The 72089-nt window shown below is 40.5% G+C and overlaps 1 protein-coding gene across 1 annotated transcript; it reads right to left on the bottom strand.

Annotated features, from left to right (window-relative positions):
* Nucleotides 1-25887: 25887 nt before the first annotated feature.
* LOC117657573 (uncharacterized) lies at nucleotides 25888-52860 on the bottom strand. The gene is made up of 3 exons (XM_087885319.1): nucleotides 52256-52860; nucleotides 44830-51121; nucleotides 25888-26070 (listed from the first exon to the last, which is right to left on the bottom strand). Exons 2-3 carry the CDS (start codon nucleotides 45679-45681, stop codon nucleotides 25888-25890), a joined length of 1035 nt encoding a protein of 344 aa, XP_087741445.1. The 5' UTR covers nucleotides 45682-51121; nucleotides 52256-52860.
* Nucleotides 52861-72089: the final 19229 nt, after the last annotated feature.

Genomic DNA, 72089 nt, shown 5'->3' with positions numbered 1-72089 from the left:
CATCTGCAGAGGAGAAGCTGGAGAAAAGGATGCTAGTGAAAAATCCCAGATACACCCTTGGAGGCCCTGTTCTCTGGTGGTTATCCTTCCTGTCAGGACTCATCCAGAAAATAGATGAAGATATATCAACAACCAGGTAACTTTTGCTGTCCTTCAAGATGGTCTCTCCTCCAAAGTCTCCTGGGAAAAGTCATCCAGAGCTATGGAGGCAATCAGTCCCTTGAACCCTGTCTAAAATTAAGACTAGGGCCTGTTTGTGATTTTCTTTTCTTTTAAATCTTGGTTTATGTACCTTAAATTGGAGCTGATTTTAACATTCTTGAAGTATCTGAAGTGAAATTTCATTTCCCATCTCTTCTAGAAATATCACAGTTTGAATGAGAGGTGACTAGAAGACAGGAAAGTGATAGCTTGTATCATTGAGTAAATAGGGAGAAAGTTAAAGGAGGGATTGAAAGTTTTTTTTTCCTTTGACACTCTCTGTGTTGTCTTTCCCTATTCATGTAAGACACTGAAATCCTCTATATTTTGAAGTTCCTTGGTTTGTTAAATGGGCCGTGAGGTCCGCAGGGGAGATGTTGGCAGTGCCTACAGTATGGCGGATGGTGAGACTTGATTTCTTCCCACATCCACTCAGAAACGAATTTGAGGGGACCTGGGATTTGAATTGGTCTTTTTTACTAAAAGTTCTGGAAGAAATGAACTTTGCTGAGAATTTTATTCAAGGAATTTAGTGTCAGAAGACTCCAATTATGATTAATGATGATCTAAGTAAACCATGTGATATCTAGAAGGGGAAAAGACAAGGTTTTCCTTTGTCCTTTTTGCTGTTTATTTTGGCTCTTGAAGTGTTGACTTGTCATGGCCCAGGATGAGGGAGAGCAGAAGGGAGGTTCCGTTAGGTTAGTTGCCTGGCAACAGAACAAAGATTCCGATTAGTGACAGTTGGCTCAGCAACTGTCAACTTTGAATCTATCCTGGCAGCAGCCATTTTCTTTCTATTCCACATGGAAGATTCAGAAAAATTCAGCCCTGCCCACCATGGAGGAATTGGTTGGTGAAATGGATAGAATTTGCTGAGAGGGGCAAATGGATTTCTTTTAAAGGTAGTCCTCAATTTACGGCCTCAATTGAGCACAAAATCTATGTCGCTGAGTGAGAAATTGGTTAAGTGAGATTTGCCCAATTTTATGACTTTCCTAGCCACATTGGTTAATGGAATCACTACCATCATTAAACTAATAACATAGTTGTTAAGTGAATCTGGTTTCCCCTTGACTTTGCTTGTCAGAAGGTCACAAAAGGTGGTCATATGACCCCGGGTCCCTGCAACCGTCATAAATGTAAGTCAGTTGTCAAACATCCGAATGTAAATCAAAATGTATGTTCAAATGCTGCAAAGGTCATCAGTGTGAAAAATGGCCATAAGTCACTTTTTTCAGTGCTGTTGTAACTTTGAATTGTCATTAAGTGTTGTAAGCCAAGGACTACGTGAATTATAGGGCAATGTACCTATGAAACACCCTTAGTGTCTTTTTGCATAAAAAGTGCACAAAAATCCTCTTAAGACTTATCGTTTTAATGATTGGAAGCTCCTCTTTGAAAACTTTTTTTAAGCTCCTTTTCCAAAACTCTTTTACAAGCTCCTCTTTGAAAAACAGATTTGGCAGGGAAGCCCAGGCTTTGTTTGACACTTTTAGGTATGTATCATTAGAAGGAAATTCTGGTTCAGATCCAGGCTGGGTCTTCCAAAGAGCAGCACAGTGCAAATGGCTTGAGGCAGAGGCGGATCCAGTAGAGAGGAAGACATGACTTCAGTCCTGGGAAAGGTTTAATATTTACCTTTTGTCAGTCAGTAGTGGTGACCATGAGGATGGGGAGTTTATGTGAGGAAAGTTTGTGTCATTTGAATAAGGAACTTGTAATATCTAAAGAGGATAAATACCATATTTTCCGGCGTATAAGACGACTTTTTAACACATGAAAATCTTCTCAAAAGTCGGGGGTCGTTCTCCTGTAATCAGGCAGACCAGCCCAAAAGGCTCTGACGAGCCTTAAATGGCTCTGGCGATCCAAGCAGTGACGATCCCAGCTTTGCCTGCTAATCAGCCAACTCAGCTGGGATCGCCAGAGCCATGTAAAAGGAAAAACTTTTTCCCTTTTACAGGGCTCTGGCGATTCAAGCTCTGACGATCCCAGCTGCGTTGCCTGCTAATCAGCCAACGCAGCTGGGATCACCAGCGCCCTGTAAAAGAAAAAAAAGTTTTCCCCCTCCAGCTTGCTTACCTTAGCTGCTAGTCGCAACGCTTGCCTTGCTTCGCTTGCCTGAATCCATTCCATCAGCAAGCCACTCCCTGCCTGCAATCAAGCAGGCAGAGAGTTGTGGACTTCAACTCCCAGAATTCCTCAGCCAGCAAAACAAAGCTGGCTGAGGAATTCTGGGAGTTGAAGTCCAGAAGTCTTAAAGTTGCCAAGGTTGGAGACCCCTGTTCTATTGGGTAAGATTTTTTCCCCTTTGGGATCTTTAAAAAAAATAGTTAATTGGGTTTTTTTTAGTAGTTCTTTCTTAGACCTAGCCATTTAAAGTTTAGGAAGTTTTAAATTTAGTTTTCATATAAAAATAAAAATAAAATAAAATAAAATAATATTTGTGCAGCTTTCTGAGATTTAGTGTGTTTCTGTAGTGTTTCACTCTAACTACACAAACACAAAAAATCTCAAAAAGCTGAATGTAGAATTTTGTGAGTGTAAAGTGTGAAAGTTGGTTTTTTGGGCTTTTTGTGGCTGTGTGAGGTTCCTGCTTGTTGCAGGGGCCATTTTGGGTCTAGCACAGCTGCTTTTACATTGTGGGTGAGCCAGTTGATGTGTTTTAATTTTTATTTGGTGTGCGTTGGAAGAGGGGTAGTCTTATACGGCGAGTATAGCCCAAACCCTATATTTCAACAGGAAAAGTTGGGGGTCATCTTATACGCCCAGTCGTCTTATACGCCGGAAAATAAGGTATCCATTTCCTTCCAGTACTACACAGACCTCAGGGGCAGAGGTGGGTTCCAGCAGGTTCTGACCAGTTCTGGAGAATTGTAGCAGAAATTTTGAGTAGTTTGGAGAACCAGTAAATACCACCTCTGACTGGCCCCGCACCATCTATTCTCTGCCTCCTGAGTCCCAACTGATCGGGACGAAATGGGGATTTTGCAATAACCTTCCCTGGAGTGGGGAGGAGATGGGGATTTTGCAGTAATCTTCCCCTGGAGTGGGAAGGAAATGGAGATTTTACAGTATCCTTCCCCTGGAGTGTGGGAGAGGGGGCAAATGGAGATTTTACAATATGCTTCCCCTGCCATGCCCACCAAGCCACACCCACAAAACTGGTAGTAAAAAACTTTGAAACCCGCCACTGCTCATGGGAATGGGAATACTGATTCCCATAGAGCTATTAAGGAGACAAGTTTGAGACCATCCTAAATAATTTTGAAGAAATCTGGCTTCCTTTCCAGAGTCTAGGACATCGCTCATATCTGTCCTCTCTTAAAGGGTTGCTTAAGTCAAATATTGGCTAACCTGAATAATGAACAAAACAATTACCAACAGTTTAGAAACATATACTTGATGTAACTGGTCTCTCAACAGAAGAAACCAGAAGGAGATGCTTCTCACTGAGGAAGGGGACTAATGAGAATGAACTGGGCAAAGAACTTAGTTCAAGCACAAATCCTGGCCTAGAGTTTAAAAAATTGACAATGTCAGGATACAGACCCCCTTTTTTTTTCAATTGAATCCATGGCCTTGGGACCTAGTCAAGCCTGCCTGAGTAATTTATCTCAAATCTGAAGACATTTTGAATGGAGGCAATAAAGGAAACCCTAGAAAGAAAATCAACACAGAGAGATGTCTCGCATGATCCATTTGAAACGCAAACTTTATTCGCAATACGACTCCAGCTATGAATTAAGTGAAGGAGGGAGGGATCTTTCTCCCTTTCCCCTTCTCCTTAGTATTGTTTCTTCAAGGAAGGGAGGGAAGTTCAGGAAATGGATCACTAGGTCTCCTTGCTCCCCTATTTGGGCTTCAGCTCCAACCCTTTCCCCACCATTGGATGTGGCAAAGCTAGTTCTCCTCTAGGCAGCTCCTGGAGAAGGTGGGCTCTTCCTGCAGCTCCCTAGTTAAGTCAGCATAGTGACGTTTCAGGAATATCCTCCTGACATTATCTAGCATATATTCTTTTCCCATTCACATAGCACAATGCCGAAAGCTTTCCATTTTGGGGACTAAAGTATCATGTGGCTTCTTTGGATAAAAGACCAATCTGGTATGAGGATGTTTTCTTTGTCTTCCCTGGATCAAATATCCACAGAAGCTATTGAGCTTTCCAGATGCTGTTTTGCTGTTGGATTATTGCTTTTCAGTTATGTTCAGAAAGGCTGTTGGAGCAGTGATGTCTCAAGACCAAATCCTGAAATTCTGAGGTCCAAATTCTATAATGTAATCTAACACCCGCAACATAACTAGTGTAGGTCATTTAGAGTGTTGCAACCGGGGAGGGGTGGGGTGTCATCTGGTGTTCTTAACGTCTAGATTTACTGCCCTCATCTACTTTCAAGAACAGGAGAGGGAAGGAGGGAGGGAGGGAGGAAGGGAAGGAGAGAAAGTGTTCAGAGATTTAGGTTTCCATATTCATCCCATCTTAGGCAACATACACTTTCTCACTTTCTTTTGGGAAATGTGTCGCATGTTAAAATAACTTATTTTATTTTTATTATTTTATTATTTCTTACCCGGTCCATCTCTGGCTAAATGAAAATTTGAATTATTCAGTTATTTTACTGTTTGAAGATTATATTGTATTTTAATTTGATAACTCTTAAATGTTTCATATTTCTATTCATTTGTTTTTTAATAACCTTAATTGTCCAATTTATGCAAAAGAAGTATACAAGCACACAAAAAACAGCAATGAAAAATAAAACATTATGAGCCTAAAAACAGTTTCACTATCATTTCCCTACTTTTGTCATTAGGTGTTCCTTTGTATTTAGATCTGGCCTCAGGAGGAGGATGTAGCATTTGGGAAAGAAGATGCAGCCCAGCAGCCCAGCACTGGAGGCCAAGATGGAGAAGATCTGCACGACTACCATAGACTTTCCTTTGGTGCTCAGGTAGGCGGGCAGGAAGGAGATCCAGACACTGCAGAAAACCAGCATGCTGAAAGTGATCAGCTTAGCTTCATTGAAGGCCCCAGGCAGGTTCCTTGCCAAAAAAGCTACAGTAAAGCAAATGGTGGCTAGGAAACACATATAGCCAAGGACAACATAAAACATGGTGATGGAGCCTTCATTGCATTGAAGGATGATCTCCTCAGGCTGGGAGTGGAGGTCAGAGTCAGGGAATGGGGGAGAAATTCCCAGCCACAAGGCACAGATGACAACCTGGACACCAGAACCAGAAAGGATGATGGAGTTGGCCAAGCTCTTCCCCAACCACCTTCTCATCCTGTTTCCTGGTTTTGAAGCCAGGAAGGCCAATACCACTGTGATCGTTTTGGCCAACACAGAAGACACAGCTATTGAGAAGACAATGCTGAAGACTGCTTGTTGGAGAAGGCAGGAGACTTTCCTTGGTTGGCCAATAAAGAACAAGGAGGATAAGAAGCAAAGCAGGAGGGATACCAGGAGAGTGTAGGAGAGGTCCCGGTTGTTGGCTTTGACAATGGGAGTTTCTCGGTATTGAAGGAATATGAGTGAAACAAAACCTGTGGTTAGAAACAAGATTAGGGCAAATGAGATCAGGATGATGCTGAGAGTTTCTTTATAGGACAGGAAGATTATTCTCTTGGGGATACATTGGATTCGGTTCTCAGCTGGATATTGATCATCTGGGCACTGGGTGCATTTTTCAGTATCTGACAAAACAGAAAATAATATTCCTTTTATAGTCTCTCCTTTCACATCTCAAGAAAGACCTTCTTTGGATGACAACTGATACTGAGAGACAGGAACTCCATAGCAAATCGTAAATAGGAGACTGCATACATACATATTTAAAACATTCATCTCGCTAACCATTTTAAAGCAAACTTGCTTTACATGCTTTAGATTCGTTTTGTAAAATGTTTCATTGTTGGTTTAACCACATTCTGCCAAAAATCACTTCATATCAAAATGATTTGATGTAAAAAAAAAGATTGATTCCTGAACTAATTCAAGAACAGAAACTGAGATTGTTACCTTTTTCTGCAATGACTTCTAAAACTGAACAGATGAATTAATCTATTTCCATACTTTCTAGATTTAAAAGTACTTTTAAAGACTTAAAGACTTTCACATTGGTATAAGTGCATAGTATGTAGATAGTTCTTAATTAATTCTCTTTTCCTCTTCCTTTCTATTATATTATATTGTATTTCACTGTTTAATATCCAATTAAATTGAAAAAAATGGGATAAGATAGACAGGGTCAGTAAGGATCCTACTATTGAATCCATTATGGTGGTTTTGTTGAACCTGGGAGGGTTGAACTGGGCTATAAACAATATTTGTCTTTTACTTCTTAAACCACAAGTGAAAGTATTTGTGAGGAAAGAGGCAGATTTTATGCTTAATAATGGTAAATTTAGTTTACATTTCTCCTCTCACATGGATATCCTCTTGATGGATTTTATGGTGAGTCCTCCATTTGGTTTTCTCTTGTTTCTTGAACCCAAAAGTTCTCCCTCTGTGATCCTCCCAATTAGTTCTTTCTGGTTATGTGGCCCTATGAACTTAATAAAGATCGACTGATGGATTAATTGATTGAAATATTGGTGGCATGATTGATTGATGTATCATTGGCCTATGAAGTAAAATTAGCTTGGATGAGAAAAAGCCATTCATCTGAAACAAGTTAAATGTTTTTTATTAGGATTTTAAATGTATTGTGAGCCACCCTGAGTCTTCGGAGAGGGTTGGTGTATAAATTGAATTAAATTGAAATTGAAAATTGAAATAGATGCTCTGGACGAATCCAACATTCTTCCTCCAGAGTTACCCACCTTCCTGAGTGGAGATGGTCCCCGTTGGACAAGGAATGCAGTCATAGCAGCAAACCGGCTCTCCTTCTCGAGCCTGCTTGACAAATCCAGGACGACAATTTTCCACACATTTGGATTGAGGGAAACTCTAAAGCAGACAAATAAAGAATGCCAAAGGAAACATGTCAGGACTGACCATCCATGGAGAATAGAGGTCAATGTAAATATTAATCCAGTACACTATGGGCCTCACTTAGATGAATATAAAATTTCTAACTAATTCCAAATGAGTGTAAAAACTTGTGGTTTCTTCATTTAGTTCCTCACCTTTGCCTCTGGTAGATCCCTTTGCAATAAGGTACTTTTCTACTTAATAAAGTCTGGAAGGATTGAACTGAAAAAATATTTAAGCATTAAATGACAACCAGTGGCTTCCTCCTTATAGCCATCTGAACCTTGCATTCCTCCATTCTTCATGTATCCATGATGACATTCAAGTACGATTATCTATTCATATTAAATTTTGAAATAAAATTGAATTGTCAATTGTTATTCTTAAAATTAGCATTTTTGCTCACTTGGTGCCATTAGCTTCCATCTACCTTCCTGTACGGCAAGTATAAAAGGATACCATTGATGGAAAGACTCTGTTCCTGCAGCTCAGGAGAGGTGGAAACTGTGAGTCACATGCTCCTTAGATGTTCCTTTTATACAGAGATTAGGAAAAAGCATATTCTGCCCATAACTGCTACTGGTAGGTATCCTGGCTGTTCCGATTCTTCCTATCTTCAGTGGCTGCTTAAGGATGAACATAACTTCAGTGCATGTGGCCAGATTCTGCTCAGCAGCACTGGGGATTCATTGCAAACACGTGTCTTCTCCACCATAGTTATGTTGTATAACGAATGTGGCAAAGCCTTGGCACTGCTTAGTCTTTTCCCTTTTAGCGCTGAACCTACAACGGGCCACACAGTTGATGGATTGCAATTGTAGCATAGTTAGACCATGTATAATTGACAGACTGGATTTTAATATCGATTTTAGTTGTTATTTATTATTTTATAGTAGAATTTTTCATTGTGTATTTACTGAGTGTTTTTATTTGTTTTGGTCTCAGGTCTGAGACTGTAATAAATTGATTAATTCTAAATTTAAATTAAATGTATAAATGTATTAGAATTTTTACTCCATTAGATTGATTTTCAAAAAGTAAAAAGAACTTTTCTTTGGATCAAAGTCTTATTTCAATTCTTCTGGGTAAGGGCATTATCTCATGTAACAACCGTCATTATGATTTCATGTGAACTGAAAGCCTTGGACCCTTTTTAGGAACAGAAGTCAGGTTGTTCTATCCCAGTGTGGTGAAAGAGAGGAATGTATCACTCTGGATAACTCTAGGCTCCTTAAAACATTACTGTTGTGGCCTGTTGGCAGCTGGCCAATCAGAGTAGGCAGAGGTGTGGGAGTCAGGGTCAGCATCAAGGCAGCCTGAGAGCTCCAAGAGGTAAGAGGGAATGGAGCTGGCAGAGAGAGAGGGGGGGGGCAGAGCCTGGGCTGTCCATTGGTTCTCAGATGGGGAGTAAGTAGCCCCCAGGTCTTGAGATAGCTGTTGATGATGATGAGGAGTAGATGGGTACAGTGCCTGATGCAGGGATGCAAAGAGGTGAGCAGCGACCGGCCGGGCATGAGTGGGGCCAAGGAGGCGTAGTTACTACCGGTTTGGCCAATAATCTCTAGCGGTTCCCCAGAACCTATCTGAACCAGTCTGATTTCACCCTGGTTTTGACTGAATTTCATTGGATTCAGTCTGACACCAAATTCAGAAACTACTAAATGAAATTGCCTTCTTCTTTGCCAAGGAAGAAGCAAGGCTATCAGAATCATAATCCAAGCACCTGATGGCTCGTCTCATCAGTTTCACATGGCTTCATTTCACCATTAAGCCATGGTGACTATGCTTAGCTTGCTTAAAAAAGGTGTTACATCTTTGGACAATAGAGAAAAGACACCGATATTTTTCTCACCTGGTTGAGCGACGTTAGCTGTTGAAGAGCATCTTGGTTGACAAAAAGTTCCTTTTTTTCAAAACTCCCCAGTTTGCCTTTGAGGAAGTAATCTTTGGGGTCAACCACCCCGCTCACAATGTCCAGATCTGCAGCTACATCTCCATTTTGATCCACGTACAGTTTCCAAAGGGAAATGTTACAAAATCCACTCTTCTTCATAAAGGGATGAAGCTAGAATGAAAAAGTCCATGAATTTTAAAAGCAGAAACCTTGGTTTCTTATCCTACATCGCAGATGTCAAACTTGATCGTGTCGCGTAATGTATCGCGACGTATCATGTCATTTTATGCCTTTGCTGAGCTGGTGTGTGTGTGTGGCCTGTATGTGATGCATCTGTCCCACAGGCTGCCAGTTTGAAACCGCTGTACTACATGGTCTATTCACATTTGAATCTTTACAGGTTTACCAGTTGCAAATATGCTTAATTAGAACAGGTGTTATTTCCACAAGTGAACAAAAAAAAAAAAAAAAAATTCAGCAAAATTTTTCAATCACAGACTGACAAAATATTATTGAGAAAATACACTTAACTCAATTGGCCAATTATAGGGAAGATTCTAGAGTAAATGACAAATAAATTGAACAACAGGGGGAGAAAAAGACATTTGTTGTGGCCTGTCAGCCACCGGCCCCTCCAGCAGCCGAATCAGAGGAGGAGGAAGTTGAGAGTCAAGGTCAGCATCAAGGCAACCTGAGAGCCCCGAAGGGGAAGAAAATTTTCAGTCTGTAATATCAAACTATATTTGCCACAATTTTTGCTGTTGGGAACTTTATGCTCCAAACAATTAGAGCAGCCAAACCTTCCAATCTTTTGTGGCACCAGGAGGTTGAGATGATTCCCTCCCCTCTTCCTTTGAGTTACTTCTCCAAAGGAACCAAGATCCTTGTTGGGATCCAATACCTGCCATGGCTGCAGCCTTGAAGTCCTCAACTTCTCTTTGTCCTTCTTTCTCCTCCTCCTGGATCTGGAGGCATATGCAGCATTCAAGGCGTGGGCCAGGGTCTTCATGATACTGAAATCTTTTACTTTAGTTAGAGTCAGCCAACCACTTATTTTATTCTCCATTGATGCTTTCTGGGTGCATCTTCTCCGACCTTTGACAGAAAAGGCATGCTTTGAAAAAGAACAGTGGAAAGACCGATCTCGATATTGGGGTTCTACATAGTGGTAGGGGTATACAGCATTATCTTTTTTTTCCTGTAAAGAAAAAATCCATACACTATGAATGTACTTGAAAACTTTGTTCCTTCGCATGTTATGTTTCTTCAAGATTGTGAGGATCCAGACTTTCCCTTCTATAGGTCCAGACAACTGCCTAAATGTTAAATGGAAAGGAATAATTCTCTCCAAAAGAGGAACATGTTCAATGGAGTGAAGAAAGACATTGACTTGTCTCCACTTAGAAACGGCATCCCTGAGGGGTGCTGTAAGTCGAGTCGTTGAGAATCGTTGTGATATAACAACACAAATCCCATTCCTGACAAGCAGCCGAGTAAAAGTCGTCATGAAATTCTCTCCATTTTCTGTGTCTGAAGCAAAGAGACCAATCAAGGTCCATCTGAAATGGAGGAGCAGTTGGACAATGCCGGGATATTGGATTCCTTCTTTGGGGAACATCGGGTGGAAAAAGGGGAATTGACTTTTATCATTCAGAACCTCCGAAACAATTTCATAACTGGTCTGAAAAAAAGTTATGAAGAATTCTGTGTTATATTTGCAGTCAGATCACTTCCAAATGTTAGCTTTTAATCCGTCCAACTTGGTTCTTAGGAACATATAAGAATAGTATGTGATTGATCAGTTATTAGACCCCATATGAAGATACATAATATAATAAGCAGAACCTTATATAAAATGGAATAAAAACAAATTAATAAGAATAAAAGAAAAGAATCAAGACTACAAATAATATTTCTGTATCATCACTACAAGCTACCACCATGAGATCCAAATATGGGGATACCAGCTGAACTCTTTTGTTCAACTAGTTTCATATTATAAGTATGTTTTAAAATTCTGATTGCAAAGGAAATATATTGGTTTAATGTATAGATTCCAAAAGGTCCTTCATCTAATGTGCAGTTTAAGATACTGATCTCTCTCTTTCATATACATATTAATATAAATATAGTATATTTTATATACTAGAACTATGCCGCTTATGGTCCGACCCAAACGTAGTACACAAAATTATCTGCTACAACGTCCTACCTGTCAATGACTACTTCAGCTTCTACCACAACAATACATGAGCACAGAATAGATACAAACTTAAGGTAAACTGCTCTAAACTCGATTGCAGAAAATACGACTTCAGCAACAGAGTGGTCAATGCCTGGAATGCACTACCTGACTCTATTGTTACATCCTCAACCCCCCTAACTTTAACCTTAAACTGTCTATTGTTGACCTCACCCCATTCCTAAGAGGTCTGTAAGGGGCTTGCATAAGCGCACCAGCATGCCTTCCGTCCCTCTCCTACTCTCCCCATTAATTTGTTCCCATTTCCTTTATTAATATCAGTGTTTATACTTATTCCTGTTATGTCGTACATGTTTGACAAACTAAATAAATAAAATAAATAAATAAACTATTAACATTTAGATAATAGATATGTTACATCTTTTATCTCTGGAGCTTCACAAATAGAAGTCTGTGGGTTATAAGGTACTTATTTAACAATTATTCCACGTGCTGAAATTTTCTCAAGTAAACACCACCAATCGAGATATTTCTTGAGTAGTCCAGACAGTAGGAGGTTCTGGTGGAGGACTTGCCCTTTGGGACTTCTGTGATAGATTATATCATCAATAGGATGGGGGGGGGGAAGCAACAGCAATAGGACTGCTTCACATTGCTTTACAGCTCTCTCTAAGTGGTTTACAGAGTCAGCCTATGGCCCCCAACAATCTGGGTCTTCATTTTACGCATCTCAGAAGGATGGCAGGCTGAGTCAACCTTGAGCCTGGTGAGCATCAAACTGCCAAATTGCAGTCAGCCATCAGTCAGCAGAAATAGCTGCGGTACTGCATTCTATCCACTGCCCCACCATGGCTCTTACCATTTTGGCTAATATGTTTGCAGTGTTTTAATAAAGTGGTTAGTTCTTTGAATCTGTTTCTTTTTCTGACTCGTCACCATCTGGGATCCTGAGCCCCCAGTAAATTGGTCTTCTTCTCATTCTCTTAAATCCTTCTGCTCCTTTATCGCTTCTGTTTCAAGCATCTCTTCTTGACTTTCACTTTCTACCTCTTCCCTGCTCTCTTGCTTATCAGCTTTAAAGTGCACGTCAAAAAATTCCTGCACATCTCTTAGATCTTCTATACGTATCTGCTTATCTTGCCAGTTTATAATCAGCCCATCCGGTAATAGCCATTTATAACGAATCCCAGTCTTCTGAAGCCTCCTCATAAGAAATTCATAATTTTTCTTTATTTCTCTTACCCGTTATGGTAGTTGACATAATATAATTTTTTCTCGTCCTTTATATGTTATTTTTTGATCTCTCGCTTTTTGTAGTATTTCATCACATAAAGTCTTCTTAGTACATTGTACATGGACTTCTTTTGGTAAATTATGGCGTCTAGCATAACTGGTATATACTCGGAAAGTTTCATCTATATATCGATATACTTTTTCTCTGTCTCTCCCTGTAATCTCTGCCACCATATCCGTCATAATTTGGTCCAAGTTCTCATCTTTGTCCTCCGAGATATTCTGAAACCATCTATAGAAGGCTGCTCTATCCATTTCCATAAATATTAATTCGTCTTCCAACTTCCTATTTACTCTAGATTGTCTTGTTTCCAGTCGCATCACCTTCAAATCCACTTTCCCCACTTTTGTCTCCATTTCCACAATCCGTTCCCCATGTGACACCATTGTCAAGTTCATCTCTTCCATTTTGACATTCATTTGCCTTAACTTGTCCCTCACCACTGTTACATCTGATTTCAATTCATCTACTCCTTTAGTCGTTGATTCTTGGTTTTTTACCATTGTCGTTATTGTATCTTGTAGTGTTTTGAGAATGTCATGGAGATTTGAGGGTATTCCAGTTGTACTTGAAGCTTTCCCTACTGATGCCATTGATGTCATATCTTCCAATGATTTATGTGCCTTTGGGGAGGTCGTAACTGGAGATTATATTGATGGTACTGTGAGTGTCTTCTTCTTGGTAGTGATTGTGGTTGTAGCCATCTTTGTTGGACAGAAAAGGTTGCTCCACTCTAACATACAGCGTATATCTTTACCCTAGTCTTATTCTAATTAGAGGGGTTCAACAAGATAAACAAATAATTGATCCAATCCTGGTTATGTATAAATATATCAATCAACCATCAACTGATTAATTTAGAACACTTGATGAATCTAGAGGCTTTGATTCAATATCAATTAGGCTATTTAGCAAAAAAACAATTTAAGTAATTTATAGCTAATAATCTTGAAACTTATTCAACTTCAATCTTTAAAGCTTGAGAAAGGAAACAAGTTGGGAGGGAGAGGAGGAGTTTCAAAAAAAGGAGAAAAAAAAAAAAGAAGCCAAAGTGCAGTTCCAGTATCAGCCACAAGATGGTGTTCAAGTCTTTTATATATTACGACTCCACTAGGAATACTTAGTCTATCAACTTCCTCTTTCCTTTTCCCTCCCTATTACTCTAATGAAGACTTAGATCATATAGCTGAATCACGGTAGTCCTCTTCCACCACTCAACTCAGCTCGGTCTGAGACAATTCGAATAAGCAAGTAGCAAATAAAAAATCCAATAAATCCAACAGCAGCTCCACGATCACCTTCAGACTGTCTCGCTCCAGCAGCAATCTCATCCGAACAGCAGCCCTCGGCAATCATCGGTTAGTTTTTCTGCTTTTGTCTTCAGCCTCCTCCTTCTTGCCGCTTCCCGATCACTGGCTTGATAGGTCAAATGTCCGTTCCAATATAGATAGAAGTAATACAATAAAGTTCGATCTTCAAAATCAATTTTTCTGGTTACAGCCACTTTTTGGTTATAGTATGATGATAATAGACAGATAGCGGCAGACTCACAGTTTAGGGGCACCATAATGGATGCCTTCTTTCAGCGTCAGCACCTCGGGGGGGGGGGAAATGTCAGGGTTTCCTGAGGGGTCTGCACCACCCTGTGATTGCCCTGCGATCCCCTCTTCTTTTGCTGATCTAAACATGAACGGCAATGGCCAAATTAAGTCACCAAATGCTAAAAATGGAATGGGTATCTAGGAGAGCTCCTTACCCTGCTCCTTATTGCTATGACATCATACCGGAAGCCAGATTGAAAGAACCAAATAAACAAACTGGCAGGAGACGGACTTTGGTTAATATCAATCAATATTAATTGATTAAACCTGCCGAATAAAATGAAGAAAATACAAATGAAGTTACAGCAGGGGAGATATCAAATAATAAGCTTGCAGGAAGTACATATCAAAAAAGGTTACCAGAATTTACTCTTATGTCCCAAATTAGGTGAATTATTTGTATCCTTGGCTGACCAAAAAAAAAAAGGAGGAGTTGTGATATATATATATACAGAAACTTTGGAACCCAAAAAATCTTTGCTGATGAAGAGGGAAGATTTTTGTTGGTGGAAATCAAAATATGCCAAAGGAAGGTTTTACTAGGAAATATATATGCCCCTAACTGTAACCAGAAAAAAATTTATAACATGATTTATAACAAACTAAATGAATTGGAGTATGAACATGATTGCTTAACGGGCGACTTCAATGCGGTTATGGATGCCACTAAAGATTATGCCAGTGGGGTGGATATGGGAAATAGGAAAGGGTTAAGGAAGACACTGCCATTGATATGTGACCAAATTCGGGATAAATTAGGATGTTTGGAGAGTTGCACATCCAGGAGAGGCCCAATTCACGTATTTCTCCCCTAGACATAAGACATGGTCCACGATAGATATGATTTGGGCTACTCCAGAAATATTAAGATTGGCTGTAGAAATAGAAATTGGACCAAACCAATGGGCGGACCACAATCCAGTGACAGTAGGTTGGAAAGAAAGAAAGTATAGGGGAAGATGGACAATGAGGACAGATTTGGCAAGGGAGGAGGACTTTGTCACGGGATTGAAAAAAGAATTAAAGCTTTTTTACAAGGAAAATAGACAAGAGGATACCTCGCTACAAAATACCTGGGATACTATGAAAGCGGTTATAAGAGGATATTCGATAAAAATTTCGGTGCATGAATGGAAATTAGAGAGAGAGAAGAGGGGCAAAATTTTAGAAGAATTGGAAAAGGAAGAGAGGGCATTACAAGTAGACTCGAGAAATGAGAAGAGAAAAGAGAGAAAAGAGCTTCTTAAACATAAATTATCATTATTGGATCAAGAGGAATTGGTGAACAAACTTAAGCGGGGGAAGCAACATTTTTTTGAACATGGTAATAAAGCAGATAAATGGCTCTCATATAGGTTAAGAAAAGAAACAGAAGCAAAGAGAATTGATGCCTTACAAGATGATGAGGGAAATCTCGTGGGGAATGTGGAAGGGAAAAAGAGGGTGATTACAAAATTTTTTGAGAAATTATATCAAAAAGAGGGAATACAAGAGACACAAGTAAGGGCATACCTTGAAAATTTGAAATTAGCTAAAGCCCCACAAAATATGAAGGATATTCTTAATTCAAAGATTAGGGAAGGAGAAATTGAAACTGTTATTAAGAAGCAGAAATGTGGCAAATCACTGGGACCAGATGGATTGCCAGTTGAATTATATAAAGAGATATATGATATACTATTGCCAAACATGAAAGACCTATTTAATGAAGTGCTAACTAAAGGTATAATTCCCAGGTCATGGATGGAAGCTTACATCATGTTGCTACCCAAATCTGAGTCTGATCTAACACAGATTAAAAATTATAGACCCCTCTCCCTGCTAAATTCGGATTATAAAATATTTACAGCTATATTAGCGGAAAGATTAAAGGTTTTTTTAAATGAATACATCCACCAAGATCACAATGGCTTTTTGCCATCTACGAGATAACTTTGGAACCATCATGGATATATTGGAATAGTATGAAACACATACAGACAAAGAAATGGTTCTAATGTTTCTCGATGCACAAAAGGCATTTGATAGGGTTAATTGGGACTTTATTTTATCACAAATTGAAGAAATGGATTTTGGATTTAATTTTACGCAAGCTATTCGGGCACTTTATACAGCGCAATATGCAAGAGTGTTAATTGAAGGTGAAACAACAGAGGAGATACAAATAAGTAGGGAAACTAGGCAAGGTTGCCCGCTATTCCCGTTGTTATTTATTTTGACTCTGGAACCTTTACTAAATCAAATTAGACAAAACAAAGAGATAAAAGGAACTAATGTTAGGAATGAAGAGTTTAAAATACAAGCGTTTGCAGATGATCTCGTCTTTATATTGGAGGAGCCAATGACTTCGGGGCCAAATTTGTTAACAAGTATTGAGGAATTTGGTCAGTAGCGGGTCTACAAATTAACAGAGACAAAATCAAATTACTTGTTAAAAATCTCAAGGGGACACGGAAATTGGAGATAGAGAATGTGATGGGAATACAAATAGTTAAAAAGGTAAAGTACTTGGGCATATGGTTGACCCCAAAATGCTCCTTGATAAAAAAGAATAACTATGAAAAACTTATCTTGCAAATGGAACAGGATCTAGATCGGTGGAGGAAAGTACAGCTATCCCTGCTAGGAAGAGTGGCAGTGATAAAGGCACACGTGTTGCCAAAATGGATATATCTTTTCCAAACGGCTCCAGCAAGATTAGAGAAAAGATTTTTTAGTAAAATGGATCAGATAACTGGAAAATTCATATGGCAAGGGAAAAAGCCACGTATCAAAAGAAAAATGATGCAGGAGCATAAAACAAGGGGAGGTTTGGGGCTCCCCAATTGGGAGCGTTACTATTAAGCTTCTTGTCTGGTTTGGGTAAAAGATTGGATAACACTGAAGAGGAAGTGTATATTAAAAATTGAAGGGTATAATTTACAGCAGGAGTGGCATTATTTCCTCTGGCCAATCAAAACAGGACAGTATAAATATTTCACGAACCATTATGTAAGGGGATGTTTGATTAAGGTATGGGATAAGTTCAAGGGAATGATGTATAGTAAGGTTCCATATTGGTTCGTGACCCTCGAGGTGACTACACACCCACCTCTATATAATTTGAATAAACCTCTGATTTACAAGGAATTGTTGGATGGTGGGGGTAATCTTAGACCTACAATTACGGGGAATCAATTTGGACTGGTGGGCATATGTACAAATTCAACCAAGGTACCAAAAAGATAAAGCTAATGGGATTTTTACTTCACCACAAGAGTTGGATAAGGCCCTCCTGGAAGGTGATAAGAAATGCATCACTAAGGTATACAATCTCCTCCTGTCTCAATCGGTAGCTGATGAAATAGTTAAAGACTTGATGATAGCCTGGGAGAGGAATTTTGGATACTCATTAGATCTGGAAAAATGGCAACAAATATGGAATAGAAATGCAAAAATGACGATGGCAGTGTCTTTCAAAGAAAATATATTTAAAATGTTATATAGATGGCATATACCACCAGCAAGAATCGCAAAGATGTTTCCTGGAACTCCAGCAGAATGTTGGAAATGTGGGTCAGCCAGGGGTATATTTTACCATGAATGGTGAACATGTGTACAAGCTCAAAGCTACTGGAGTAAGATAAAGGACTGGCTCATGGAGATTACAGAAGTTAGCTTTCAATTGAGACCAGAGGTTTACCTATTAGGAATAAACCCGGTGGGCGTAAGGAAAATAGATTAGTACTTTTTTCTTCATATTACCACTGCAGCTAGAATTGCATATGCGCAATTGTGGAAAGAGAAAGAAGTACCATCGGACCAGATGATTATTAACAAAATTTTGTGGTGTGCAGAATGTGATAGATTAACATACAGTCAGGTCCAAAAATATTGGGACATCGACACAATTCTAACATCTTTGGCTCTATACACCACCACAATGGAGTTGGAATGAAACAAACACAATGTGCTTTAACTGCAGACTGTCAGCTTTAATTTAAGGGTATGTACATCCAACTCAGGTGAACGGTGTAGGACTTACAGCAGTTTGCATATGTGCCTCCCACTTGTTAAGGGACCAAAAGTAATGGGACAGAATAATAATTGTGATCAACAGGAAAACCCCATTACCGTTTTAAAGAGACAGAGACTAAAATAAGAGGACAGAGTTTATTCTTCGCAAAGGGCCTTCCCCTCTGGAGGAGAGGAAAGACGGAAATAAAACAATTTACACGAGTTTTATAGTCTTCAAGAACATCAGAATACACGTCAATAAAGTCCCTTGGGAATCAGTTTCAGATCTTACATAACATCTTATATAACATATGTAGTACATGATCCACCCTGGAAATTCCCCAATTCCCAACAGAAATACCCTTCAAAAACATCAATTGCGTACTTCCCTTTTCCTAGAACAGACAAACCTCAAAACAATCTCATTTCAGTACTTTTCCTAGAACATCAGCTTCCGTCAAAACAACTGCATGATACATATTTCCTTCAAGGTAATCATTTCAGAAAATCCTTATTATGTACTTTTTATCTAGTTATATAATCAGGTTATACAAGGTAAAATAAAGCCTTAACATGATTTTAAAATGGCGTAACTCAGGTTATGCTTTTACAGGAATAATTCTTATATTTCTCACAATAATCATAAATCAAACTTTCCCTTCTTAATACTTGGTTGCAAATCCTTTGCAGTCAATCACAGCCTGAAGTCTGGAACGCATAGACATCACCAGACGCTGGGTTTCATCCCTGGTGATGCTCTGCCAGGCCTCTACTGCAACTGTCTTCAGTTCCCGCTTGTTCTTGGGGCATTTTCCCTTCAGTTTTGTCTTCAGCAAGTGAAATGCATGCTCAATGGGATTCAGGTGAGGTGATTGACTTGGCCATTGCATAACATTCCACTTCTGTCCGTTCAAAAACTCTTTGGTTGCTTTTGCAGTATGCTTTGGGTCATTGTCCATCTGCACTGTGAAGCGCCGTCCAATGAGTTCTGCAGCATTTGGCTGAATGTGAGCAGATAATATTGCCCGAAACACTTCAGAATTCATCCTGCTGCTTTTGTCAGCAGTCACATCATCAATAAATACAAGAGAACCAGTTCCATTGGCAGCCATATATGCCCACGCCATGACACTACCACCATCATGCTTCACTGATGAGGTGGTATGTTTAGGATCATGAGCAGTTCCTTTCCTTCTCCATACTCTTCTCTTCCCATCACTCTGGTACAAGTTGATCTTGGTCTCATCTGTCCATAGGATCTTGTTCCAGAACTGTGAAGGCTTTGTTAGATGTTGTTTGGCAAACTCTAATCTGGCCTTCCTGTTTTTGAGGCTCACCAATGGTTTACATCTTGTGGTGAACCCTCTGTATTCACTCTGGTGAAGTCTTCTCTTGATTGTTGACTTTGACACACATACACCTACCTCCTGGAGAGTGTTCTTGATCTGGCCAACTGTTGTGAAGGGTGTTTTCTTCACCAGGGAAAGAATTCTTCGGTCATCCACCACACTTGTTTTCCATGGTCTCCCGGGTCTTTTGGTGTTGCTGAGCTCACATTCCTTCTTTTTGAGAATGTTTCAAACAGTTGTTTTGGCCATGCCTAATGTTCTTGCTATCTCTCTGATGGGTTTGTTTTGTTTCTTCAGCCTAATGATGGCTTGCTTCACTGATAGTGACAGCTCTTTGGATCTCATCTTGAGAATTGACAGCAACAGATTCCAAATGCAAATAGCACACTTGAAATGAACTCTGGGCCTTTTATCTGCATATTGTAATTGGGGTAATGAGGGAATATCACACACTTGGCCATGGAACAGCTGAGAAGCCAATTGTCCCATTACTTTTGGTCCCTTAAAAAGTGGGAGGCACATATACAAACTGCTGTAAGTCCTACACCGTTCACCTGAATTGGATGTACATACCCTCAAATTAAAGCTGACAGTCTGCAGTTAATGCACATTGTGTTTGTTTCATTCCAACTCCATTGTGGTGGTGTATAGAGCCAAAGATGTTAGAATTGTGTCGGTGTCCCAATATTTCTGGATCTGACTGTATATTTATTTATTTATTTGTTTATTTGATTTGATTTCTATACCGCCCTACTCCCGAAGGACTCAGGGTGGTGCACAGCCAAACAATAGAACACATACATACAAAATTTAAAAGTAGAATAAAATCAAATTAAATAATTTTGGCCCCGACAAATTTAAAACCCCAAACTTTTAAAACCAATTTAAAATTGAATGTATAAAATACTAAAAGATATTTAAAAATTAAAAATCTTTTATAAAAGGGAGAAAATTAGGCCAGGCCTGCCTGGTGAAATAGTAAGGTCTTTAAAGCGCGGCGGAAGGTGCGCAGATCCGGAATCCTCCGTATCTCTGGGGGGAGCTCGTTCCAGATAGTAGGTGCCCCCACAGAGAAGGCTCTCCCCCTGGGGGCCACCAGTCGGCATTGTTTGGCTGACGGCACCTGGAGGAGCCCCTCTCTATGGAAGCGTACCGGCCGGTGGGAGGCTATTGGTGGTAGTAGGCGGTCCCGCAAGTACCCAGGTCCTAAGCCATGGAGCGCTTTAAAGGTGGCAACCAAAACCTTGAAGCGCACCCGGAAGGCCACCAGGAGCCAGTGCAGCTCGCGCAGGAGGGGTGTTACATGGGAACGCCATGTCGCTCCCATTACCACCCGCGCGGCCGCACTCTGCGCCAGTTGGGGCCAGCGGGTGCTCCTCAAGGGGAGCCCCATGTAGAGAGCATTGCAATAGTCCAGGTGGGAGGTGACAAGGGCATGAGTGACCGTGCGTAACGAGTCCCGATCCAGAAAGGGACGCAACTGGCGAATCAGGCGAACCTGATGAAAAATCCTCCCGGTCATGGCTGTCAAGTGCTCTTTTAAAGACAGCCGTGAATTCAGGAGGACGCCCAAGTTGCGAACCCTCTCCGTGGGGGCCAATGATTCGCCCCCAATAGTCAGTGATGGTGTCAACTGACTATATCGGGACGTCGGAAACCACAGCCACTCGGTCTTGGATGGGTTGAGCCTGAGCCTGTTCCTCCCCATCCAGATCCATATGGCCTCCAGGCACCGAGACATCACTTCAAGGGCATCGTTGGGGTGATCCAGGGTGGAGATGTACAGCTGGGTGTCGTCAGCGTACTGATGGTACTCCACCCCGAAACCACGGATGATCTCGCCCAGCGGCTTCACATAAATGTTGAACAGGAGAGGCGAGAGGACCGACCTTTGTGGCACCCCACATATAAGGGGCCTCGGGGTCGACCTCTGTCCTCCTGTCAACACAGACTGCGACCGGTCAGAGAGAAAGGAGGAGAACCACCGCAACACAGTGCCACCCACCCCTAACTCTTCCAACCGGTGCAGCATGATACCATGGTCGATGGTATCAAAAGCCGCTGAGAGATCTAACAGGACCAGGACAGAGGAGCACCCCCTGTCCCGAGCCCTCCAGAGATCATCAACCAACGCGACCAATGCCGTTTCCGTGCTGTATATATATATATATATTCTTAAAAATAGACATGAATCAATATTTAATCAAAGCTGGGATAAATGGTATAAATGGATAGAAGTAAAAATGATATGAGGTAGATGTTAGGAAAGCATATAGCACAGATTTGAAAATAGTAAGCTAAATATATATAAGGTAATATTAGATACAAGAAGACTAATAAGTGCAAGATGAAATATGATAAATTTAATTAAAGCTATAGTATGATGATATGTAATGTTACTTAGGAACTGTATGTATATGGGGGTTGAATCAACCTCAAACGTATGTATGTGATTTTGTTTTGTTATTGTCTTCTTTCTGTCTTTTGTTTTTAGTTTATAATAAAAATTAGGAAAAAAATATAAAGTGGTTAGTTAATGTTAGTGGTCTCTATGAGTTTCTATGTAGACTGTAAGTAAGATAATCCACTGGGATTCTTTTCACGAATCTAGAATATGTTACCATTGAAAAATATTATTTTGGCTAAAATAATCTACAAACCAAGAACTTTCATGCTTTGCTGCATTTTCCTTTTGCACAGAAGACAATTTGACTAGACACAGAGCCTCTGCTAACTTTCTCAAATGTGTAGCAGAAAGCCCCAAAGCAATGGGAATGGTGTCATGAGAGGATATGATTGCTTTGATCCTTCCCAACTCTGGATCCTAACTCATAGCAATGACATCTGAAATGACCACAGTGGAAAGCAATTCTTGAATTCCATAATTCATACCTCCTCGGCCCATATTCTTAATACTGGTAAACCACAGGGTTGTGTGTTGAGTCCCTCACTCTGTACTCTTTATGTACATGACTGCATTCCCACTCATGCCAGCAATTCTATTATTAAATTACAACAGTGGTGGGATTCATCTCTGAGGAGTTGAGTCTGCCTATTGAGATGAGGTAGACCGGTTGCTTTCATGGTGTGGAGACAATAATTTGGTCCTTAACACCAATAAAACCAAGGAGTTTATAGTGGGCTACAGAAGGAATAGATCAGACATCCAAGCCTTGGTTATCAATGGAGACCAAGTAAAGCAAGTGGCCAGTTTTAAGTTTTTGGGTGTTATCATAAAAGGCGACCTGACCTGGGGAACTCATATTGCAGCACTGGTCAAAAGCACTGGTGAAAAATTGGTGACCTTCTACCACTGCACCATAGAGAGTATTTTAACCTACTGCATCTGTGTATGGTTTGCCAATTGAACAGTGGCAGATAGGACAGCACTCCAGAGGATTAGCATCATTGCCCAGAGGATCATTGGTTGCCCTCTCCCCTCTTTGGAAGAGCTTTATAGCTCCCGCTGCCTTTAGAAAGTTCAAAACATTCTTAAAGATCCATCTCATCCTGGGCACTCCCCCTTTTTTTCGAACGATAATGATAATTATAATTATAATTAAACGGTAGAGGATAATAAAACCTAGGACAAATAGGCTGAAAGACAGCTTCTATCCCAGAGCAGTAACTAAATTGAATTCTACTGTATAGTGTTATACTAATGCAGTATCAGTGGATTTCAATTCAATTGTATAGAATGTGAAGGATGTGTGTTTTTGTTTTATTTTTATAGTTTTCTTATGTACGATGAACACTGAAGACGGCATTTAATTTCATTCTACGAGGTGCAATGACAATAAAGTAAACTAACTAATATAAACAAAATGGTTGGATCTATTGTTCCATTCACTTGACCAGATAGAGAAACACAAACACACACACATACCTGTGCCACTTTGTAGGTGCCTACTAAGGTTGACATCTGGATGGAGATATCACTGGCAGCTGCATCAACAAGAGCCAAAAGGTTGTCCTTCCTTCCACAGCTGTAATTGGGAACATTGGCTTCTCCAGTAGAGAGCATGTCCAGCAAAGCTTCTGAAGTGCCAATTGTGTTAAAATAGTCATTCTGGATGTTGTAGCCAATGGTGACATTTTGCAGGTACGGTTGATTCTTGTTGATCTCTTCAATGGTCGTAATGAAGCGGACAATTCTAGCCATATCATAAAATGTCTGACTGTAAAATAATGTTCAAGTTTATTTATTTCTCTTTGGATCCAGACGCTAAATAATGGGCAAATAATAGTCATCCATTTTATTACTGTTCAGAAGATGGGATTGAGATTAAACTCCACCAGGGTTAAAAGTTACAAATATATCATTTTGTAGTAGTGCTGATTTTCATTAACTCGGTTTCAAACTAACTGAATCATTAGAGTAGAACCATCATAAAAAGAAGGGGCTGTTTCATAGGTGGCTAGAAAAAGCGATTCTACAAACAACTCATCCTCTCTTTCTATAAGAATCAGGGAATGGCTATCAATGAGATGTTATAAAAGAATGGAAAAGGGCTGGTCAGAGGAAACTACAGCTCTTTCCATCATTATTTTAACGAAAACCTAGCATTCAAGTGATAAACTCTGCACTGGTCAGGGAAGGGGAAATAATCTCAAATTCTTTCAGGTGTTTTCCTTGCCCCATCTATGGATTTGAGTCTCTTCAGCAAAAGAAGACAAAAGAGGGAAGCCGTAGAAATCAAAAGGATTCAGGAAATTAGACAGGTCCTGTAACATAGGAGTCAGGGAAATAAAAAGAACAGAAGTGTAAATGGAGGGAATACAACTCCATCACACACATTAATGACTTACGAGTGAGACTTTTTATTTGGAGCCATGTTGAAAGGCAACATTTCACGCGATATTCTTGTGGCACAGAGGACTACACCAATGAGATGGTCTCCTTGCCTATAATAGCTCCATGGATGGCTTTCATCCCGGTGCTCCAAACTCAGCGGGCACTTCAGTCTAAGCTTCCCAGAGACTTGCTGGGGTACCAGAAGCATCAGAAGCAGAAGAAAGAGGTCCATATTTCACAGGGATGAATGAACCTCTTTCCTATTTCTAAACAAGAACAAGAAGAGTTAGAAGAATTCAAAACACTCTACAAGGTGGAAATGCCAGAGACTTTCCCAATTTAGATAGAGACAAACTGACTTTCATCTTGAAAGGAAAGAAATGTACATTTAAAGCACATTCCCTGCCTGTCCCAAAACTTGTGCCACACAGCCTGTGATCTGATGCATATATTCTTTCCTGATGCAAGACCTTTGCATGTTGCTTCAGTCTAATGTTTACATCAAAGGTAGTCACTGGAGAAGCAGCAGCAGATGTCCCAAACCCAGAATTGTGATCATTACACTGAGAAACAACTTCTCCTCTTGGGATCCTAAACTACTTCATGGTCCCATCTGCAGAGGAGAAGCTGGAGAAAAGGATGTTAGTGAAAAATCCCAGATACACTCTTGGAGGCCCTGTTCTCTAGTGGTTATCCTTCCTGTCAGGACTCATCCAGAAAATAGATGAAGATATATCAACAACCAGGTAACTTTTGCTGTCCTTTTGCAAGGTCACCCAGAGCTATGGAGTAGGGGTGAAATGCTCCCGGTTCGGACCGGATCGCCCGTTCCGGTAGCGATGGCAGCGGGTGGTTCTGTTGTAGAATGATGGGACCAAACAACATTCCTTGGTCAGCCAGAGTCAGTTTATTTGCGTAGTTTCAGAACCAGATTTGTATCTGCAATTCTGAACAAGGAAAGAGCCCTGATATAGCTGCTTTTATACGTAACCAAGATAAAGGATTCTGCTGGCACATCGGTTTTCCATATATGGTTGACATACATCCGTTACATGACAATTGACACTTTTTTAATTACCAAATTCCTACATTACATGAGATAATTTTACCTAAACATTCTCCTTAGTTCTGTATCCGCTGATGCGTAGATTTATGGCTTCCTTTGATAATAATTAACTTTTGTTTCATATGGATGTCCTTGAATTCTTGCCAACTAGGCCCTTTAGAAGATATATTACATATGGTCCTTGCATCTTTGACAGATAGGCCCCTCAAAAGATATGTTGCCAAGAATGGAATTTCGCTGACTTAGTGTAATTTCTAAACAAGCACTTTTCTGTCTTATAATAATGTGAATAAAGAGGGTTCTTCAGTGTTCATATAGCTGATCCTATACCATTCATATTATTCACATTATTCCCCCCTCTGGAAGTTTTTCTATGCAGAAACTTCCACTACTTTCTACATGTTCAACTCTCTAGTAGATAACATTCTATTCCTTCTAAATAAACAAAGCAAACATATAATATCTAGCAGAATATGACTAATCTAGGCAAAAGATAGGTATTTCTTGATCTTCACTCCCCTAATCCTTGGAGGTACTCTCTCCATTCTTTCCCAGGTTCAATTTCTACATATGTGTCTGCATCAGAGTCGTTATTGTCCTGAAAGGAATTGGGGCTGACCTGATGATCAAGGAGGCGCTCCATCACAACTAACTCCTTCTCAGTCTGTATCTCTTTCACGGCTCGTATAGATAACTGTTTGAGCACGGGATTGCACAAGGAATAAAGGCTAGGCCTGCCACAGCACATATCATCAAGAATAACATTTGTTTTATCCATCCGGATCCAGGCAACCAAGAAAACCACATGTCAGTTGTTTGTAACCTCTGACTTATCTTGGAAGCCCTATCCTGCAAATCCTTGGCAACTTCCCTGACTACACCTGATTTATTCATGTAGAAACAACAATCTTCTCCCAGAAGTATGCACAAACCACCTTTCTCTGCTGTTAGGAGGTTTATGGCACGTCGATTTTGTAGGACTACTGCTGCCAAAGAATTTATCTGGTCTTGGACTTCTACCAGAGTCCCAGCAATTTGGTTCAAGCTCTCTTGAAGTTCTTCTGACAAATGTTGAAACTGTATTACGGAGTGGGTTATTCCACCTATACCTGTTTCAACTGCAGTTCGTATTCCCATGATTACTAATAGTGGGACTCGGACTGGCACCCATTTCTGAATATGTCCCATGAGAGGAACAGGGATGATATGTTCTCCACTGACAACACCTATTTTAGGAAAAAGGTGTACTAATGTGCATGTCCCTGTCCAGTTTGTTGGTAAACACAAATATGCATCTTTTCCACACAAGAAGAAAACTCCATTTTCTCCTAGACACACACCTATATTTATGGAAAAGCATGAGTTCGGTGGTCATTTCATTAGTCCAGACCCCCAAAGTCCCTGCCACAAACATTCCAGTCAGTGGCTGTAATGGGACTTCTAGGGAAGGGTCCTTTTGCTTATCTCTGAGAGTTGGGCCTTCAAGAAGATAACGGGAGGTTATATTTCCAGGGGGAAAGAGAGCACATAAACCAGATTTGGACTTCAAGGTGAACCAGAATGGAAATCGTGCTGACTGAAATGGCCTCGGACATTTTTCAAAAGATATATTCCATCCTCCCCATCTTCCTTTTTTGGTGATACCACCAGATCATATCTGCTGGTATTGAGAAAGTGACTTTTTGTTGAAACAAGTGGTGGGCAGAAGGAGAAATACTTCTGGTTAATTTTACATCCATAAGGTTCATTCTAGGGCCAAAGTATATTTCTGACGGACATTGTTCTTCTGTCCAGGGACCCTACAGGAATACCAGATATTTGATGTCTCTTTACGCACATAGAGGGTGTTCCTATGATTTTTACACCAGTGCTATAGGGCCAGCTATTGGAAGGTGGCTTATTCCCAGTCTTTTATTTATTTATTTATTTTATTATATTATATTTCTATACCGCCCTTCTCCTGCGGGACTCAGGGTGGTGTACAGCCAGGATAAAACATAGCATATAAAATTTAAAAACATTTAAAAAAAACAATTAAATAATTTTGGCCCGAATTTAAAACAACCCAATTAAAACCGAAATTCAATTAAAAAACTGAGAGGATGGGATCAAGCCATTTTATGAATGCATCATAAAAATCTCTTGCAGCTTTGATGTTGCTGCTTTGTATCTAATATCCTTTTTAAGGACTAGGGTAGCTTTTGTCCTTTCCCAGAGATCTTGCTCAACTGGGACAGCATGATAAGATGAAGGACTAGCAGACAAACACAACCAGCAGTTTTGACCCAAGGTAGAATCAGACTGATTAACGAGGCTTTGACCTAATTCCAGTATCCTTGACATGTAATTCCCTTTTTTCAATTGTTGCAGGGGTCCGTTCTCTCTTTGTTCTTGTATTCCCCCCTTTACCGGGATTGTCAATTGTTTGACATTAGGTCTTGGAGTCAGCTCAGGTCCAAAGTAACGACCCCACCTACTGATGAAACGTCGGTGGCGGGAGCAGATTTGATCTAAAGTGTCTTTACTCAGTGCCCTGATGCTGGTTGGTTCCTTGGGGTTCTCAATATTTCTGAATCCTTCCTCATGGACAAGGGGGATTTCTCGGACAGTCTCACAATAGTGGGAAATATTATTCAAGATATTATCACTTAATAGACCCTCTGCTAAAAACATCCAAAACCATAAAAAGAACATAATCACTTCCGTTTTTCTACACACACAGGGCCTTAATAGCACAACACCTTAAGTTTACAAACTCACTACGGCAGGAAGAGGGTTAGGGGTATATGTAACTTGGGAAAGAGCAGTATCAACCTCAATCCTAGGTGTCCCACCGGTCCGGTCCTTATATATATAATACAATTCCAATAATAGGGCTAGGATGGCAACTGCCCAGAGTCCCCACACCCAACCTACCTCAAGCATTAGTATCTTTAAGAATTTTCTTACTAGTTTCTATCACAGTTAATGGATTTTACAGTATAAATTACAGTTATGGAGTGTTGTCTTTCTCTGTTCCGAGCTTCGGCTGTGTGCTGGGAACCAGCTTCTGGGGTGGTTCAACAAGGCTGATGATCACCACCATGCATTGAGAGTCCATTGCCGGTAGGACTCAGCAGGGTGTATTCTTCTTGAACTTCAGCACCAATGGCTTGTCAGTTTTTGTCACCTGGTATATGACTGGATCACTCTGGTCTGCGGGCTTCAGTCTCATCCAGTGGACCCAAGATCTTCCTTCTAAGGTCTTAAAAGCACAATTACAAAACCAATACATCTGGGAGAGTGCACAATGGAATCTGATCAGTTGTAGTCCTCTTCAGTTGGGGAAACAGCATAGGCAATCACTCAGTCCTAAGAAAGAAAAATACAAAAATAGTCCAGATGATGAAGAACGCTATTCCCACTGGTTACTGCCCACCAGTCCATTGGGTTCTTTGGATCGTCAACTTCAATGGATCTCCTTGGTGAGATTCCACCTTCCACTCCTTTGGGGCTGGCACGGGCCCTTTCACTTGGGGTTTAACTTCCTTCCAGCTCCGGATCCACATCCAATCATCGTGGTGGAATTTGTGGACTGGAAACTCCAAAGTGGTGTTTGGACTAATAGTCCTTGTTTCCTAAGAACTTCAAAATATCTGGACAGTTTATACACATATTGTTTCAATACTTTGTCTCTGGTTTCCAGGGAATCAATGCATATGCTTCCTGGAGTGAAAGCTACTCCAAACAACAATTCATATGATGATATTCCAATATTCTTTCTAGGTTGGGTCTAACTAAACTCTTGACACTTCTGTTGCTGTAGCATTACTGCAGGGAAAAGCTTCACCACCACCCCTGTGAGGTGGTCCACTATGACCAATAAATATTTTACTCTCCCCACTTTTGGTAATTCTGTAAAATCTACTTGAATACATTGAAATGGTCTTAAAGCTGGTGGTCTCCCACCCATCTGTTGTTTCCTGACAGCTTGTTTATTCACCTTTTTACAAATCAAACATTTGTTTATAATTGATGTTGCTAAAGGATATATCCCAATACAACCATAGCATTTTAAAAGTTCATCTGACAATAGCTTGAATTCCCCAATGACTCCACCCATATTTTGCCAAATGTCTGCACTATCCCAAATGCACACTTGGAATCTGCCTATTTTTCCTTCCAAGATGCACAGAGCCCCCCCCCCTTTTTAAATTGATTTATATGCCGCCCTTCTCGTGGATTGTGGCCGAAAAGCACAATGATATCTCCATTTCAGGCCTGCTGCTTCAGCTAGGTGGCGATTAATACATTGCACAAATTCTGGGCCATTGTCAGAGCTAATGGTAGATGGACATCCAAATCTAGGGATTATTTCCTTTAAAAGAAAGCGTGCCACCTGTATAGCTAATTTATTTCTAGTAGGGTAGTCCACAACTAAGTAGTCCATGGGCAAGTAGGAGATGGGCTGCTGTCCTGGTGGTAAACGCGGTCCTTGCTTAACATTCACTTGCGCGCACGTAGGACATTGGGAAGTTACTTTGGCAACCAGGCTCTGCAAGTTAGGTATGTAGAACATTGCTTGCAACTGTTGGGCTAAAGCAGTCTTGCCAATATGTGAGGTCAGAGGTGCCTCTGATACTAAAGGCCAGGCAAGTGAAACTGGTACCACTAGGCGATTGTCCGGAAGGGTATACTATCCCTTCACAAGAGTGGCTTTCAGATCTCCTTTGGCCCTTTTCCTTCTCCTTTCTCCAGGGGGTGTTTCTCCAAATCAGGTCTTATTTTTGTTTGTAAATCAATTACTTCAGCACAATAATGTTCTAATCCATACTGATCCATTGATCTGGTGTTGGCTAAGAACTGTGCTGGATTCAAATTGTGATCTGTAGTTAAAATCAAGTCTGTCTGCTGCATTAAAATTGTTTCATATTTTAGAATTCTGGAATCAGTTAACCACCACCCCGCTTTTTGCTGAAGGATGGTTCTGACTTGATGTGGGGTGCTTACAATAAGGATTCCCCCAAAGGTCAATTTCCTACTTTCTTGGACCAATATTGCAGTAGCAGCAATTGCTTGAATGCATACTGGCCATCCCCTTATTACTGGGTCCCTTATTTTTTTTACAAGAATGCCACGGATTTCTTTTGTCCTGCCCAGTCCTGAGCCAACATCCCTTGTGCAATTCAATTTTCTGTGTTTACCAAGAGATGGAATGGCTTTTCCAAATTTGGTAAACTTAATACAGGAACCTTGGTTAAAGTTTGTTTCAAATTTTCAAGGCTTCCTCTTTCGTGTCCCTCCCATTTCAAACTCCAAGGTTCAGATTCAATTAATTTTGCATACAGGGGTTTGGTAAAATCAGCATACCCATCAATCCAGAGTCTGCAGTATCCAACCAAACCTAAGAATTTTCTTAATTCTTGCTTGTTTTTTTTTTTTTTTTTAGAGGCTGAGACGCCACCCCTTCTATTCTATCAGGAGTGATTTTCCTACTCCCTTCACTAATTAAGTGTATTCTAATGCTTTGTCCACTTAATCTGATCTTTGTCAATTAAAAACACCACTTCCCCTTCCCATTATCACTTGGTTCCACCCTCACATTCCTTTCTTCCTTCCCCGTCCAAAGGTTATGCCATCTACAACATCCATAACCTTCCAAAAACAAATCACATACCTTCTCCCTTCCATCAATTCTACTTTCTCTAACTCCTTCTTCTTATAAAACATTCAATTCCTCCTACCACTGCCATCCTGATTTCCAAGTCAGCACAAGTCTGTGCAGACCAACTTAAAGGCAACTTTCTGGCTTCCACTAAAACTTCAATTCTCTGCCTTTAGTAAAATGCTAGTCAGATTCAAAAAATCTTTCAAAATCATTTCCTTTATATAGGTTTAATTAAGAGTTTTAAACCTCAAAAATTTCCAGAAGGAAAAAGAAAATCAAAATTGCATTCCGAGCCAAAAACAGTGAAAATGCAAAGGCAGGTATAAGATATCACCCTTTACCACGCCTTTCTCAGGCTGGTTCAGCAGAGAGAGAAAAAAAAATGGTGAAAAGAACAAAAGCCCGCAGCCCCCCCTTTTCCTGCTTCTCTCCTCCAAAGGGGTGGGGGTTGTCTGGAATACAGGAGAGAAGAAAAAAAATGTTTAAACTACATAGAATTCTCATCTCCTTTCGCCTCTCAGCATCCTTTCAACAACACAACCCTCTGTATTTTTCTCTAGTCTCAACAACTCACAAACATTTTTCCACAAATTTATCTCCCACATCCTCAACACACAGGCATGCACAGGTCTCAAGATCACTTCACTTTATCACTCCTTATGAGCTTCGGGACATCTCACACACACACACACATTCCCATTTGTACTGCAATCAGACTTTTTGTATAAACCAATTTCACATACAAAAATTTCATTTAATGCTTCCTCCATGCAAACCAAATTATTTCAGGGAGCTGTTTCACAAGCCAATGAGCTCTATTTTCTAAATAACTTTTTGTGTACTGTTGTTAGAGGGTCTCGTCCTTCCTGCAGGTTTGGAAATGATTACATACATACACATACACACACATACCATCAAACATTTCCAGACCTGTGGAGGTTTTTTTTTTTTTTTTTTAATCTTATTTCCTTGGGCAACCTATAGCTTATTCTTAAAGTAGTGGGAAAACTCAGAGAGCAGTTTAAATCATAAATATGATTGTGATCCCTAACTACTTTCCATTTCCCACAGCTCCAAACCCAAGCTTACTTAATTTGCTGGCCAGCCAAACATGTCATAATCAGGAGGAGGAGAGCATTCTCTGTGTGAGCCCCGACCCTCTGGAATGATTTGCCCACCGAGTTCAGGACAGCCCCCGACCTCCTTTCCTTCCATCGTGAGTTGAAGACGTGGCTCTTTCGTCAACTTAACTGATCCGTTATGGGTGTACTGTCTGGTTTTGCTGCTATCTTAAATAAACTTCATTCTCAAATGCAAGGTCTCTAATGAATCTTTCTTTTTATTTAAGAATTGAAAGAACGACATCCCTGAACTTTGTGCAGCCAAAACTGGCACCTTCTTCCAAACCCCTCCCTTTCCGTTCTTCAACCCCAATGTCTCATTGGCCATCGTGCAGATCCATCTCTTCGTCCCAAGCACTTTCTTTTCACAGGAATTCCCCCCTCCCTCTGTCACCCAGGTAACGCTATCTACTAAAGAGCAGGAAACTAGGTAAAAGTTCATCTCAGCATTAAAGCAAAGCTTCTCCCTCTCTCATTCATGTCAGCGCTGAAAGAGATCATAATTTGGAATGCTGACATGTACATTGTTATAAGTTTAAATTGTTTTAATTGGGTTGTTGATTTTAATTTTATTGTGATTTGTATTGGATATTGTTTTTGAAAGCCGCCCTGAGTCCCTCGGGAGAATGGGGCATATAAATCGCAATAATAGATAAATAAATAATAAACATACACTTTCTCACTTTCTTTTGGGAAATGTGTCTCATGTTAAAATAACTTATTTTTTTATTATTTTATTATTTCCTACCCTGTCCATCTCTGGCTGAATGAAAATTTGAATTATTCAGTTATTTTACTGTTTGAAGTTTATATTGTATTATAATTTGATAACTCTTAAATGCTTCATATTTCTATTCATTTGTGTTTTAATAACCTTAATTGTCCAATTTATGCAAAGGAAGTATACAAGCACACCAAAAACGGCAATGAAAAATGAAACGTTATGAGCCTAAAAACAGTTTCACTATTATTTCCCTACTTTTATCATTAGGTGTTCCTTTGTATTTAGATCTGGCCTCAGGAGGAGGATGTAGCATTTGGGAAAGAAGATGCAGCCCAGCAGCCCAGCACTGGAGGCCAAGATGGAGAAGATCTGCACGACTACCATAGACTTTCCTTTGGTGCTCAGGTAGGCGGGCAGGAAGGAGACCCAGACACTGCAGAAAACCAGCATGCTGAAAGTGATCAGCTTAGCTTCATTGAAGGCCCCAGGCAGGTTCCTTGCCAAAAAAGCCACAGTGAAGCAAATGGTGGCTAGGAAACACATATAGCCAAGGACAACATAAAACATGGTGATGGAGCCTTCATTGCACTGAAGGATGATCTCCTCAGGCTGGGAGTGGAGGTCAGAGTCAGGGAATGGGGGAGAAATTCCCAGCCACAAGGCACAGATGACAACCTGGACACCAGAACCACAAAGGATGATGGAGTTGGCCAAGCTCTTCCCCAACCACCTTCTCATCCTGTTTCCTGGTTTTGAAGCCAGGAAAGCCAATACCACTGTGATCGTTTTGGCCAACACAGAAGACACAGCTATTGAGAAGACAATGCTGAAGACTGCTTGTCGGAGAAGGCAGGAGGCTTTCCTTGGTCGGCCAATAAAGAACAAGGAGGATAAGAAGCAGAGCAGGAGGGAGACCAGGAGAGTGTAGGAGAGGTCCCGGTTGTTGGCTTTGACAATGGGAGTTTCTCGGTATTGAAGGAATATGATTAAAACAAAATCTGTGGTTAGGAACAAGATTACGGCAAAGGAGATCAGGATGATGCTGAGAGTTTCTTCATAGGACAGGAAGGTTATTCGTTTGGGGATACATTGGATTCGGTTCTCAGCTGGATATTGATCATCTGGGCACTTGGTGCATTTTTCAGTATCTGACAAAACAGAAAATAATATTCCTTTTATAGTCTCTCCTTTCACATGTCAAGAAAGACCTTATTTGGATGACAGCAGGATACTGAGAGACAGGAACTCCATAGCAAATTGTAAATAGGAGGCTGCATACATATATAAAACATTTGTCTGGCTGACCTTTTTAAAGCAAACTTTGGGCAGCTCTGAGCTAGCAAAAATCCCCCCAATATATACAGCTATAAAAACAACAAGAATAAATAAGATCCAAAAGAGAAATACTTGGAGTCATAACCACCTTAACTGATGCAATACACCACATTCTCATCCTGCACTTTATCTCAACATTTGGGAGAGGAACTTCTTCTCCAGAATTTCAGAAGGCTGGGTGACTGTTGGAATTCTAGGAAGAAGGTGTGCAATAGGGCATGAGTTCCAACAGAAAAAGCAGGCTTCCAAAGACCCATAAGGTGGCAATATTTTAGAGAACCAATCTGGGGCAAGTCTATCAAGAGGGAGTAAAACTCTTCTCCAAAGCACCTGAGGGTAGAACAAGAAGCAATGGGGGGAAACTAATCAAGGAGAGAAGCAATTAGAGCTACGGAGAAATTTCCTGACTTTTAGAACATTTAATCAGTGGAACAACTTGCCTCCAGAAGTTGTGAATGCTTCAACGCTGGAAATGTTTAAGAAGATGTTGGATAACCACTTCTCTGAAGTGGTGTATGGTTTCCTGCCTAAGGAGAGGGTTGGACTAGGAGACCTCGAAGGCAGGGGTGAAATCCAGCAGGTTCTAACAGGTTCTGGAGAACCGGAAGCAGACATTTTGAGTAGTTCTGAGAACCGGTAAATACCATCTCTGGCTGGCCCCAGGAGTGGGGTGGAAAAGGAGATTTTGCAATATCCTCCACCCAGGAGTGGGGAAGGAATGGGATTTTGCAGTATCCTTCCCCTGAGTGGGGTGGGAATGGAGATTTTGCAGTATCCTTCCCCTGCCACACACTCCAAGCCACACCACGCCCACCAAGCCATGCGCACAGAATTGGTAGTAAAAAATTTGAATTTCACCACTGCTCCAAGGTCCCTTCCAACTCTACTATTCTATTCTATTCTATTCTATTCTATTCTATTCTATTCTATTCTATTCTATTCTATTCTATTCTATTCTATTCTATTCTATTCTATTCTATTCTATTCTATTCCTGCTCTGGTCTTTCATGCTGAGGTCCACGGTGAGCCTCTTGAGAAGAGGGCCTCCTTCAAGACAGAAGGTGGTGTGCTGATTTCTGGAAATAGGCATTAAGTCCCCCAAGTGTGAAATTGGCTGCAATCCTTGAGCCCCTCTAGAAATTCCTTAATATGTGATTCTTTCAACAAAATCGGGGACCCCCTAATGAGAGGGATCCGGTGTACTGGTTGCATCACATGTAACATGCCGATGTAGTTGCCTCTTTCTATCTTTATTATTTCTGTTACATGCTTTAGGTTGGTTTTGTAAAATGTTTCATTGTTGATTTAACCACATTCTGCCCAAAATCACTTCATATCAAAATGATTTGGTGTAAAAAAAAGAAAGATCGATTCCTGAATTAATACAAGAACAGAAACTGAGATTGTGACTTCAGCTTCTAAAAATGAAAAGATGAATTAATCTGTGTCCATACTCTCTAGATTTAATATTTTTTTTAAAGAGTTAATGAACTTCACATTGGAATCAATGCATATTATGTAGATTGTTCTTTATTAATTCTCTTTTCCTCTTCCTTTATATTTTATCTGGTTGCTTTTAAATCCAAAGTGAATTTAAAGGTTTTTTTCCTTTTAGAATCTGGATTTCTTGTGTGTGCACGTAATTGTTTGTATTTCACTGTTTAATATCCAATAAAATTGTAACTATAAGATGGACAGGCTTAGTAGTGATCCTACTAATGAATCCATTATGGTGGTTTTGTTGAACCTGGGACGGTTGAACTGGGCTACTAAGAATATTTGTCTTTTACTTCTTAAACCAGAAGTTAAAGTATTTGAGAGGAAAGAGGCAGATTTTATGCCCAATAATGGTAAATTTAGTTTACATCTCCTCTCATACGGATATCCTCTTGATGGATTTTATGGTGAGTCCTCCATTTGTTTTCTCTTGTTTCTTGAACCCAAAAGCTCTCCCTCTGTGATCCTCCCAATTAGTTCTTTCTGCTTATGTGGCCCTATGAATTTAATAAAGATTGACTGATGGATCAATTGATTGAAATATTGTTTGCATGATTGATTGATCTATCATTGGCCTATGAAGTAAAGTTAGCTTGGATGAGAAAAAGCCATTCATCTGAAACAGGGGTGGGATCCTACTGGTTTAATAACTGGTTATCTGAGCACGCGCTGCGCTCAACTAGTTCAGTTCATGCATGTGTGCAGTTTGTAGAAGAGTGAACTTCCGTGTTGCTGAGAGCAAGGAAAACAGCTGAGGAGTGGCAATCCACACTGCCGCCCCGATCAGTTGGGCTTCAGAAGCAGAAATATACCAGTAGAAACCAGGGGTGAAATGTAAAATTTGTTACTACCAGCTCTGTGGGCATGGCTTGATGGGGGGAGGGGGGGAATTAATATGACTGGGTGGGCGTGGCCAACTTTTTTTTTTTAAGTTTTCAAAGCATTTTTTCTACAACCTCTTTGGCTGAAGAGGTTGCAAAAAAAAATCCTTTGAAAAGCCTCTGCCGATCAGGCAACTCAGCTGGGATCGTCAGAGGCTTTTCAAAGAATTTTTTAAAACCACTTCTTCGGCCGAAGATGTTGCAGAAAAAAATGCTTTGAAAAGCCTCTCTGCCGATCAGGCAACACAGCTGGGATTGTCAGAGGCTTTTCAAAGCATGGCCAACATTTTTTCAGTGGAAGAGATTGTAGAAAAATCCTTTTAAAAGTTAAAAAAAAAAGCCTCTAATGTTCGTGTGGCTCGCTGGGCATGGTGGTGGTGGGGCACAGGGATTTCTTCAAACCACCTGCCGCCATCGCTATCGAATTGGGCGATCCGGTCTGAACCAGGAGCATTTCACCCCTGGTAGAAACCCACCACTGATCTGAAACCATTTCTCACATTTCAAAGAATCCAGATGTTCCCAGTAAAGGTAAGATGACAGGACACTTCTAAACTGACAAGTAGAAGAGAGATTTTCCCTGGCATAAGTAACCTTGCAGAATCCACCATGTCTTCCTATCTCTTCCAATCTCATCCTTCAAGATCTTTTTCTTATTCCTCCCATTATGGAAGAAAAACAGCAACGTATTCAAAATTAAATATGTCTTCAACTTGCATCTCTATCTAGATGCTCTGGACGAATCCAGCATTCTTCCTCCAGAGTTACCCACCTTCCTGAGTGGAGATGGTCCCCTTTGGACAAGGAATGCAGTCGTAGCAGCAAACCGGCTCTCCTTCTCGAGCCTTTTTGACAAATCCAGGATGACAATTTTCCACACATTTGGATTGAGGGAAACTCTAAAGCAGGCAAATAAGGAATGCCAAAGAAAACATGTCAGGACTGACCATCAGTAGAGAATAGAAGTCAATGTAAACATTAGTCCAGTACACTATGGGCCTCACTTAGATGAATATAAAATTTCTGACTAATTCCAAATGACTGTAAGAACTTTCGGTTTCTTCATTTAGTTCCTCACTTTTGCTTCTGGCAGATCCCTTTGCAATAAGGTACATTTCTACTTAATAAATTCTGGAAGAATTGAACTGAAAAAATATTGAAGCATTAAATGACAACCATTGGCTTCCTCCTTATAGCCATCTGAACATGAATTCCTCCATTCTTCAGGTATCCATGACTTTCAGGTACGATTATCTATTCATATCAAATTTTGAAATAAAATTTAATTGTAAATATTCATTCTTAAATTTAGCATTTTCGCTCACACAGTGCCATGCGCTTCCATCGGCCATCCTGTATGGCAAGTATAAAAGGATACCATTGATGGAAAGTCTCTGTTCCTGCAGCTCAGGAGAGGTGGAGACTGTGGATCACATGCTCCTTAGTTGTTCCTTTTATACAGAGATTAGGAAAAAGCATATTCTGCCAATAAACTGCTACTGGTAGGTATCCTGGCTGATCCAATTCTACCTATCTTCAGTGGCTGCTTAAGGATGAACATAACTACAGTGCATGTGGCCAGATTCTACGCAGCAGCACTGGGGATTCGTCGCAGATACGTGTCTTCTCCACCATAGTTATGTTATATAACAAATGTGGCAAACCCTTGACACTGCATAGTCTTTTCCCTTTTAGGCCTGAACCTACAACGGGCCACACAGTTGATGGATTGCAATTGTAGCATAGTTAGACCATGTATAATTGACAGACTGGATTTTATTATAGATTTTAGTTGTTATTTATTATTTTATACTAGAATTTTTCATTGTATATTTACTGAGCTTTTTTACTTGTTCTGGTCTCTGGTCTAAGACTGTAATAAATTGATTGATCCTAAATTTAAATTTAATTTATAAATGTATTAAAATTTTTACTCCATTAGATTGTTTTCCCAAAAGTAAAACTGTGATTAAAAAAACAACAACTTCTCACAAGTAGGAGCTGCAAAAAATTCTTAAGGACTATATAAAACATTGTAAAGCCCTTTGAAAGGGGTTCAAAACAGTTTTCTACTAAAGGTACAAAGCAAAAGGTGCTTCCAAATAAGGGCTGTCAACCTTAAAGAGAATGTTATTTGTTTCTTTATATATTTATTTCCTCAAGTCATGTGGCTGCCATGCTAGTGAAATAAGACTAAAACTGACTGCCTAATTTCTGGAACTGTTGTGATGTAAGAGATCAGGGGGTGGGGTTGCTGGGGGTTTGCAGGAGTTCGGGAGAATCTTCTAGCAAAGATTCTGTGCAGTTCAGAGAAACCCCAAATCCCATTCCTGGCTGGCCCCACCCACCGCATTCTGCCACTCCCAGGAGTCCCCATTCGGCCTGTTCGGGATGCAGGTAAGTGCAGGGCATGCATGAAGGCTTGGGGAGAGTGAAAAATGGGCCTCTGGAGCCTGGGGAGGCCATTTTCACCTTCCTGGAGGATCGAAAAAGCCCCCCCCTGTTGTGGTGCAGGAGGCTGACTAGGCCACAAGCAGTATGATCACACCCACCCAGCAACTGGGCAGAGAACCTCTTGCTAAAATTTTTGAAGCCCACCCCTGTGTAAGATGGACATGAGATCATGAGAAGGTGAGCCTCAAACAGGGTAAGTCAAGTACTTTTTGCTGCCGGAAGTTGGACATGAGCCTGACTCTTGTGACAGAAGGAGATGTTTCTAAGGCCCAGCTAGATATCCAAGAAAAACCTTTTTGTTTAATAACTACAATTCTGTGACACCAACTGGCATAGAAAGACTAACCTACATTTATTATTAATTCAATTTGGAGCCTCCTTTTTTGCCCAGAGAGACTTTAGTATCTAAGAAGATAAAAATTGCATTCAAGAACTTTTCAGATGGAAGTGCCTTCTTACAAGCCAAAGGCCTAATCTAAGTACTGGTAGCATTTCCTTTCAAATCGTCACTCATGACTTCTGATATGAGGAAAAACTTTTCTTTGGATCAAAGTCTTATTTTAATTCTTCTGGGTAAGGGCATTATCTCATATCACAACAGTCATTATGATTTCATGTGAACTGAAAGCCTTGGACCCCCTTTTTAGGAACAGAAGTCAGGTTGCTCCATCCATGTGTGGTGAAAGAGAGGAATGCATCACTCTGGATAACTCTGGATGGGCTGCTTAAAACATTACTGTTGTGGCCTGTTAGCTACCAGCCCCTCCATCAGCCAAATCAGAGGAAGAGGAGGTGTGGGAGTCAGGGTCAGCATCAAGGCAGCCTGAGAGTTTCAAGAGGGAAGAGGGAATGGAGCTTGCAGAGAGAGAGACAGACAGAGACAGAGAAAGAGCCTGGGCTGTCCATTGGTTCTCAGATGGAGAGTCAGAAGCCCCCAGGTCTAGAGGTAGCTGATGATGATGAGGAGGAATAGATGGGGTACAGTGCCTGATGCACGGATGCAGAGAGGTGAGTGGCGACTGGCCAGGAGTTGGTGGTGCCAAGGAGGCATAATTACTACCAGTTCGGCGAACTGTTGCCAATAATCCCTAGCGGTTCCCCAGGACCTGTCTGAACCGGTCTGATTTCACCCTGCTTTTGACTGAATTTCATTGGATTCAGTCTGACACCAAATTTAGAAACTACTAAACTGTTGCAATATTTTCAGGATCAGACTCAATAAGATCAACAAGAGTTAAAGATTTAACTATATATTCTTTTATTTACATTAGGCATTCTATATTCACTGAATATTCACAGATAGAAGCAAGGGAAATGGTGTAGGTAGCTCCTTATATATACAATGGGTGGAGCTATATGTGGGAGTGGTGAATTATGAATACATTAAGAAGTGAAGAATAAGTTAACCCCTGATACCCTGTCTGTACACTATTTACACATTGGAGAATAAGGCATTTACATCTGACAAATCCCCCTCTAAATGCCGATTCGTTATACAACACCAGTTACATTCAGATTCAGGACAATACAAAACATACAACTTAGAGGTTAAGTATTTATGCTGTTTAGAAGGTAAAGGCTTCGTTAATATATCAGCTAATTGTTCTGAAGTGTCGCAATGCACTGCTTTAATAAATCCATCCTGAGATAATTGTCTCACATGTTTAAATTTTATATCTATATGTCTGGATCTTTGTCCAATGGCATCAGATCTAGATATTTCAATGGCTGCTTTATTGTCTTCATGCATAACAAAAGGCAGAGCAGGTTTTTTCCAGACATCTGAAATTAAATCATTAAACCATACAAGATTATTTGCGGCCTTGGATAAACAAACATATTCCGCTTCTGTTGTTGAAGTAGCCACTAGTTCTTGTTTACCAGTGTACCAGTAAACTGGACAGTCATTTAAGAGAAATACATAACCGGATGTGCTTTTTCTGCATGAGGTGTCTCCAGCCCAATCTGCATCTGCATAACACGTAAGCTTTGGTTCTTTAATATCATTAGGTTCTAACATTAAACAAAAGTCTAGTGTACTTTTTAAATATCTTAAAATTCTTTTAACAGCTTCCCAGTGGTACATTGTTGGTTTGCTGACATGCCTAGATAATAAATTGAGTGGTAAAGCGATGTCCGGTCTAGTCCAATTAGATATGTAAAGGAGTGAACCTATGATTGATCTATAGAATGTATTGTCCTTGAACTCGGGAGAAGATTCATCAGAATTCCTTAGAAAGTCAGTTTGCATAGGGGTATCACAAGGTTTGGCATTGTTTAAGTTGCATTTATTTAAAAGATCTATGATCTTATCTTTCTGGGTAAGTTTGAATCCCCTTTTTGTCTTATTAATTTGGACACCAAGGTATTTGTTTACCTTGCCTAAAGATTTCAATGAGAAATGTTCATTTAGTTTAGTTACAAAAGTTTCTCTTCTTTCTTTATGTTTTCCTATGTATAAAATGTCATCCACATAAATCAATACAAATTCAATGTAATCATCACCCCTCTTGACAAAGAAACAATTATCAGCAGTGGTAGCGTTGAAGTCCATGGTCTTAAGTACTTTTACTAAACAATCATACCACCGTTTACCAGATTGTTTTAGCCCGTATAAACTCTTGTTTAACAACCAAGTCTCATTTCTGTTTGTGTATGGACTATGAGGTGCTCTCACGTATATTTCTTTATCTAATTTTGCGTGTAGGTACGCAGTCTGTATGTCATATTGGAATACATCTAGATTGAGTGCTGAAGCTACCACTAGAGCTGTTTTGACACTCTCTGTTCTTACAGTGGGGGAATACGTGTCAGTATAGTCCTCTGGATATTTCTGTGCATAACCTTGTGCAACCAATCTAGCTTTGTATAGAGTATTTCCTCCCTCTAAATTCTTAATTTTATATATCCATCTGGTACCAATAATTGTCTTATCTTTAGGTGCAGATGCAGGTGTAAATACATTTAGTCCTTGTAAACTTTCCATCTCTTTCTTCATTGCTAATTCCCATTTTTCTTTTTCTTCGTGAGGAAGTTTTAACACTTCCTCGTATGTATTGGGTGTTGTTGGTTCACCATTCATGTGCATTACATAATCCTTGTATTTATTTGGCATTTGATTTCTGGTGTTTCTAATGATTTTCTCGGGTTTACTATCGTTATCATGCAAATATCTTGCTTCCTTTTTTGTTAGTGTGTCTGTCTTTATTTTGAGTTGGCTATTTGTCCAAGTTTTGGTTTTGTTTTTATATTTGTTGATATTTTGTTTTTCTATAGTCCCTTTTTCATGAGATTTTGTATCTTCATGTTTATTTGGGAATATCTCATTAAGATGTAATTTAGACCAGTTAGCTTGTTCATGGAACACAGCTGTTCTGGAGACTATAAATTTGTTGTTACTATCAATGAATCTGTATCCTTTAGTGCCAGTCTCATATCCCATAAATCTGAGTCTCCTGGACACATTTTCTCCCTTTCTTCTTAATTGTTTAGGTATGTGTACGTCTGCTGTGACTCCAAATATATGCATGTGTGCTAATTTTGGTTTTCTATTATACATCACTTCATATGGTGTCTTATTTATAATGCTGGACCATGTTCTATTTTGTGTGTAATTTGAATAATGTAAGGCTTCTGACCAGAATTGTTTGCTTAAGCCAGCATCTTCCAATGTGCATCTAATCATGGTTTGTAATGTGGAATTTTTTCTCTCTGCAATCCCGTTTTGGAACGGAGAAAATGGACTAGATGTGTAATGTAACATTCCTTTGTCTTTTAACCATTGTGAGAATTCTTTAGACATAAATTCGCATCCTCTGTCTGTCATAATTTGTTTTATTTTGATGTTGTGTTGTGTTTCTATGCGTTTGTAAAATTCTTTAAATTTTTGAAATGTTTCATCTTTGTGCTTTAATGTGTAAACAAATCCATAGCGGCTATAATCGTCCACTATTGTCAGGAAGTAACGTTTCCTATAAGTGATTGATGGAGTTAATGGACCAACTAAGTCCATGTGTACTAAATCAAAAATTTTGTTAGTTGATCTGGTAGATTTTCTTGGCCTGGGACTAGTTTCTAGTTTTGTAGATTTACATACTGAGCATTCCAGATAATTTTCACAATTCTTTATTTTAACACCTTCTGCGTGTTCAGTCATTTTTTGCACTACAGGAAAACTGGCATGTCCTAACTTCCTATGCAATATGTGAGCACACTCATCATGAATTGGTTTACCTATCTTTGGCTTCTTATCGTTGTGTGCATCTGTGTGATCATGAGATATTTTACATTCATCATTGTCACTGTTGCTAACATTCTCATCATCTATTTCAATACAATCTTCCATATTTGAATCAATGTTATGTAACCATTTTTCTTTTGTTATTAGGTAAGGTAGTCCTCCTTTAGTCACCATAGTGCCTACATTTATTTTATTCTTTTCCAAAGTTGCCTTTCCTTTTGAAAAGACAATGTTAATGTCAGAATCTCTGCTTAGTTTTATGGCACTTAATATGTTATGAGGTATTTCAGGTATTAGTAATACCCCCTCTATTTTTCCTAAACCAGGCAAGGTTACATTTCCTCTACCTAATACTTGAACCTTTTCTTGGTTAGCTACCTTAATTACAAATTTATCTTCTGCAAATGAAGACAATATACTTTTGTTATTAGTGGTGTGATTAGTTGCTCCAGAATCAATAAGCCAATTATTGTTCTCACTTTGTTGTGTGTTAGTGTTGTCTTGTTTATTTAATCCATTCAGTGAACCAGACTTTCTATCCTTTGAATTGTCTCTGCCCCCTCTATTCTCTCTGTGATTTGGTGGGCTCCTATATCTATGCCTTTCTATGGAAGGCTGTCTATAATCGTATTTGTTTCTGTATTCTGATCTATATCTTTCTTTTAAGAATTTTGGGCAATCTCTTCTATTGTGTTCCCTGGATCCACAATTATGACATTTAAATGTTCCACTATATTTTTCTTGGAAAGCTACTTTCCTATATGGTTTATGTTCTGTGTGATTGTTAGAACGATTCCTTCTAGAATTATCTTCTGTTATCAATTTGTTAGATAGACTTTCTATGGATAAATACCCTAGATTGATTGTGTCTAAATGTGACATAAAATTGTCCCATGATGGGTCAAGTGAGTTGATAATGACACTTTTCATTGTTTGGTCTGAAATCACCTCCCCCCTCAAATGCAGTTCAGCTCTTATTTTGTTCAAAGATATTAAATGTTCACTTATGGAAACCCCTGGTTTTATCCTAGATGAAAAGAAGTCTTTAGATATCCTTGTGGTGGTGGCTACACTGTCACTGTGAAACAAATTAAACATGCATTGAATAATTTCTGAAACAGTCAAATTTGGCTTAATGCTGTGATACATTGCAGGAGACACACTAGATATTATTAAGAAAAAAGCTCTATGGTGTAAACAATCTATTTTTAGTGTCCAAGGTCTTTTTGGGGGACTAGTGATAAAAAACAGTAAGTTTTCCTTCATAAAGACAACCTGGAGCTGTTGATACCATTCTTGTAAATTAATGCCATCAACCCTTAGTTTTGGGAAGTCATTGGGTAAATTTCCGACATTATTGGGTCCATTACTTACAACCTGAGGTAGTCCGTGGTCTCGTAAATGCAGAAAATTGCAAAACGGCGTGGGGATGCTCGCTACGAGTCTGCATGATCTTCTCCCCTGTTCATGTCTTCCCGGATCGTCAGTGTAGTTTCGCGCATGCGCGTTGCTCATTTCTTCTTCGGCGTCGTCGTGGAAGGTTCTCCTCATTGCGGCTTGCTCGCTCTGCTCTTCTTCAGATGAGTCGGTCTCTGGTTCGACTTTGGGGGTTCTGGCGACGGTGGCTGTTCCTCCTCTTCTATTGAGAGCGTTGGTGCTTGCTTCGGTCTGCGGCGTAGGGCGGTATCGGCAGGGCTCTCTGGGTTCCGGCGTCAGCGCTCTAGTAGTCAGGATGGGAGCGGGCAGGTCTTGAGGCATTGGCTTGCTCGTTCGCTTTTTTGGTGTCTTTTTAGTAATTTTCAGTTTTGGCCCAAATGCAGCAAAGAGCGTTTTCATCGCTGATTTTATTTGGTGTTTTGTTGGATCTTCCTCGCTTTCTGGTTCTGATTCTTCTGAGGTGTTTGAATCTTCCTTTTCGTTTTCGTTGTCCGATAATATTTTTCGCGCCAGAAATTTTGAATTGAGCTTGCTGATTGGCTCTGCTTCGTTCATCTTGGAGGCCGGTTGAAACCAAGATGGCCGCCATTCAAATTTTTGCGCGGGATCATCGTTTTTCTTCTTTGTAATGATTTTCTCCGCAGTCATATTACTCACTATTTTTGGATCTTTGGGTTTTTCATTGGTGATGCTTTTCTCTCTCGCTGCTCCGCTGTTCTTTAGCATATCTTGGAGGTTCGCGATGAGGCTTTCATCATTCTTCTGGCTTTTTAATAGTTTTAATATCTCTGACCTGAGTTCGTTATTTTCTATTTCGATTTCCTCCTGGTCATCAATTATTTCTTCGTCTTCAGTGGTGTATTCTTCGGATTCTCTCGAAATTGCATTCGTGGATTCGTTGATTATTTCTTGTTCCGTTTCCATTTCTTTGCTGTAGGCCCTGGTGTTGGGCCTATCTTTCTTAGACATTTTAAAGCTTTTTATTGAGTCAGTTAACCATCCTCTGCTACCAGTTTGTTGCAATATTTTCAGGATCAGACTCAATAAGATCAACAAGAGTTAAAGATTTAACTATATATTCTTTTATTTACATTAGGCATTCTATATTCACTGAATATTCACAGATAGAAGCAAGGGAAATGGTGTAGGTAGCTCCTTATATATACAATGGGTGGAGCTATATGTGGGAGTGGTGAATTATGAATACATTAAGAAGTGAAGAATAAGTTAACCCCTGATACCCTGTCTGTACACTATTTACACATTGGAGAATAAGGCATTTACATCTGACATAAACAAAATTGCCAAGGAAGAAGCAAGGCAATCAGAATCACAAACCAAGCACCTGATGGCCCCTCTCATCAGTTTCACATGGCTTCATTTCACCATTAAGCCATGGTGACTATGCTTAGCTTGCTTGAAAAAGGTGTTACATCTTTGGACAATAGAGAAAAGACACCGGTATTTTTCTCACCTGGTTGAGCGACGTTAGCTGTTGAAGAGCATCTTGGTTGACAAAAAGTCCCTTTTTTTCAAAACTCCCCAGTTTGCCTTTGATGGGGTAATCTTCGGAGTCAAACACCCCGCTCACGATGTCCAGATCTGCTGCTATATCTCCATTTTGATCCACGTACAGTTTCCAAAGGGAAATATTACAAAATACATTCTTCTTCATAAAGGGATGAAGCTAGAATGGAAAAGTCCTTGAATTTTAAAAGCAGAAACCTTGGTTTCTTATCCTACATCGTGGATGTCAAACTCAATCACGTCACGTGATGTATTGTGACATATCATGACATTTTTTGCCTTTGCTGAGCTGGTGTGTGTGTGGCCTGTACGTGATGGACACTCTTGTCCTACATGGTCTATTCACATTTGAATCTTTACAGTTTTACCAGTTGTAAATATGCTTAATTAGAACAGGTGTTATTTCCACAAGTGAACCAAAAAAAAAAAAAAAACATTCAGTAAAATTTGTCAATCACAGACTGAAAAAATATTATTGAGAAAATATACTTAACACAATTGGCCAATTATAGGGAAGATTCTAGAGTAAATGACAAATAAATTGAACAGCAGGGGGCCTGTTGTGGCCTGTCAGCCACCGGCCCCTCCAGCACCCGAATCAGAGGAGGAGGAAGTGTGAGAGTCAAGGTCAGCATCAAGGCAACCTGAGAGCCCCAAAGGGGAAGAAAATTTTCAGTCTGTAATATCAAACTATATTTGCCACAATTTTTGCTGTTGGGAACTTTATGCTCCAAACAATTAGAGCGGCCAAACTTCCAATCTTTTGTGGCACCAGGAGGTTGAGACAATTCCCTCCCCTCTTCCTTTGAGTTCCTTCTCCAAAGGAACCAAGATCCTTGTTGGGATCCAATACCTGCCATGGCTGCAGCCTTGAAGCCTTCAACTTCTTTTTGTCCTTCTGTCTTTTCCTCCTGGATATGGAGGCATATGCAGCATTCAAGACGTGGGTCAGAGTCCTCACGATACTGAAAACTTTTAGTTTAGTTTCAATCCACAAACCAGCTATTTTATTCTCCAATGATGCTTTCTGGGTGCATCTTCTCCGACCTTTGACAGAAAAGGCATGCTTTGAAAAAGAACAGTGCAAAGACCGATCTCGATATTGGCGTTCTACATAGTGGTAGGGATATAAGGCATTATCTTTTTTTTCCTGTAAAGAAAAAATCCATACACTATGAATGTACTTTAAAACTTTGTTCCTTTGCATGTAATGTTTCTCAAAGATTGTGAGGATCCAGACTTTCCCTTCTATAGGTCCAGACAACTGCCTAAATGTTAAATGGAAAGGAATAATTCTCTCCAAAAGAGGAACATGTTCGATGGAGTGAAGAAAGACATTGACTTGTCTCCACTTAGAGACAGCATCCCTGAGGGGTGCTGTGCGCCGAGTCGTTGAGAATCGTTGTGATATAACAACACAAATCCCATTCCTGACAAGCATCTGAGTAAAAGTCCTCATGAAATTCTCTCCATTTTCTGTGTCAGAAGCAAAGAGACCAATCAAGGTCCATCTGAAATGGAGGAGCAGTTGGACAATGCCGGGATATTGGATCCCTTCTTTGGGGAACATCGGGTGGAAAAAGGGGAACTGACTTTTATCACTCAGAGCTTCCGAAACAATTTCATAACTGGTCTGAAAAAAAGTTATGAAGAATTCTGTGTTATATTTGGGGTCAGATCAAGTCCAAATGTTAGCTTTTAATCCATCCAACTTGGTTCTTATGAACATATAAGAACATATGAACATATGAGAACATATAAGAACATATATAAGGTTGATCAGTTATTAGACCCCATATGAAGATACATAATATAATAAGCAGAACCTTATATAAAATGGAATAAAAACAAATTAATAAGAATAAAAGAAAAGAATAAAGACTACAAATAATATTTCTGTATCATCACTACAAGTTACCATCATGAGATCCACATATGGGGATACCAGCTGAACTCTTTTGTTCAAGTACAGTTTCATATTATAAGTACGTTTTAAAATTCTGATTGCAAAGAAAATATATTGGTTTAATGCAAAGATTCCAAAAGGTCCTTCATCTATTGTGCGGTTTAAGATACTGATCTCTCTCTTTCATATACATATTAATATAAATATGGTATATTTGATATACTAGAACTACGGCACTTATGGTCTGACCCAAACGTAGTACACAAAATTATCCACTACAATGTCCTACCTGTCAATGACTACTTCAGCTTCAACCACAACAATACACGAGCACACAATAGATACAAACTCAAGGTAAACCGCTCTAAACTCAATTGTAGAAAATACGACTTCAGCAACAGAGTGGTCAATGCCTGGAATGCACTACCTGACTCTTTTGTTACATCCTCAACATCCCCTAATTTTAACCTTAAACTGTTTATTGTTGACCTCACCCCATTCCTAAGAGGTCTGTAAGGGGTGTGCATAAGTAAGATAATTCACTGGGATTTTTTCCATGAATCTAGAATATGTTACCATTGAAAAATATTATTTTGGCTAAAATAATCTACAAAACAAGAATTTTCAATCTTTGCTCCATTTTTCTTCTGCACAGAAGACAATTTGACTAGACACAGAGCCTCTGCTAGCTTTCACAAATGTGTAGCAGAAAGCCCCAAAGCAATGGGAATGGTGTCATGAGAGGATATGATTGCTTTGATCCTTCCCAACTCTGGATCCTAAGCCATAGGAATGACAGGTGAAATGACCACAGTGGAAAGCAATTCTTGAATTCCATAATTCATATCTCCTCAACCCTTATTCTTAATACTGGTATACCACAGGGTTGTGTGTTGATTCCCTCACTCTGTACTGTTTATGTACATGACTATATTCCCACTCATGCCAGCAATTCTATTATTTAATTACAACAGTGGTGGGATTCATCTCTGAGGAGATGAGTCTGCCTATCGAGATGAGGTAGACTTGTTGCTTTCATGGTATGGAGACAATAATTTGGTCCTTAACACCAATAAGACCAAGGAGCTTATAGTGGACTACAGAAGGAATAGATCAGACATCCAAGCCTTGGTTATCAATGGAGACCAAGTAAAGCAAGTGGCCAGTTTTAAGTTTTTGGGTGTTATCATAAAAGACGACCTGACCTGGGGAACTCATATTGCAGCACTGGTCAAAAGCACTGGTGAAAAATTGGTGACCTTCTATCACTGCACCATAGAGAGTATTTTAACCTACTGCATCTATGTATGGTTTGCCAATTGCAGAGTGGCAGATCGGACAGCACTCCAGAGTGTTAGCATCATTGCCCAGAGGATCATTGGTTGCCCTCTCCCCTCTTTGGAAGAGCTTTATAGCTCCCGCTGCCTTTAGAAAGTTCAAAACATTCTTAAAGATCCATCTCATCCTGGGCACCCTTTTTCCCCCCAAACTATAACCATCTGGCAGATGGTACAGGATAATAAAAAGAAGGACAAAGAGGCTGAAAGACAGCTTCTATGCCAGTGCAGTAACTATATTGAATTCTATTTTATAGTGTTATATTAATGCAGTATCAGTGGATTTCAATTCAATTGTATAGAATGTGAAGGATGTGTGTTTTTGTTTTATTTTTGTTAGTTTTCTAATGTATGAGGAACACTGAAGATGGCATTTAATTTCATTGTACAAGGTTCAATGACAATAAAGTAAACTAACTAACATAAACATAGATGGATTGGTTCTATTGTTCCATTCACTTGACCAGATAGAAACACACACACACAACACAACACACACACACACACACAAACCTGTGCCACTTTGTAGGTGCCTACTAAGGTTGACATCTGGATGGAGATATCACTGGCAGCTGCATCAAGAAGAGCCAAAACGTTGTCCTTCCTTCCACAGCTGTAATTGGGAACATTGGCATCTCCGGTAGAGAGCATGTCCAGCAAAGCTTCTGAAGTGCCAATTGTGTTAAAATAGTCATTCTGGATGTTGTAGCCAAGGGTGACATTTTGCAGGTACGGTTGATTCTTGTTGATCTCTTCAATGGTCATAATGAAGCGGAAGATTCTAGCCATATCATTAAATGTCTGACTGTAAAATAATGTTCAAGTTTATTTATTACCCTTTAGATCCTTACGCTAATACTGATCCATAACCATGGGCAAATAATAGTCAACCATTTTATTATTGTTCAGACGATGGGATTGAGATTAACCACCACCAGGGTTAAAAGTTACAAATATATCATTTTGTAGTAGTGCTGATTTTCATTAACTCGGTTTCAAACTAATTGAATCATTAGAGTAGAACCATCATAAAAAGAAGATGCTTGTTCATAGGTGGCTAGGAAAAGCGATTCTACAAAAAACTCATCCTCTCTTTCTATAAGAATGAGGGAATGGCTATCAATGAGATGTTATAAAAGAATGGAAAAGGGCTGGTCAGAGGAAACTACAGCTCTTTCCATCATCAATCTTGAATTCTTTCAGGTGTTTTCCTTGCCCCATCTATGGATTTGAGTTTCTTCTGCAAAAGAAGACAAAAGAGGGAAGCCATGGAAATCAAAAGGATTCAGGAAATTAGACAAGTCCTGTAACATAGGAGTCAGGGAAATAAAAAGAACAGAAGTGTAAATGCAGGGAATGCAACTCCATCACACACATTAATGACTTACGAGTGAGACTTTTTATTTGGAGCCATGTTGAAAAGCAACATTTCACGCAACATTCTTGTGGCACAGAGGACTATACCAATGAGATGGTCTCCTTGCCCATAATAGCTCCATGGATAGCTTTCATCCCGGTGCTCCAAACTCAGCGGGCAGTTCGGTCTAAGCTTCCCAGAGACTTGCTGGGACACCAGAAGCATCAGAAGCAGAAGAAAGAGGTCCATAATCCACAGCGTTGAATCAACCCTTTCCTATTTCTAAACAAGAACAAGAAGAGTTAGAAGAATTCAAAACACTCTACAAGATGGAAATGCCAGGGACTTTGCCAATTTAGATAGAGACAAACTGATTTTTGTCTTGAAAGGAAAGAAATGTACATTCAAAAGCACAGTCCCTGCCTGTCCCAAAACTTGTGCCACACAGCCTGTGATCTGATGCATATATTCTTTCCTGATGCAAGACCTTTGCATGTTGCTTCAGTCTAATGTTTACATCAAAGGTAGTCACTGGAGACGCAGCAGCAGATGTCCCAAACCCAGAATTGTGATCATTACACTAAGAAACAACTTCTCCTCTTGGGATCCTAAACTACTTCATGGTCCCATCTGCAGAGGAGAAGCTGGAGAAAAGGATGTTAGTGAAAAATCTCAGATACACCCTTGGAGGCCCTTTTCTCTAGTGGTTATCCTTCCTGTCAGGATTCATCCAGAAAATAGATGAAGATATATCAAGAACCAGGTAACTTTTGCTGTCCTTTTGCAAGCTCACCCAGAGCTATGGAGTAGGGGTGAAATGCTCCCGGTTTGGACCGGATCACCCGATCTGGTAGCGATGGTGGCTGGTGGTTCGGAGAACCGGTAGCAAAAATCCCTGTGTGCCACCACCTCCCACCATGCCCAGCTGAGGCGCACAATCATTAGAGGATTTTTTAAAAAAACTTTTAAAAGCATTTTTTCTACAATTTCTTCTGCCTAAAAAAAGCTTTTAAAAGTAGAAAAAAAGCCTCTGATGATCGCGGGGCTCAACTGGGATCTCAGAGGCTTTTCAAAGCATTTTTTTCTTCAACCTCTTCAGCAGAAGAGATGATTTAACACATGTTTTGAAAAGGCTCTGACGATCCCAGCTGTGTTCCTGATCGGCAGAGGCTTTTCAAAGCATTTTTTTTGCAATTGCAGAAAAAATGCTTTGAAAAGTTAAAATAAAAAAAAAAGTTGGCCATGTCCACCCAGTCACATTACCCCACCACCACCAAGCCATGCACACAGAACCGGTAGTAACAAATTTTACATTTCACCCCTGCTATGGAAGCAATCAGTCCCTTGAACCCTCTCTAAAGTTAAGACTAGGGCCTGTTTGCGATTTTCTTTTCTTTTAAATCTTGGTTTATTTACCTTAAATTGGAGCCAATTTTAAATTTCCTGAAGTATCTGAAGTGAAATTTCATTTCCCATCTGTTCTAGAAATAGAATACATCAGAAATATCAGAGTTTGAATGAGAGGTGACTAAAAGACAGGAAAGTGATAGCTTGTATCATTGAGTAAATAGGGAAAAAGTTAAGGGAGAGATTGAAAGTTTTTTTTTTCCCCTTGGCATTCTCCATGTTGTCTTTCCCTAGTCATGTAAGACACTGAAATGCTCTATATTTTAAAGTTTCTTGGTTTGTTAAATAAAGAGTTGGCCATGAGGTCCGCAGGGAAGATGGTGGCAGTGCCACCAATGTGAGGGATGGTGAGACTTGATTTCTTCTTCCCACATCCACCCAGAAGCTAGTTTGAGGGGACCAGGGATTTGAATTGGTCTTTTTTACTTAAAGTTCTGGGAGAAATGAACTTTGCTGAGAATTTTATTCAAGGAATTTAGTGTCAGAAGACTCCAATTATGATTAATAGTAATCTAAGTAAACCATGTGGTATCTAGAAGGGGAAAAGACAAGGTTTTCCTTTGTCCTTTTTGCCGTTTATTTTGGCTCTTGAAGTGTTGACTTGTCATGGCCCAGGATGAAGGAGAGGAGAAGGGAGGTTCCGTTAGGTTAGTTGCCTAGCAACAGAACAAAGATCCCGGTCAGTGACAGTTGGCTGCAGCAACTGTCAACTTTGAATCTAACCTGGCAGCAGCCATTTTTTTTCTATTCCACATGAAAGATTCAGAAAAATTCAGCACTGCCCACCATGGAGGAATTGGTTGGTGAAATTTACAGAACTTGCTGAGATGGGCAAATGGATTTCTTGTACAGGTAGTCCTCAATTTACGACCTCAATTAAGCCCAAAATGTATGTCGCTGAGTGAGAAATTGGTTAAGTGAGCTATGCCCCATATTATGACTTTTCTTGCCACATGGTTAAGGGAATCACTACCGTCATTAAATTAATAACATAGTTGTTATTATTCAGTGCCATTGTAACTTTGAATTGTCATTAAGTGTTGTAAGTCAAGGACTACCTGAATGAAAGGGCAATGTACCTTTATTGGTGACTGAAACACCTTTAGTGTCTTTTTGCATAAAAAGGCCACAAAAATCCTCGTATGACTTATTCTTTTAATGATTGGACAGGATAGACTATAAAAAGAAGAAAGTTACAATGTAACAAGAGAGAGAGAGAAAGAGAGAGAGAGAGAGAAAGAGAGAGAGAGAGAGAGAGAGAGAGAGAGAGAGAGAGAGAGAGAGAGAGAGAGAGAGGTTAAAATATAAAAATACTTATAATTACCGTGAAGAATATTGGAAGTTACTTCTTTATATTTCTATAGCTTTATTTATATCATTCTGATTTTTTTAAACCAGAATTTTTTTCTTGGTATGCTTTTAGCTTTTTTCTGTTTTTTTCTCCCTGTTTCTTTTTGGTTCTATTCTAATCAATTCACATTAGCTTTTATTAGGAGAGCATCCACTCAACACTGCAAAGACCTCTATGTCAGCATTCCAAATTAGGCTTTCTTCCAGCGCTGACATAACAAGATGAACTTTTACCTAGTTTTGTATGTACAGATAGTGTTTCCTGGGAGACGAGGATGGGGGCTACATTCCTGTGAAAAGAACGTGCCGGGATGTAGAGATGGATCTGTATGATGGCCAATGGGACATTGGGGTTGGAGAGCGGAAGAGGAGGGGGTTGGAAGGAGGGGCCAGTTTGGCTGCAATTTGAATCAGAAATGTCGGATATTGCTATTCTTAAAATAAAAATGATTCATTAGACAGTTTGCACTTGAGAATGAAGTTCATTCAAGATAGCACCGAAACCTGACAGACAGCCAAACTCTCCTCCAAATCCAGGCTTGCTGAGTTTAAATCATCCCGTTCCCTCCCAGACATCTGGTCGAATGGACTATGGCTGAAGCCAAGCTCTCGGAGGAAAGCCTGCTTCAAGAAACAGGAGGAGCAGAAGCGGTCGTGATTCCAGCCAACTTGGAAAATACAAAGGTTCAACTTTCTCCGCCTTCCCTCCCCGCAGAACTTCAAGCAAAGAAACGCGAGGCAGATAAGTACCCGGGGACTGTGCCAAAAGCCTTAGAGGTGGAATTTCCTTTTGCAAATGTAAAAGATAAAGAAAAACCCCTAAGTGAATTGGGAAGGGCGAGCTGGGGATGGGAATGGCAGCGAAGCCCAGACAAGGCAGCACCTCCCCACCCCACGATGAGAGACGAGGCAGAGGACTACCAACACCAAGGCTGGCCCTCCAGAGCTCAGCACAGAGAGGAGAGGGCAGAGAGGGAGGAGCCACCCCAGTTCAGAGGGAAGTTCGATGGTGACCCAGACAACTTCGCCCAATTCCTCGATTCAGCTGAGATATACATAGAGCGGTTCGGACACCTCTACCCTTTCCCCAGAGCCCTAGTGAATGCTATCTCGGAAGGGCTGGAGGGAGAAGCAAAGAGGTGGTCAGCATCACTCTACAAATACAGGGCCCCCCAGCTACAAGATGCAGATGGGTTCTTGCAACTATTGAGAGCCCGTTATGAGGAGGAGGAGGAGGACCCCTATGTGGAAGACGAGCTCAGAAACCTAATGCAGAGGGGGAAGCCTATCAGAGAGTATATCCGTGAATTCAGGAGAGTCATTGGGACACTGCCTCCCCTACCAGAGCGATTGCTGGTGTATTTTTTTAGAACAAGCCTAGATAAAAGAATTTCCCAAGTGACTGCCTATCGTGACATCCCAAACCGACTCGCTGAATGGTTCCAGGTAGCGATAAAAGTCGACAGAGGGCTGCAGGCGAGTGACACGTCAAAACCACCAGAGGAAAAGGAGAGAGGCCGACCAGACCAGGGGCCACTCAACAGACGAGAAACCCCAACATCACAGCCCTCCTACAGACCAACTGCCCCACGGAGCCCACTGAAATGCTACAGATGTGGAGGAAGCGGCCACATAGCAGCAAGATGTGGAATGCCTAGACCGGGACCAGCTCCACCGCCCAAAGCACGACTGGAACGAGGGCCCAAGCGCGTCACCCACGTACCGCGGGAAGCTCCCCAAATCCCTGAGTTTTTCGCTCATCTGACCGAAACCAGAGGAATCCCAGAGGAGGGAGATCAGTCCCCCAAACCCTATGACATGGAAGACGAAGGCGAGGATGACCCGATGGTGAGTGGACCCGTCCATCCTTTTCTTTTCCCCATACGCCTAACAGCCCCCAAAACAGGGGCCCAAGAGACTTTCCAAGCCCTAATAGACTCGGGTAGCACACGGTGCCTAATCAACCTACCCACAGTTCTAAAATTGGGAATCTGAGCTAAACAGCTCAAACAACCAATTCGCTTCGAGCAAGTTGATGGGTCCCTAGTGGGAGGAACGTACGCCACACACTTGACTGAACCCGTGAGACTAGAACTCGCAGATCACTGGGAGACGATCCGCTTCATAATAGCCCCCAAGATGACAGTACCAGTCATATTGGGACTCTCATGGCTCGACAAATGGGGCCCAATCATTTGGTGGCAAGAGGGAACCCGCAGGCTGAGAATAGCAAAGGGGCCCCAACCCCTGCCGCCCCGACCAGAAGAATTCCCTCCCACGCTGAAACCCCAAAGCAGCCCTCCACTACAGAAGAAAACACCACCAACACAAGGGTCCCTCCCAGAAGGTGCAGCAAAGCAATTGGCAGCTGCACCCACCACCGCTTGTAATGCAAACCAGATCCCAAGGGAGTACCAAGACCTTGCGGGGGTATTCAGCGAGGCTGAGTGTGACATTCTGCCCCCCCACCGCGAGACCGATTGTGCCATCGAGATTATCCCAGGAGCGAAACTACCCAAAACTAAAATGTATGCCATGACGCCCCGAGAAATGCAGGAAATGCGGGACTACATAGACAAAAACTTACAAAGGGGATTTATTGAGCCAGTGAAACCAAGGGTAGCAGCGCCGGTCATGTTTAAAGAGAAAAAGGACAGCTCCATGAGACTGGTGGTCGACTTTCGAAGTATCAACGCTGTTTGCGTACACAACTTGTACCCCCTCCCCCTCATGAAAGACATGTTAGCCCACCTAGCTAAAGGGAAGGTTTTCACCAAACTAGACCTTCGAGAAGCTTATTACCGAGTACGCATAAAGGCAGGAGATGAATGGAAAACAGCATTCAACTGCCCCCTGGGTAGTTTCCAGTTTAAAGTAATGCCTTTTGGATTGCAAGGAGCCCCGGCAGTATTCATGCAGTTAATAAACGAAGTCTTACATGAACACCTTTACAAAGGGGTCCTCGTCTACCTGGATGATATTCTTATCTACACGGAGACCATAGACGAACATATACCCCTTGTCCGCCAAGTACTGAAAAAACTGCTACGGGCAAACCTATATGTCAAACTGCCAAAATGCGATTTCCACCAATCACGGCTAGACTACCTGGGCTACCGAGTATCAAATGAGGGGATAGAGATGGACCCAGCCAAGGTCCAATCAGTTCTACAATGGCAGCCCCCTCGCACCCGCAGACAACTGCAGTTTTCTAGGCTTTGCGAATTTCTACAGACAATTCATCCCCTCGTTCGCGAAGATTGCCAAACCTTTGACAGACCTCCTAAAGACAGGAAGCCCAGCGATGAAACCTCGCCCGGGACAACCCCTACAGTGGGACCTGACCTGCCAACAGGCATTTGAGATGCTAAAAGGACTGTTCACGAAAGAACCTGTCTTAAAACACCCGGATCCGGAACAGCCTTTTGTCATCCAAGCAGACGCAAGTGATGTGGCAGTAGGAGCCATGTTACTCCAAAAGAACAACCAAGGTGATCTACAACCCTGCGCCTACACGTCCCGCAAACTCACCGATACGGAGAGGCGATGGGCGGCGTGGGAGAAGGAAGCATTTGCAGTAAGGTGGGCCTTGTTGACCTGGCAGCACCTTCTAGAGGGAGGCCAGAAACCATTTGAAGTCTGGACTGATCATAAAAACCTAGAGGCTCTAAAAACCCCACGAAAACTGTCGCCCAGGCAAGTGAGGTGGGCACAATACTTCAATCGTTTCAATTTCGAGCTTAAGCACATCCCAGGAGGGAGAAATTTCCTGGCTGATGCCCTCTCCCGGATGCTCCAATACAACAGTGAGCGGGAGCAGGTAGTGAATGCCATCATCCCCTCCACCCAAGCTACGGCCCAAGTGATCACCAGACGGCAACGACGTGATCAGCAAGGCCAACTTGCAAGTGACTTAACTGCAAAATTAAAAAATGAAACGCTGACCGACCCCTGGTATCGGGACAATAAACATCTCTTGACAAAAAGAGATGAACTAGCATGGAGGGGGACAAAGCTCTACGTCCCACAGAGTTTACGCATCCTGATTCTCAAGAGGAGCCACGACGTTAAACCAGCAGGACACTTCGGGTTCCTAAAGACTCTGCACCTAGTACGAAGGCAGTTCTGGTGGCCACACATGAGAAAGGACGTAGACAGTTATGTAAAAAGCTGCACCATTTGTGCCACGATGAAGACAAGGCCAGGGTGCCCGCCTGGATTGTTGCAACCAGTAGCTGAGCCAACAAGACCATGGGAGGAGATTGCAATGGACTTTATAGTAGACCTACCGAGGAGCAGTGGAAATACAGTGATCTGGACTGTAATAGACTTATTCTCCAAACAGGCACACTTCATTCCTTGTAGTGGACTGCCTTCAGCCCGTCAGTTATCCAAACTGTTCCTGAAACACATTTACCGCCCACATGGAGTCCTCAGGAGAATCATTTCTGACAGAGGGGTCCAGTTCACAGCAAAGTTCTGGAGGGAGTTCCTACGATCCATAGGTTCATCCCAAGGGCTCAGCTCAGCATTTCACCCGAGCACCAATGGGGGGGCAGAAAGACTGAACGCTATGATAGAACAGTATTTAAGATGCTACGTCGACTACCAGCAGTCCAATTGGGCAGACCTCCTATCTTTTGTGGAGCTTGCATATAATAATGCTGTCCACAGCAGCACGGGGCTAATCCCGTTCAAAATAGTGAGTGGCATGGATTTTGTTCCCATGCCAGAATACCCGAGGGAGCCCCCTTCCTCAGTCAGTTTGACCGACTGGATGGCAATGTTGAGACAAACTTGGGAAAATGTTAAGAGGGCGCTGGCAAAGGCGGCTCAATCTTATAAGGAACAAGCAGACAAGCACCGAACTCCCCAAAGGCCATTTCAGCTGGGAGAGAAAGTTTACCTCTCCACCAAGTACTTGAGACTTAGACTCCCGAGCAGGAAATTGGGCCCAAAATTTATAGGACCATTTCCTATAATAAAAATAATCAACCCCGTTACAGTGCAATTGCAGTTGCCACAGCTTTTGGGGAAAATTCACCCCGTTTTTCACAGTAGCCTTCTAAAACCTGTAGTAGGGTCTACTTTAAGGCCAACGCCACGTGAACCCCCTGGGCCCCTGGTTGTTGGGGGCCAAATGCACTATGAAGTGCAGTGAATTCTTGATTCAAGATGGCACAGGGGGCATCTTCAGTACTTAATTAAATGGAAGGGTTACCCATTGTCAGAGGCTTCCTGGGTGAAGAGCGCAAACATTCAAGCTGATCGCCTTATAGCAAAATTCCATGCAGACCACCCGGGAAAGCCGGGGGGGGGGTGCACAGCCAGGGAGGGGCTGGTGAGACTAATCTTGTTGTGTTTTCCCTATGGGATAGGTGTTGTCGCAGAAGTGAAGGGAGAGGGGCCGGATGTCAGCGTTCCAAATTAGGCTTTCTTCCAGCGCTGACATAACAAGATGAACTTTTACCTAGTTTTGTATGTTACAGATAGTGTTTCCTGGGATACGAGGATGGGGGCTACATTCCTGTGAAAAGAATGTGCCGGGATGTAGAGATGGATCTGTATGATGGCCAATGGGACATTGGGGTTGGAGAGCGGAAGAGGAGGGGGTTGGAAGGAGGGGCCAGTTTGGCTGCAATTTGAATCAGAAATGTCGGATATTGCTATTCTTAAAATAAAAATGATTCATTAGACAGTTTGCACTTGAGAATGAAGTTTATTCAAGATAGCACCGAAACCTGACACTCTACTTCTTTTTTGCCATCCAAGAGATCAACCAGCATTTCCACCTCTTTCCAAATGTCCACCTGGGTTAAATTCTTCATGACAATTATTTGAACCCCAGAAGGACTTGGGATGCTGGACCTGGTCTCTGCTGGGGAGGTCAAGGTTCCTATGTTTAGCTGTAGAAGGCAGAAAGAGCTTTTTATTGTCCTTGAAGGGACCGAGAGTGACACTTTCTCTCAGATTGCAGCCCTGTTTGCCACCTACAGTACAAAATCCTACAGGTATGTGGGATTAAGATTAAGTTCTGTGTCCTACATGACACAGGGATCGGTAGAAAGAGGTGCAATGACTGAGCAGAATGAGCAGATAAGCACTCCCACCGCCCACATTTCTATCTGCCAGAGGAGAAATCGTTTGCTTCTTCATATCAACCACCATCTTTATATTATATTAATTTATAATAATGAGCTGTGCCCTCAAGACCCTGCTCTTCCGCCAAGCCAGGTTATCAATGTAATGATTTTTAAATTGGGTTTGAAATTTTGGGGGTTTTAAATCTGAGCCGAAACTATGTAATCATTTTAATTAATTTTAACTGATGTCTGTCTTTGTGTTTTTAATAGGCTGTACACCGCTCTGAGTCCTTCGGGAGAAGGGCGGTATAGAAATAAATTTATTTATTTATTTATTTATGGCACAGTGGATAGAATGCAGTATTGTGTTGATGGTGCTGAGATCTTGGGTCCAATAGGACAAAGAATCCCAACTGCAGATAAACTAGCATACAACTAAAATAATGGCATTTTTACAGCCTCCACTGCATTTATACAATTATTTTTGCCATATCAACAAGGTTCCCATTGTACAAACCTCATGTTTAAAATATCTTGGTGGGGCATTTTCAGGGATCAGCTAAGGGCACAGGATGATTCAACTAGTAAAAAGAGCTAAGTGTCCATCTTGAAATGAGCTGGAAAAGGATGGAGGACACTATTTTCGGACTGGCCTTTAATTTTTCCAAGCAAAATCATTGGCCCACTCATGTATGGACAACATCTTGCATCATATTGAAGGTTTCGACTTTCAGAAAATTTTGAGAGCGAAAATTCTTATGTTTCACATTTCTGCATTTGTTTTGGCCATAAGCTGCTTCTTTGTATTCAAGTCTGGCCTCAGAATGATAATGTAGCACTTGGGGATGAAGATGCAGCCCAGCAGACCAGCACTGGAGGACAAGATGGAGAAGACCTGAACGGCCACCATGTATTTCCCTTTGGTGCTCAGATAAGTGGGCACAAAAGTCACCCAGACGCTGCAGAAGACCAGCATGCTGAAGGTGATCAGCTTGGCTTCGTTGAAAGCTCCAGGCAGATTCCTGGCTAGGAAAGCCACTGTAAAGCAGATGGCAGCCAGGAAGCCCAGATAACTGAGGGTAGTATAGAACATGACAACAGACCCTTCGTTGCATTGCAGGATGATCACTCCAGGCTGGGAGTGAAAGTCAGAGTCAGGGAATGGGGGAAAAGTTCCAAGCCAGATGGAGCAGATGATAATTTGGATAGCAGCAGAAGAAAGGATGATGGAGTTGGCCCAGCTCTTCTTCAACCATCTTTTAACGCGATTTCCTGGTTTTGTGGCCAGGAAAGCAAACACTACTGTGAATGTTTTGGCCAAAAGAGAAGAAATAGCCACTGAGAAGATGATGCTGAAAACCATTTGTCGGAGAAGGCAGGTGGCTTTCCTTGGTTGACCCATGAAGAGAAGAGGAGTCAAGAAGCAAAGCAGGAGGGAGACCAGGAGGGTGTAAGAGAGGTCCCGGTTGTTGGCTTTGACAATGGGAGTTTCTTGGTATTTAATGAATAAGGTTAAAACAAGGCTTGTAGTTAGGAACAAGAGTAGGGCAACAGAGATGAGGATGAAGCCCAAATATTCTTTATAAGACAAGAAGGTTGTTACTTTGAGGAGACATTGAACTCGGACCTCATTTGGATATTGATCATCTGAACACTTGGTGCATTTTTCTGTATCTGAGAAAATAAAAAGGCAATACTTCCTTAAATTTCTGTCCTTTACATTTCAAGGAATACCTTCTTGGGAGAACAGCAGCATTTTACAAGATATATTTCTTAATATCTCCTCAGGAAGAAGGTAGGAAGAACATCATTTTCCAAAACATATAAAGCTAAGGTCTATGAAATTGGGGAAAATTATGACTTTTTCTTTGCTTTCCTGTGTAATCTGCAGAATGTTCATAGTAAACCAGATTATTACAGGTAAATAATCAATTATAAACAATCATATTATCTTACGGCACACTTTTGGGGTCCTTCTAGATAGTACTTAATACTCTGAGTACTGGGCTTAGAGTATGTCTATCTTCTGAAACGTAATTGGCTGGCAGAGAAAGGTAATCGTGCAAATAATCTGGAATGACTATGGGACCAGAGGTAATATTGGTGTAACGAGATGCCTCAATAATTGTCCACACCACCTCATTATGGATCATGATACCTTCCAGTGATCCAAAAGGGGAGGCTTATTTAGAGAGCATTGCAATAATCCTTCCAGGAAATGGACCTAAGACAATTCTCTCAGTTTCAAAGAACTTAAATGTTCCTAGAAAGATAAATGTGGAAGGCAGATCCAAACTAAAAAATGGAAGAGGTATTTTGTTTGGCAATAACAAAACTTGCCCAATATGCCATATTCTCCAATCCCTATCAAGGTCTCTACTATTTTTGATTTTGATAAAAATATTGTGCAATTTGAAAATATACAAAGAAATCAGTTGAAGTTCATTTTGTCTTTTAACTTTCACTTTAGTGAAAATGGTTCTGGATGAATCCACTTCCACAAGGGCTGTCCTTTCCTCCAGTGTCACCCACCTTCCTGAGTGGAGATGGTCCCCTCCGGACAAGGAACACAGTCGTAACAGCAAAATGGCTCTCCTTCTCGCTTCTGCTTGACAAATCCAGGATGACATTTTTCCACACATTTGGACTGAGGAAGAGACTAAATAGAAAAACAATGAATTCCAAAGAAAATATGATAGCACTAACCATCCTGACATGCTGACATGCTCTTGAAATAAGAGTAAAAGTGACTACTTAGTTTCTAGTACTGTAGTGATGTGAAATAGAGGTGAGGTTATGAGAACGTGTCCCTCAGAAAGTGTAAATCAGGAATCTTTTGCTGCAGCACGTATGAGCCACATGTGGGAATGTCTAAGGCCCAGCTAGGTATCCAAGACAAGGTCTTTTCTGCTGAAGAACTACAATTAGGTAACAACAACTGCCATAGAAGAACAAAATTATATTTGTTATTAATTAAATTTGGAGCCTCCATTCCCCCCTCCCAGTGATTTAAGGTAGCTAACAATTAATATCAACAATTGTATTCAAGGGGTTTTTAGATGAAGTGCCCTCTTACAAGCCAAAGCACAAATCTAAGTAATATTTCCTTTTAAATTGTCCATCATTACTTCAAATATTAGGAAAGGCTTTTCTTTGAGTCAAAATCATGGTTTATTACTTCAGTTTCCTGGGTCAGGGCATTATCTCCCAGCAGTCCAATCATTTTGACACCATGTCGACAAAAAAATTCTTGGACGTCCTTCATAGGAGCAGAAGGCCTATTTCGCTATCTCAGAGAAGTGAGAGATTGTAATGGGTAACTCTGGTCAGGTCTGGGTTGCTTAAAAATGTCTTTCCTTGCCCTTTAATGGGACACTGGCCCCAATCAGTGCAAGGTAAATCCTAATTCCAAAGCTTATTTCTCACAGGAACCAAAACCTTTCAGTCTAAACGTGAACTCAGGGATTGGTCAACGAATGTGTCTTCTTGTTTGGTATTTGAGGACAAGGAAGAAGCAAACCATAATCCCTAGCACTTGAAGGCATCTCTGATCATTTTCATCTAGCTTCTCCATTTCAACACTAAGCCACGGTACATAGGCTTAGCCCAATGAAATGGGTCAAACCTTTTGGAAAATAGAGAAAAGACATCAATATTTCTCCTACCCTGTTGTGCAACTTTAGCCATGACAGATGATCTTCATTGATAATAATTCTCTGCCTTTCCAAAGTCACCAGTTGTTCTTTCCTGAGATTCTTCTTGCGAAGAAACACCCAGCTAATGAGCTTCAGATCAGCCTTTACATCACCATTTTGGTCCAAGTACAATTTGTAATTGGAAAAATTGCAGAACTCATTCTTCTTCAGATAGGGATGGAACTAGAATGGGGATATCAAAGAATTTCAAAAGCAACAAATTTGGTAACTGATCACTTTTTTTCTGTTCTAAATGGAATCTTTCTTTTACAGTCATCTAATTTCCAAATATGCTTAGCAGGGAGAACACATTGCTATCTTCAAAGAATGGAAAAGAAAACTTCAGCAAAGTTTGTCAATTATGTATTGTCAATATATGTTCTGAAAACAATATAATTGACAAAATTTGTCAATCATAGGAAACTTTCTGAATCAGGTCACAAATAAATTGCACAAACATAGTATTTATGAATTCCATGGGAACAAGCAATTAGGCTACATTAAGAGAATCTCTCTCTCTCTCTCTCCCTCCCTCTCTCTCTCCCTCCCTCCCTCTCTCTCTCTCTCTAATCTATTTATCTGTCATCAAATTTATATGCTTTTCATCTTGCGATGCGAGACAATCATGCATATCTGAAAGTACGAATATCTCACCAACTCATTTTACACTTGAGAAGTTATGGTGGATCCTGTCTGAGTTTCCCTCTCTGCCTATTATTTAGTTGTGGGCTCCTCCTCCCCTTCTATGGTTACACATTTTTAAAATATTGTGAGAATGCTGGTGATATAACTTGATTTTAGCAAAGGATTAATGAACTAATTTGTGATGTGATAATTAGAAACCTACTTAAATGAGGAATTGATGGTATAATGGATGGTATAACAATTAAGTGGCTAAAACTGACTTTGAAATTATATTCTTTTAAAAAAGATGAAGCTTCCAAAGAAACTTTTATGATTTCGTGATAGAGAAAAGTACATAAGTAAAATCCAGTAGAAAAATATCTTATTTCAGCAACTACAACAGACTTGAGCGCCTCATATAAGAACAAAGCTGTAGATAGGAGCTACAATGTTGACCTTTTATTAGCATTTCATTTGTACTTTTCCCATATAGTTAAATACATATAGTATTTAGTATATAGTGGCTACTGATCATAATAAATTAGAATGAGTAGTATATTAATTTGATTTGATAATAATTATATAATTATTTTCATGAAAATGACATTCATGATTTTGATGAAAGGGAATTGAAGGGCTACCAATTGGTAGCTGATTTGATTTCATAATAATCATATAATTAATTTCATGATAATGTCATTCATGATTTTGATGAAAGGGAATTGAAGGGCTAACAATTGATAGCTGATATCAAATTTGGTGTCTAAATGTATAACTTAGAAACAGATATAAAATGATGTTTATCAAAATGAGCTGAAAAATCAATGTCAATAAATAAGTAAGTAAGTAAGTGCATAAGCAAGCAAGCAAGCAAACAAACAAACAAATAATGAATAAATAAATAGAAATGGAGAGCAATGATGAACAATATCAAACTTCATAAAAATATTTATGAAAATGATCTCAGAATAGTAGCTGATTACAAACTAAATGTGAATCAGCAGTGTCATGTTAATGGAAAGAAAGCAAATGCCTCCATGAGCATATCAGGAAGTGAATGTTGGGTTTTTGGGGGGAGACCACAACTGCTCCTTGCAGGCACTACATTTGGAAAAAAATATTTCAGAAAAATTGAATTAGCTTTAGGGAACAGTAATGAATCCAAGGAAGAGATCAAAGGAGCTTCTCTTAGCTCTGAGGAAAGACAAAAAGAACCATGTTGGTCTACTAGAGCAAAAAATCAGGAGGAGTCTGGGAACATCTTTTCTGTTACTGTGAGAGGGACCTTGGAGTCCTAATGGATGATCACTTAAACATGAGCCAGCAATGTGTGCCAGCAGCCAAAAAAGACAATGCAATCCTTGGTTGTATAAACAGAGGCATAGAATCAAAGTCATGTGAAGTATTAGTACCATTTTATAAATTCTTAGTATAACCACACCTGGAATACTGCATCCAGTTTTGGTCACTGTGTTACAAAAAAGATGTGGAGACTTTTGAAAAATTGCAAAGAAGAGCAACCAAGTCCTGGAGACAAAAACATACGAAGAATGATTGCAGGAATTGGGCATGGCTAGTTTAGAGAAAAGAAGGACTAGGGCAGTGGTTCTCAACCTTCCTAATGCCGCGACCCTTTAATACAGTTCCTCATGTTGTGGTGACCCCCAACCAGGGGTGGGTTCTAGATTTTTTTACTACCGGTTCTGTGGGCGTGGCTTATTTTGTGGGTGTGGCTTGGATGTCATGTGACCGGGTGGGCGTGGCTAGCTGGTCATGTGACCGGGTGGCCATGATTATGTGTATAGGGACTACTAAGAGGGCTGAAAAAAGTCATTTCTGACAGGTCCTCGCACTTTTGACTGGTCCTCAAACTTATGACCATCCTCACATTTATGCCCATGCGGTATTCTTAACAACCATGTCACTCAATTCACAATTGCTTCTCTTCATTATGGCGACAAGATAGGGAGAAAAACGTAAAATGTGAGGACAGTCGTAAGTTCGAGGACTGGTCAAAAGTGCGAGGACCAGTCAAAAATAACTTTTTCAGCCCTCTGAGTAGTCTATATGCATAAAAGGATACAGCAATAGAGAGGGATGAAGGAAGGGAAGGGAAATTAGAGTAGGAGTGAGGGTAAGAGAGGGAAGAAGAGAGGAGGAGAAGGAGAAAGGAAGAGGAAGTAGGGAGGAGAAGAAGAGGGGGCGGAAAAGAAAGTAAGAAGGAAAGAAAAAAGAGAGGTGGTAGGTTTGAGGATAAAGATTGCTGTACAATAAAAAAGATGAAAAAGAAGAAAACCAACCCCAAACAAATATAAAGATATTAAGATAAAGAATGAATTGTTAAACTTTAAAGAATAAAAGAGGACAAATATGAATAAATAACAATAATTAGAAACACACATACAAACATACAATGTATTTTCTTTGAACAGAAAATTTGGCCGGTTCACAAATTTAAACAGTGTTTAGTCATTTCAATTAAATTTACAATTTCTATATTTCCTTTTTGCCATATTTATTCCTCATCTATTTTTTTAAAAAAACCAATATTACCCTTCATCCTCATCTCTAATCTTAATCAAATTCAATTTTTCCCTTCTATTCTATATTATACCCCTTCGCATTGTCATCTATTTTTATATCCATCCTCACATTGGTTAATTATGTAATTATGTAATACAGTTGTTTAATACAAATTCAACATTTTAATATAAATCAATTAGTTATATAACTATCTTTTTTGTATATTAATAAATATGAACATGAATATTCCAATTATTTCCATGCAATCCAATTTCTTACAAATCAATTAATTATATTTACCAATAATAATAAACCAAATAATTTCCCCCATATATTCCTCCAAACCACAACGTAACCATTTCTGCTTTCAACACAATATACAATTAGTAGTATCTCAATTATTACAATTTCCTAGTTAAATAGAGCTTTTTTTCTTTTGTGTTTTAAAATCTTGAACCTCCTCTTTTGCCCTAAATTTCCGATTGTTTGCAGTTTTGCACCTACCTTTTTTGGTGAGGAAAAAGAAAAAGAAATCTCTCTCTGCCTCATTTTGTCACGTTGCAGCAAAGACCCTGCTTTACTTTCAGTTTTGTTTTTTCAGCATAGCTAGGGGAAAAAAATCTGCTCTAGCAATTTATACAAATTTAATAAATCTAATCTAATCTAATCTAATTTACCTCTTTGCAGCTAGCAACAGAACAGAGCCCTGCGCAAAACAGCTGAGAGCAAATCAGCTGAGAGTGGGGAGGCTGATCAAATCAACTTATGGTAATTAACCTATGCTGAAGCTGAAAGGGGCTGTTTTTTTTTCTACAGGCACTGGTCTATTCATTTGTTTTCTTTTAACACTGATCAGCTGTAGGGCGGCCCTTTGAAGCCCCACGGCAAGAGTTTAAACAGTTTTTTTCCCCTCTAGCAATCAGCTGGGACTCAGGAGGCAGCAATAGATTGGGAGTGGGTGGGGTAAGCGAATGGCAACTGGGTTGGGAACCGGTTCGGGGGCGTGGCCAGCCAACCTTATTAATGGTTTTCCAAACTATTAAATTTTTTCACTACCGGAACTGGTGCGAACTGAGAGCAACCCATCACTGAGGCATAGGTGGCACGGTGGCGGCAAGGAATCCTTGAACTTACTCACCCAAACTTTTTCTGTTGGGCTCTTGCTGCTGCAGGTATTGGCGGCGGCAGCAGCAGCAGGGAGTCTCTGAACTCCCCAGGACTTTTCCTGCACTAGAATGTTTTCTAGTCACGTGCGCGGGCACCCACACGCATGCACGCATGCAACCTCTCTCCGCTCTCTTTGCTAAAGCGTGGGGCACCGCCTTGCACGCTGGGATACGCAGCCCTCCAACAGAGGCAGAGGGTGAGGGTGAGTGAAGGCGGGGGGGTGAGAGAGGCTTTGGTGACCCCTGTGAAATGGCCGTTCGACCCCTAAAGGGGTCGCGACCCCCAGGTTGAGAACCGCTGGACTAGGGGGTGACACAATGGCAATATTTGAGGGGTTGCCACAAAGAAGAGGGGATCAACATATTTTCCAAAGAAGGCAAAGCAAGAAACAATGGATGGAAACTAATCAAGGAAAGGAGCAATCTCAAATTAAGGAGAAACTTCCTAACAGTGAGGACAATTAACCGGTGGAACAACTTCAGAAGTTGTGGATGCTTCATCATTGGAATCTTTTAAGAAAAGACGGGACAGCCACCTGTCTGAAATGGTATAAGATTTCCTGCTTGACCATGGGGTTGGAGTACAAAATCTCCAAGGCCCCTTCCAGCTCTATTCTGATTGATCAATTGATTGTTTGATTGATTTTCCAACTAATAAAAGCTCTTGGGTGGAGAATAACTGAAAGCTGTTACACAAACACTTAAGATCTGTTCAATGTTATTTTAGACAGGGGTTTGGAAAAAAATGAATTAGGTTACAAGAGACAAGATTCTGACTGAATAAGAGGGAAAAAAATCTTAAAAGAAGTGAAGTTTTAGTGTTGAGCCAGAGAAGCAGAGAAATTCAGCCATCACTTCACTGAATTTCTTAATGCAAGGACCGAGCAGCTATGAGTCAGAAAAGATTTAACTGGAATTCCTGCAGGGAGGAGAGTTTGGACTAGATCCATGATGGTGAACCTATGGCATGGGTGCCAGAGGTGGCACGCGAAGCCATATTGGTGGGCATGTGAGTGTTGCCCTAGCTCAGCTCCAGTGTGCATCTTCACACAGGCCAACTGATTTTCAGGCCTTCCGGTCCCACCAGAACTCGGGAAACTGGCTGTTTTCGGCCTACGGAAGCCTCCGGCGGGATGGGGAAGGCTGTTTTTGCCCTCCCCAGGCTCCTAGAAAATCTCTGGAGCTTGGGGAGGGGGAAAAACGGGCCTACTGGCCCACCGTGCCATCGCGTGCCAAAAGCAGAGGGAAGTGTGGAGGGGTCACATACGCATGCGTGGGAGGGCAGGGCACATTGAATTATGGATGTGGGAACACGCACACGCGACCCCCACGCTCCCCTCACTTTTGGCACGGGACGGCAAAAAAGTTAGCCATCACTGGACTAGATGATCTAAGGGGCTCCTTCAGATTTATTAAGGTAAAATTCTATGATACTAATCACAAACGTGTAAGGATCTATTTAAAATGGACACATCATTTAAATATTAGTAGTGCTTAATATCAATGTATCTGTCATAGTTCCCTGTCTTGTGAACATTATTGCCTGAGTGATTAGATTGGCAAAATGTGTTGGAGTCTTGTAACACAATTAGGTTGATATGGTCTCTATCTTTTCTTTTTGAATTTCTTTACCAAAGGAACTAAGTCCTTGTTGGAACCCCATACCTGCCATGGCTGCAGCCTTGGAGTCCCCGAACTCCCTTTGCCCTCCTCTCTTCTCCTCCTGGATCTGAAGGAATACGCCACATTCAAGGCATGGTCCAGAGTCTTAATGGCACTGTAAAAATGGTGGAAATTCGTGCCCCACACCATGTTCTTTTTCTTTTGGGTCCCCAGTGGTGATTTCTCAGTGCATCTTTTCCGGCCTTTGACAGAAAAGACATGTTTTGAAAAAGAACAGACATATGACTGATGTCCAAAGGGTGGATCCAGATAGAAACCACCTATAAAGGAATCCTTTATTGGCCGCTTTTTTTTCTCGAAATCAACAGTCCAGATACTATTCACATATTTGAGAGCACTGTGGTCTCTCAGTGGATTTAGTCCAATGAGTGTTGTGATCCAGACTTTCCCTTCAATGTGTCCTGGCAAACGCCTAAGTATTAAGTGAAAAGGAAGAATTCTTTCCAAAACGGCACCGTATTCCATGTAGTGAATGTAGACATTGACTTGTCTCCACTTAGAGAGGGCTTTGCCATGGAGTGCTGAAAGTTGGGTTGTTGAGAAATATTGTGATATTACAACACAGATTCCATTCTTGACAAGCATAGGAGTCAAAGTCCTCATGAAATTCTCTCCATTTTCTGTGTCTGAAGCAAAGAGACCAATCAAGGTCCATCTGAAATGGAGGAGCACTTGGACAATTCCTGGGTAGAGGATCCCTTTTTTGGGATAAAGCTGGTGATAAAAGGGCAATTGACTCTTATCATGCAGCGAATCTGAAAATAATTCAAAATTGATCTGAAAAAGCAATGAAGAATTGGTATATTTGGGGTGAGATCAGTTCCAAAATATTAGCCTTAAACAAATCCAACTTGGTTCTCATAAACTTATTAGAATAGTTTATTATTGATTAGTCATTAAGCCATATGAAAATAAAGAATAAAAACAATATAACATTAGGAAGACTGTATATAACCATGATGGTCCGCCTATGGCACATGTGCCAGAAGGGGCACACAGAGCCCTCTCTGGGGGCATGCACGAATGCCATCACCAGCTGCTCTTCTGGTTTCCAGCACACATGTGGTTTCTGGCATGGATTTCCGGCCAGCTGGTCTTCGGAAAACGACCTGAAAACAGCCCAAAAAATGGCCTGAAAACAGCCCCCCAAACACTCAAAAAACAGGCAAGTGCACACCGTCCAGCTAGTCTTCAGGTTTCCAGCACTCCGGTGCGTACACATGCACACACATGCATGTTCATTCTGGTTTGGGCACTCGATGCTGAAAAGGTTTGCCACCACTGGTTTGTAACAATAGTATAAAACCCATCAATTAAAAAAAAAATAAGAATAAAGAATGTCAATTGTATTTTTGTATCACCCTTACAATTAATGGCATCAGACCCAAAGGTCCATAGGTGAATTAAAATGTTTTGTTCAAACAAAGAGCCATATGGAATGCATTTTGATAATTTTGACCTAACAGGAAATATGTTGCTTTAATGTATGGATCCAAATAGGTTGTTTATCTAATATGCAATCCAAGATACTGATCTCTTCCTTATACAACTGACATTTAACTAATATATGTGTTTTTTTTCTCTCTCTCTCTCTGGAGCTCGTCTAATACAAGTCTCTTCATTATAAGTGTTTTGGTTAAATTTTCTGTATTTAACCATTGTGCCCAGTGCTCAAATCTTGTTTGAGTAAATATCATCTTAAGATGTTTAGATATTTCTGTATTGAAATACTTGCCAATTTAGAAGTACATTTGTAGAAACACATCTATTTCAATGCACCACCCTTATTGAGCATGATTGTGTGTCTTTCTCTGCTTCGATATCTGATGTCTCTGCATAAAACTCTTTAGTTTGTTCTCCTCTTGCACAAAAGACAGGAAGAACACAGCTTCTAACGTGATTTGTCAGTTGTACAATTCAAGAAATCTTTAATTTAAATTTTGTCTGTACTAAAAGACAGAATTTGGGGAGACTGCCAGTTTCCATAGAGTTATATACTGCTTTACAATGTTTTACAGCCCTCTCTAAACAGTTTACAGACACAGCATATTGCCCCAAACAATTTGGGTCCTCATTTTAACCAGCTGGGAAGAATGGAAGGCTGGGTTAAACTTATATCTCTATCTCTGTCTCTCTGTCTCTCTGTCTCTGTCTCTGTCTCTGTCTCTGTCTCTGTCTCTGCCTATCTATCTATCTATCTATCTATCTATCTATCTATCTATCTATCTATCTATCTATCTATGCAAGTCTTGGCATATTCAGGTCTTTTCCCATATAAGATTGAGAGTATCTTGGTGACGTTTCGACAAGGTCTCAGTTGTCATTTTCAGGCTGGTGTCTTCGGCTTCGGGCTTGTGCAAGCAAAGCTTGATTGGAGATGCCGTCTCTCTATAAATACTCTATTTATAGAGAGATGGTATCTGTGATCATGCTTTCCTCGCACAAGCACAAAGCTGAAGACACCAGCCTGAAGATGATGAGTGAGACCTCGTCGAAATGTTGCCAAGATACTCTCAATCTTACACGGGAAAAGACCCGAATACACCAAGACTTGCATACCTATGAAAATCTATGAAAACAACTATCTATCTATCTATCTTGTTAAGGATATTGTTGTGTTACAATTATGTACAATTATGATAATTGCAGTCAGCATTCAGTCAGCAGTCATTAGTCATTACAATGACTCAGCAGTACAATTACTCAGCATTACATTTAA

This window comes from Pantherophis guttatus, chromosome 2, assembly GCF_059756535.1.
Source record: "Pantherophis guttatus breed Tessera chromosome 2, ASM5975653v1, whole genome shotgun sequence".
Lineage (NCBI taxonomy): Eukaryota > Metazoa > Chordata > Lepidosauria > Squamata > Colubridae > Pantherophis > Pantherophis guttatus.
The sequence above is the reverse complement of the archived record's forward strand: the minus strand, read 5'-3'. Positions and strand labels throughout refer to the sequence as shown.

Excerpts from the sequence above, each read along its gene's own strand:
- LOC117657573 (XM_087885319.1), bottom strand. The coding sequence starts at position 45,681 with ATGTCTAAGAAAGATAGGCCCAACACCAGGGCCTACAGCAAAGAAATG. Across the intron at positions 26,071-44,829 it reads AAGAGCAGAGCGAGCAAGCC|TTATCTATACGAGCCGTGAA; the intron begins GCAATGAGGAGA and ends GTGCTCAAACAG.